This window comes from Glycine max, chromosome 10 (assembly GCF_000004515.6).
Source record: "Glycine max cultivar Williams 82 chromosome 10, Glycine_max_v4.0, whole genome shotgun sequence".
NCBI lineage: Eukaryota > Viridiplantae > Streptophyta > Magnoliopsida > Fabales > Fabaceae > Glycine > Glycine max.
Window position 1 is genome coordinate 23,866,609 of NC_038246.2, and position 72,089 is coordinate 23,938,697.

The window sequence follows — 72,089 nt, forward strand, 5'->3', positions numbered from 1 at the left end:
CTAAATCTCATTTGTGGTTGTGAGAAAATTCCATCAGTATGCTTTCCTTCTCCAGTAGACACATTGTTTTTCTTCAAAAAAAAAAGTATGTGCTGCTCTGATCGATTTGGAGGTTTGCTTCTTTGCTAAGTGTGTTTGTGTCTTAGTGGAAGAACACCGAGACTACTTTAGTCTCACCACTTCATCCAGAGATAATCAAGTCCGATGACACACGGATACACAATTTGGTCATCTGCCACCTTTGTCAACCAGAGGCAAGCAAGCCCGTTGACACACGGAGACATTTCATAGTTATCCACACCTTTGTTATCCAGAGACAATCGAGTTCGATAGCACACGGAGACAACTCATGGTCATCCACCACCTTCATCATCCAGAGGTAAGCGAGCCCGTTGACACACAGAGACCAATATGGTCATCTGCACCCTTTCGTCGAATATTCAACGTCTAGCGACAAAGACTACTTTAGTTTGACCTCGTCATCCAGAGACAATCAAGTCCGATGACATGTGGAGGCAAACTACGGTTATCCACTGCTTTTTCTATCTAGAGACAATCAAGTTCAATAGCACGTAGAGACCAATATGGTCATCTGCTCTTTTCATCGAAGACTCAATGTCTATTAACCAAGACTACTTTAGTCTCCATTTCGTCAATCAAAGGCAAGCAAGCCCATTGACACGCGGAGACATTTCATGGTTATCCACACCCTTTCTATCCAGAGACTATCGAGTTCGATAGCACACGGAGACAACTCATGATCATCCGCACCTTTGCCATCTAGAGACGACATGTCCGATGATACACAGAGAAAAATATGGTTATCTGCTCCCTTCGTTAAAGACTCGATGTCTATCGACCGAGACTATTTTAGTCTCCCCTTCGTTAACCAAAGGCAAGCGAGCCCGTTGACATGCGGAAACAAATATGGTCATCTGCACCCCTTGTCGAAGATTCAGTGTCTATCGATCGAGACTACTTTAGTCCCCCCCTTTTGCCATCCAGAGACAATCAAGTCTGATGGAACGCAAAGACAATAGTGGTCACTTGCTTTTGTTGTTTTGAGACTATTAAAGTCCCCTTTATCATCCAGAGACAAGTGAGTCCGATGGTATTTGGGATGATGATGGTCGTCCGTTTCTAATCATTTGGAGTTTTTTTTTTTGCAGCCTCTTTTGTCATCCATAGACAATCAAGTTTGATGACGCACGAAGGCTCTCTTTTGCCATCTAGAAGACAATCAAGTCCGATGGCATGCATAGACAAACATAGTCGTCTGCTTCCCTAGCCGAGAGACTCAATGTCTGTTGACCAAGGCTACTGGAGTCTCCCCTGTTATCCCGAGACGAGTGAGTATGATAGCATGCAGAGGTCGTCGCGGTTATCCATTTCTTTTATTGCTTTCAAAGCACCAAGGCTTTTGCTAATGCACCTGATGTCTTTTATGCTCTCTTTTTTGAGCTAATGGTCGGTCGGATGGAAATGCGGTTCGAACGAAATTATTGTGGAAGCAAAGCTTTCCAAGTTTATTTTAATGATGCCAAAGACTAAAGTCAAGAATCAAGAGTCAAACAAGTTTCAAGAATCAAAGAGTCGTTAAATCAAGAATCAAGATTCAAGTGAAGATTCAAGAGAAGACTCAAGATATCCAAGAACTTCAAGAAAAGCATCAAGATAAGTATAAAAAATATTTTTTCAAAAGAAAATATTGAATAGCACAATTTGTCCAAAAGAATTTTTCAAAGAAAAATCTTTTACCAGAGTTTTTACTCTCTGGTAATCGATTACCAGAAGGCAGTAATCGATTACCAGAAGCTCAAATAGTTTTATAACTATTTTACAAAGTAGTAATCGATCACCATGGGCATGTAATCGATTACCAATGTTTTTAAATGTTGGATTTCAAATTTCATGAGTCACAACTTGTGATAAAACATTTTCAAACTTGTGTAATCGATTACACAACATTTGTAATCGATTATCAGTGTTTCTAAACGTTTTGATTTTTAAATTTAAACATGAAGAGTCACATCTGTTGATGTGTAATCGATTACACTATGATGGTAATTGATTACCAGTGACTGATTTTGAAAAATAAATTGTCAAAAGTCACAAATTTTAAAGTGACTAGTTTCTGAAGGTTTTTTCAAGAGTCACAACTTTTAAAGTGACTAGTTTTCAAAAGAGTCACAACTTTTAAAGTGACTAGTTTTCAAGAGTCACAACTTTTAAAGTGACTAGTTTTGAAGAAATTGCCAAGAGTCACAAATTTTAACTTGATTTTTAGAGATCCATCAAATGGCTATAAATATGTAACTATGGCATGAATTTTAAAAAATAGATTCCTTTCATTCAAAAAGAGATTTTTTTTTATTCACTTCTCATCATCTTTCTAAGAGTTTTTGTTCAATACTTTCTTTGTCAAGAAAAGTTCATTGGTCAAAAACTTATGCTATTCTTTTGATTCTTTCCTTCTCCCTCCTGCCAAAAGAATTTAAAGAACTAACCGTCTGAGAATTCTTTTGATTCATTCCTTCCCCTTCTTGCCAAAAGAATTCAAAGAACTAACTGTCTGAGAATTCTTTGCCTAAACACGGAATTCAAAGAATTAATCGTCTAAGAATTCTGTGTAAGAAGCGGGTAGCTTCTTGGTTGTAATAGTGAACACAAGGGAGGGTACATCCTTTGTGGTTCGCTTCAAGTAGAGGGTACATCTACTTGGTTGTTCAAAGAGAACAAGGGAGGGTGCATCCTTTGTGGCTCTTTGCTTGTAAAGGATTTTACAAGGTTATTGGAAATCTCAAGAACCGTGGGTTGCTTGGGGACTGGATGTAGGCACGGGTCGTTGCCTAACCAGTATAAAAATTGTGTTAGCTTTCTTCTTCCCTACACTCTTTACTTTTCCACTATGTACTTTTTATTTCCGCTTTAATTTTGTCTAAGTTATTGTTTCTGTTCTTTACTTTCTCATAACTTAGTAGTAAAACCTAATTGAATCTAGTAACATTAAGAAGGATAAATTTTAATTAGTCAAGACACATTCATAATTAATTCAACCCCCCTGTCTTAAGTATTCTGAGGCCACTCGATCCAACAAGTGTCTTATCTTTACTTCCCTTTTATCTCCAATAAAAGATAAGTAAAGAGAGGCAACTTTGATACCCTAATTTCATCCGGGGATGTTTGTTTACAACCATTTAAAACCTTGCCAGTCGAGTTGAGATGCTTAACACTCTTCATAGCGTAATCCATAAAGTTTCATGATGTTTCAGAAGGAAATGAGCAAAATACGAAAAATGGGGGGGGGGGGTGAATCGATCAATTTAGGGGGGTGTACCTAGTCCTGGGCCCATCTGGAACATTCTGGATTGAAGTTGCTTCAGGTGGAAGCTACCTAGCTTGCCTAGGCGAGTTGGGCGGCAACCACCTCCCTCATTTTTGCTATAAAATGGCATTTGAGGCTGAGGGGAAGGGGTTCAATACTTTCGATATTCAGTTTTCACTTAAAATTAGGGTGGAGAAGAAGAAAGAAGGGAAAAATCTAAACCAAGACACTTTCTGTAACGCTTCCATGATGTTTCTGTGATCAATTCCATGGACGTTCTTCGCCATTCTTCGTCGTTCTTCGTTTTTTCTTAATCATTCTTCGATCTTCAACCGGTTAGTTTTTTATTTTGAAACTTTGAATTCATTCTATGCACCCTTAGCGGTCCATTCTTGCTTTGTATGTTTTCATCTTCATTCCTCTACTTTCGGTATTCTTTTTCTTCATTTTAAGCAAGTTTCAACTGATTGTTTAAGTCGTAACCTCACTTAATTAATGTTTAATTGAATTTCAACCGATTGTTTGAGTTGCAATCTCATTTAATCGCCTTTAAAATAAAATTCAACCGATCGTTCATGTCGTAACCTTGGTTAAACCAAAAAAATAATAAAATAAGTGTCAACCAGACATTTTACTTTGAAAGTCCTCTTTAATGAGTTGAGAAATAACCAAGTGAAACTAAGGCTAAAATCAACTCACAAATCAAGCATTTGCCCACAAAAAGGTCATTCGAAACTGTTTCAAGGTCCAACACCTTAACGGTCCCTTTTTACTTTTATCGGTGAAAACGAACCGTTTAAAAGTCTAAAATCAACACCCCGCATAACTTTCTTGCTTTCTAAAGAACTATGTAGGTCTAAGTTCCTCATCGCAATCGAGGATACATAGGAGCGAAAGCCCCACTTTTGTCGACCCCAAAAGATAAAAAACATAAAAAAGGAAAAATAAAATAAAATAAAAGTCATGATTTTGCACATTTGATTAAAGGTTGTCGTCCCTTGTGACGGACGTGTGAGGTGCTAATACCTTCCCTATGCGTAAGCAACTCCCGAACCTTTTATTCTTAAAATTCCTACTTTTAGTTTTTTCTAACGTTTTCCTCAAATAAACGTTGGTGGCAACCCCGCGTGTTTTCCTCCCTTAGAAGATGCACCCGTGAGTCTCGCGTCGCCCTCCCGCCGAAGGTTGGGTTGCGACACCTCTTATCTTTCATAGTTAGTTGATCTTTGGCCACCTATGAAGGTGTTTGAGGATGCAATACAAATTTAGTGTCAAGATGGGTGAGGGTAATATCATTAGTTAGGCCATTGTAAATGATCTTCCCATCAAATTGTCATGGCCTTCCAAAAGAATATGCCCCGCCTCCGTGGGAACTATGTCACAATTAACTTCATCCTTATATGTCCCAATGGAGAAAGGTACCTTCACTTGTTGGTTAACTATTATTTCCCCTTGCTCATTGAGCCATTGAAGTTTATAAGGTTTTAGATGGGGAATGATAGTGAGGTTCAACTTGGAAACTAATATTGTGCTACAACAATTGCAACAAGATCCATCATCTACAATGAGAGAACAAGTTTTATCTAAAATTTTGCATCTTGTATGAAAGATGTTCTCTCTTTGGGATTGAGATAGATCACAAGATTGACCTCCAAGGAGCCTTCTAACCATTAGGAGGTCACCTTCTTCATGGGGGTAGACTTTCTCACTAGATTCTTCACCCCTTACTTCATCTTTACTTTCACTAGAGAAAGGGGAAGAAGCAGTCTCCTCTTGACTACTATAAATGTCTTGACCCCTCATAATCATGGTTTTCTTTGTGGGGCATTGAGGGGCAATGTGACCTCTCCCAAGAAATTTGAAGCATTTAATGTTGCTAGTCCTTTCTTGGGAACTAGTCTTAGGGGTGGATTTCTCTATGGTCTTACCCTTATCTTCCTTGGGTTTTGAAGGTGCAGTCCCCAAAATTCCTTGGGCTTGGTCCTTTCTTGGATAAGAGTGAAACCCATAAGATTTTAAAGAATAATTTCTTTTAAGTCGTTGTTCCACTCTTATACAAAGTTGGACTAGCTCATCTAGGTCCCTATATGGAAGGAGTTCAACCTTGTCCCTCACTTCCATATTAAGCCCACTAAGGAACCTAGCTATGCTTTTTCTTTCCTTCTCCCTAAGTCCAGCTCTTAAAAGGAGTAGTTCCATTTGTTGTCTATATTCTTCAACACCCATACTCCCTTGTCTAAGCCTTTGGAGCATGTCCATAAGTTCCCTTTCATAGTAGGAGGGAATGTGCCTCTTCCTAAGGGCACTCTTAAGATCATTCCAATACTCTACTGGAGGATCCCCATGAATCCTTCACTCCGTAACAAGGAAGTCCACCAATAGAGGGCATACCCTTGAAAGCTAAAGGTAGCTAATGGAACTTTTCTCTCTTCGTTAATATGATGGCAAGCAAAGAGTTGTTCAACCTTCATTTCCCAATCTAAGTAGGCCTCAACATTATCTTTTACATGGAAATATGGGAGGATAATGTTAACCTCTTGAGGCCTTTTATCCTTTTCTCTTCTTTGGGAATGATGTTTAGTATGTGAACTATGGCGCCCTCTATAATAGTCGCTAAGTTCTTCACTTAAACTCTTGCAAGAGTCATGACTACCATAGGAGACATGTTTTTCTCTTTTCATTTCTTTCATTATTTTTCTTCTTTCTTCCTCTCTTATTTGTTCTCTCTCATCTTGATTTATTTCTACCCTTTCTTTCCTTTTTCTTTTCTTTCTGGTTTTTCTTTCCATAACTTGAGAGAGCTCAACTTATCTAAGATTCTAGATAGAGGGTCCTTATGACTAGTACCCTCACCATTAACACTAAATGAATGATGATTCATGTTGGTTCCTAAGTTGTGGTTCTTTCTTGTTAGAGGTTTGCAAAAAGGTAAAAGTTAGGGTTCCAAAAGAACTCAAGATAAGTGTGATAAGCAAGAAGAAAGTATTATGTAGTAACAAGATAAACTAGGCGTGACTAGTAAAGAAAATAACCTATAAAATTAAGTAAGAAATTAAAGTGCAAGAAATGTAAACAAGGAGGATCCTAGGAGTGTATGGATGACCATATTTAATGTTCCCAACAAAACACTCACTATCCTAAGGGAAAATTGCCTAAAATTATTACACATAAATGGAAGTTTGGTAACCCATTGGAGGCTCCCAACACACTTCCAATGAAAGGCCTTTTTGTTACAAAACTTGAAAGCAATGAAGGTAAGTAAATTGTGAATTAAAAAATTACAAAATGGTCCTCAATTTTGGTGGTTGTTCTCTCTTTGGTGATTCACTTAATTTGGAGTGCTTCTTAGTCCAATAGCTCTTAAGGTGGTTGACCCCTTGCTTCTTGACTCAAATTCTTCAAGGGGTGACATCAATCCTCCTTTCCAAATCCCTATATGGCAACTCACAAACAAGGAAACAAAGAGACAAGCAATAAACAAAGACCAAAAAAACGAAATGAAAGCTAAACTAATAGAGTTTTAACAAGACAAATTTTCAAGGATTATTCAATAATTAAAGCAATGAAAAGCACACAAAAGCAAGCTAGGAATCAAAGAGAAACCTAGAATGGCTCTAGAGTAAAGCAAAAAAAACAAAAAAATAAGACTCAAGAAACCTCTAGTTTTGGCACTTGTTTTTTCACTAATTTTCAATTGAAATTTCATAACTAAGATTGGTATAAAATAGGCATCAATTAAAGAACAAATTTCGAGCCAAAACAACAAGCACACTTCCCTTTCACTTTTTTTTCTGGACACTAATTTTTTTGCCAACTTGTGTGATTTTTAGTATTGTTTCCTTTTATCCAAATCACTTGGTTCTTTTTTTATAATTTTGTTCTAGAAGTCTAGAAAATTCAATAAACAACATTTCAGCTCAAAGTTCATAGTGACCAATTCCTAGCAATTTTTACAAGTATGTATGTTCAAGATGCCAGAACCAGCGATTTCAACCTAGAAATCAAGAGTAGTGTTTATGTTGCTTAAGGCTTGGATAATTACAATTTGTGTTTGCTTATGCTCAAATGTCTTGAATAACACAATTCAAGAAAGCTTAGGACTTATTTTGATTCACAAATTCAGCCACAACTTAGCACCACAACTCAATTTCCTCATAGGCATCATATAGGAAACTTAGAAAACAAAATAAAGTTCAACAACAAGACTACTTCTAGGAATTGATTTAGAACATGTTATGAACTAAATAACATGCATGAATTAGACTCAAAATTCAAAAGATAGGCTAAGAATGAAAAAATGTATCTAGAATTCAATCAACAAAATCAAAATTTAACACAAACTTAAAACATAATGTGACAATTATTATGACTAAACATGACTCTAAGACAACATGGAATAAGTGATTTACACTTAGATTTTTGAGTTTTTTTAATCAATATTCAGGAAGAAAATTTAGATCTAAAGGTTCAGCACAAGAAGATTATGACTGAAAAATGATAGAAACTTAAATCAACACAAAAACATGTTTCAAGAGTAGATCTATAAAATTTGAACCATAGAAATGCAAGAACAAGTGTAGATCTAACATTTAATGGGTTTATTTTTTTTAATCTACTCTAAATAGTACCAAACCTCAAGACAATGGAGGATATACATGGAGAATAAGATGAAGGTAGAAGAAGCTCACTAATTATGATTGGAGATGTCACTTCAAGGAAAAGATGAGTCAAGAAGAAGCTCACCACCATAGGAAACCATGGATAAGAGCTTGAAGGTAGAAGAAGATGAGTGGAGGGAGAAAGAGAGAAGGAGCACGAAATTTTGTGCCTCAAATGAGGTTTGAACTTTGAAGTGTAATTCTCAAATGATCAAAGTTGAAAAAATGCACACACATGACCTCTATTTATAGCCTAAGTGTCATACAAAATTGGAGGGAAATTTGAATTTCTATTTAAATTTCACTCGAATTTGAAATTAAATTTGTAGAGCCAAATTTTGGAGCCGGAATTTCACTAATTATGATTAGTGAATTTTAGCTATGGTTCAGCCCACTAATTCAAGATTAAGTCCAAGATTCTCCACTAAGTGTGCTTAGGTGTCATGGGGCATGTAAAACATGAAGGACATGCAGAAAGTGTGACTATATGATGTGACAATGAGGTGTAGCAAGCAAATGTTCACCTTCTCCTCTAAAATTTAATAGGATTGGGCTTCTCCCAATTCAATTAAATTTATTTCCCAACACATACATCAAATATTCACTTAATGCATGTGAAATTACAAAACTACCCCTAATACAAAACTAGTCTAGGTGCCCTAAAATACAAGGGCTAAAAAATCCTACATTTCTAGGGTATCCTACCTACATTATGGAGTCCTAAATACAAGGCCCAAAAATAATGAAATCTTAATCTAAAATGTACAAATATAAGTGGGCTCATACTTTGTCCATGGGCCCGAAATCTACCCTAAGGCTCATGAGAATCCTAGGGCCTTCTCTTGCATCTCTGGCCCAATCTTCTTGGAGTCTTCTATCTAATTTCCTTGAGGATGGGATTGCATCACCTCACCTCTTTCCCTTCAATCTTTATCATCATCCCCTTCTGAGTGGCTTATAGATATTCACAACCACCCTAACCCTCGTTGATCTTCCCAGCCTATTCTCCCTCGATGGATCCCATCCAAAACACCCACTAATTCATTTACCAATGGTTTCAAGCATCATTTGTGTGTGATATTTTATAAGGAGATAATAAACCCACACCCATAATTGGCATAAGGAAAGATCAACCTCCATTGGCGTAGCATCATTTTGCAAATCACTCATGACAATAAGCTTCCAATCAAAACTTGAATGCAAACAAGTTTCCTTCAACGTCACAAATTTCAACACCCCTTTTGACCCTCCAAATCTACGCCATCATTGTCTTAAGCTTTAGCATTGAAGGACTCTTTAGTGAGTCCATTCCCCACTAGCCAATTGTCTTGGTCATTATCACTGCTCCCTAATTGGCTTTGTATCTGGATCACCGCCTCTTCTTCCTTTGGGAAATAAATCTCCTTCCACTTCTACATGATCTTGCGACAATCAAGATTAAAGGCCATATGGGCTAAAAATATATAATGATCAAGGAATCACCTTATTTCAAACCCCTCCTCATGACAATTGTGATAGAAAACCCTAATAGAGTTAACAGAGGGACGTATGAATTATTTATTAAAAATCCTCAAAATTAGAAATTAATCTTCAATAAAAGTATTTTTAAAAAAAATTCTTAAACATGAGTGTTTAAGGAGTTGTTATCACTCTCGTCTTATATTTATTTGTTTATTTAATTTTCTTAATCATTTATCTTTATTCATTTATCTTTTTATTTTTATTTTTAAATTAAATTTTAATATTTTGTTAAATTACCAAATATTTAGACATAATTTTATATTACAATATAAATTATTTATGTTAAGTCTAAAATATAACTTACATATTAAATATATATTATCACTTTTCATTATAATATGATTCCTATGTTAAAAATGTTTATTTATTATAAGTTTTAATTATAAAAAGTAAAACATCTTTTAGATACCATACCATGAGGGAAGCAGGGGGCAGACTCAGGGATGAGAGGGGACCAATCATAAAAAACATAATTTATCTAAGAATTATATTCCATCAATTTCTATACAAAATTTTTATAATTTGATTTCCAATATGTTAAATATTTACATTAATAATCTAGCATAACATGTATTTCTTATATGTCATGAAAATAAATTAATTATTGAGTTTATACTAAATTTCAACAATTTTCAATATATACTACCAAATAGTCAATAAAAAAATAAAATATGTTTTTAGTCTATAGGTCATTTCTGATTTTCATCCTCCAAAGTTAAATACACTTTCTTTTAATCCCTGTTAGAATTCATTTCTTTAATTTTAATTTTAAAATGTAATTTATGATGATTTTTAACCGTAAAAAAATTAAAATTTAATTTTAAATGGGATTCTGATTCTGATAATGCTGTATTCAAGCAAAAGTCTCCATCGGGTACATGCAAAACTTGAAACTCTGCATCAGCTTAATCACCTACACACTATAGATTTGGCACATCAATCTCTAGGTGCTTCGCCAAATTGAAAACTCCCTTTGCGGTTTGAACCATTAACACCAATAAAAAAGTAAAATTCTTTATTCAACTATTCGAGATAAATACTAAGGCATGTACCTTGAAAGTGGTATTTTTTTTATCTCCTTGTGGAGAGCTCTTGGGTGGAGATCGTGGGGGATTTGATTTTTATTTTTATTTTTTTTAATCTGTGGTGGTTAGAAATTAAATTTTGTCGTTAAAAAACTAATTATATAATAAAAACCATCACAAATAAGTTTGAAAGAATAAAAACATATTTAAACTCAATAAATATTTTATCCTTCATCTTAGTATGAAATGTAGAATATGTTACTAAAACATTAAAAATCATATTTCAACATTCCTTTCTATCATGTGGTGTTGGTATCTTTCAACTTTTGTCACTTACCAATGTTGCATGCTTGCATCTCACTAATACAACACTGCTATTAATTAGTTGTTTTCATTATTTACAAATTATAATAATATTCAATCAATTCAATAACATTTGTTTACATGAGAATTAAAAAATAAGAATTCTTTTCAATTAAAAAAATAGATTTTAACAATTAGATATTAACAAAAGAAAAAAAAAACTAATAATATAATAACTAAAATTTGATGAAATATAATATTCCAGATAAACTTTATTTAAAAAGATAAAATTATTATTAATTTTATAATTTAAAAAATTACAAGATAAAAATTAATTATATAATAATTAAAATTTGATAAAATATATTATTGAGATAAGATTTCTAAAGAAAAGATTACTAGTTTTATAATCTAGAAGTAAGTTAAGAGATAAAAATTAATTGTATAATAATAATTTAATTATAATATTTAATTTTAAATTAGATTTTTTTACAGATGAAAGAATCTAGCTTAATTGGTTGATCATGTGAGGATTATTAATCCCTTAATATCATCTTTAATTCCTACGGATAAAAAAATCAACATTTTTATTAAATAAAAATTAATTTTTTTATAATAAATAAATAATAATCTATTATTTTTTTGAATTGGAAAAAAAAATCTTGGCCACCTCCGGATATAGTAAGTCAGTACCTGGAGTCAAGTTTTGAAAAACACACCAACTTTATTTTTTTTTATCTTTTTTTCTTTTTATCTAATTTCTAATTCAAATTTTAAATAATAATTAAAAATTCCCTTCGTGTTCTCTGCGTCGTACTAACACCAGCTAACCGTTACCTCTCCCCGCTCGTTAGCGCGCTATCTCAACGCAAACCCCTGATACACCCAATTTCCCGACACAACAACAAATTCGAAATACGCTGAGAAGCGCACTTTAACCCAAAATGACACCCACCCAGCGCACATTAGTATTCACCCGTGCTTCGCACACCGGCTGCGTCTATGATCTTTCTCTTCTCTCTCACCGCGACCTTTCTTATCCTTCGCACCCTTTCTTTAGGGCTAAGGCTTCTTCTCCTCTCTCCCTAACCTCTTCTTATTCTTCTTCGCTCTTTCGGAAAATTAGGGTTTCTTCGTTCGCTGTTATTTTCAAATTAGCGCATGGATCGCAAATCCAAACGCAACCACTCGTTCTCCTACTCCACTCTCTTCAACCTCGAGGTTCGTGGCGTTCGATTTCCCCAATTTTTGTTTTCGGCGATTGTCGTGGTTTCACCATTGTTGTGTGGATTGGAGATTCAACATGTCTTTTTATTTTTTTTATTGATCGGCTATTTGCATTTAAAAAAGAATGCATGTATTTTGATTTTCATTGAATTTAATATTCTGATTGCGTTTTTTTATTTTTTTGTAGCCTTTGAAGAACTTTAAACTTCCACGTGAAGATGATGATGATTTTGATTATTATGGGAATAATAGTCAGGAAGATGAGAGCAGAGATAGCCAAGGTAGGCATTAATTAATTAATTAACTTTTCTGTTTCTGGTGTTTCTGTTGCATGCATTTGGATTTTGATGCTTGTGAAATACTGAAATATGGTATTACTATTGTGAAGTTTACTGTTTGGATTTTGGATGGCGTTTTTATTTCGGCAGAATAAAGTGCTTTAACGTATCTTTGTGATGTTTCTGTAAGCAGGTGAAAGGGAAAATTACTGTAATGGAAATGTGCACGCAAGGGAGCAGAATTCGTCGAGTAAGAGGGTGTGGTCTGAGAACAGTGATACTGATGATGAGAATAAGGGAAGATATTATGGGACACACATGACACAGGAACGATATCAATCAATGCTTGGAGACCATGTTCAGAAATACAAAAGGAGGCGTAAGGATGCCATGTCTAACACTGATCAAAATCAGGTTGTTGTTCCTCTTGTCAAAAGTAACAATGGCTTAAAAATTCAAAAGTCAGGGAATGATTGTAGGGGAGCATCACATGCTGAAGAAAGGGCATCGGAATGGCTTCAGGATCAGAAACAAGGAAACTTCAGTCGTGCAGATTTCAAGCAGCAATATGGCACTGATAGGTTTGCCTTCCTTTTCTGTTGCATTGATAGTGTTGGAGGTTTCCAATGAAATGGTTAGTCATTTTTTAAGTTAGAAATGACCATAACTTTTGTGAACTTCTTGCAGGATTATGTATGAACCTGCTGTTTTGGACATTGGGAATGGTATCTCTTATGAGATTCCTCCAATTTACGATAAGTTGGCCCCGATGCTGAACCTTCCAAACTTCCTGGATATCCATGTCGATGAATTTTACTTAAAGAGTACCTTGGATTTGGGGTCCTTGGCTGCAATGAGGGCTGCTGATAAAAGGTTTGGGACTAGAAACCAAGCAGGAATGGGGGAACCCCTATCCCAATATGAATCACTTCAGGCAAGAATAAAGGCCATGCCAGCTTCTAATTCACCTCATAAATTCAGCTTGAAAGTGTCTGATGTTGGATTGAATTTATCCATTCCGGAGGGTGCTGCTGGAACCATAAAGCGATCTATTTTATCTGAGGGTGGTGTATTGCAGGTTTATTATGTTAAGGTTTTGGAAAAGGGTGACACATATGAGGTATGCATCAGTTTGGATATTATGATGACAGACTTCTGGTTTTTATCTTTCTTTTCCCCTTTTTCTTTTTATTCTGCTGTGACTTACGACGTTTCAGATAATTGAGCGAAGCCTACCGAAGAAGCAAAAGGTAAGGAAAGATTCTGCTTTGATAGAGAAGGAAGAAATGGATAGAATTGGGAAGATTTGGATAAACATTGTAAGAAGAGACATAGCAAAGCATCATAGGAATTTCACTAATTTTCATCGAAAGCAACTCATTGATGCCAAGAGGTTCTCAGACTACTGTCAAAGAGAGGCATGCGCTATCTCCCCTCCCACATTTTGCCTCTGTTTTATCTCATTACTTTTTGGTTTTTAGCTGTCTAGTCCAAGGTTTTTGATATTGCATTTTCTGTGTCAACTTTTATGAATCCATTTTTTTTCAGGTTAAAATGAAAGTTAGTAGATCACTCAAATGGATTAAGGGTGCTAACATTCGCACCCGGAAACTAGCTAGAGACATGTTGCTGCTCTGGAAACGAGTAGATAAAGAGATGGTACTTTTTAATTCCTTTATGAAGTTTCTTGATTTTGTTGATTTGATTATGTATGCATGTCTTGTTAATGCTGTGTATGTAATGGATCTTAATGATCATCTTAATATTGTAAACTCTTGTGTCAATGAGATAATTGAATTTTTTTTTTCCTTTTCTTTTTTGATAAGCCAAAGAATTTTGTAATGGATCCCAATTTAGTGCATTACAACAACAACAACAAAGCCTTATCCCACTAGATGAAGTCGGTTACATGGATTACATGATGCCATTTGGCATGGTTAAAAACCAAAGTTTCAGCGATATTATTGAGTCTAAGGTCTCCCTTGATGATTTCCTCCAATGTCCTCTTCGATCTCCCTCTTCTCCTTTTTTCCAACTAAAAATCATGTTATCCACTCTTCTTACTGACACCTCTTGTGGCCTTCTTTGTACATACCCAAACCACCTTAAGTGATTTTCTGCAATCTTTTCCTCAATGGGTGCTACACCAATCTTTTCTCGTATAATGTCATTCCGTATTCTATCTTTTCTTGTATGGCCACACATCCATCTTAACATTCTCATTTTTGCTACCCTCGACTTTTCTCTCATGTTGTCCCTTTAAAGCCCAACATTCACTACCATATAATATAGCTGGGCATATAGCTGTACAATAAAGCTTTCCTTTGAGCTTGGTAGGCACTTTACGATCACAAATAAACCCTGATGCTTTTCTCCATTTAAGCCATCCCAATTGTATCCTATGTGTCCCAATTTAGTGCATTATCATCATAAAATACCAACTCATTTTCAGTCCCATTATCATCATCATCCATCTCTCCCACTAACCAGCACATGTCAATATCCTTGAGAGAAATTGGATGAATTCCATCTCTAGCATTATCTCTTTGTTTGAGTTGTTGGTTGTATTTGACAAACACCAAATCATGCAAATTTTTATGCTCAGTCCTATATCTTTTTGAGAATGAATCTGCAACATAGCATAAATTTAAATTGCTCAAATACACTCCAATTTCTTTCACATCTTGATGTTCTACAGGTCAGGCTAAAAAATCTTTATATCCAGCCTCTGAAAATTTGGAGCTTTGACCTTGTACATTCGCTACCAATAAGCTACAAAACCAAGAGCATGACTTAGAATTGTAACATTAAAACTTTAAAAAACTTCAATTAGTAGAAGTTGTTGTGTTCTTAGTTTCTTACTAGGAGAAGCAATTTTAGTTTGTTTAATTGCAAAATCACAACTGAAGATACCAACACTAGTCTTGTAAAGATGCAACCTAGTTAGAATCTTCTGTAGCACATCAGGTTGTGAAACCAACCTCCTAATGCAATCATACAATCCATTGTTGACCTCAAAATCAAACTCCAAATCCATGTCGTCATAGAAGAATTTTGGGATTAAGAAGTGGCCAGCCACATGCAATGGCATATGAAGCTGACAATTTGTTAGGATAAGTAGGAATAAGTTAATTATCTTTTATTTATCCTAGGAAAAATAGAAATAAGTTAGCTATCTTTTTATTTATCTTTATCTAGAAAAATAGGAATAAGTTCGTTACCCTTTTATCTTTGTCTATCTTTATCTTTTTTATTATTTATCTTATCCTTAGGAAAAAAAGCTAAATTAGAGGGATCTTATGGGCCAGGCCCATCATATCTATACATAGGGGAATAGGAGGATACTAAGGTACAGGGGAGGCATTCAAATTAGTAAACCTTGTGGTGATAGAGATGTGACTCTTGTGGCCTTCTTAGAAAATGCCCAAACCATAACCAGTTTTCTATCATCTTCTCCTGAATGGGTGCTACACCAATCTTTTCTTGTATATAGTCATTTTTGTATTCTATCCTTTCTTATATGACCACACATCCATCTTGACATTCTCATTTTTGCTACTCTCACTTTTCTCTCATGTTGTCCCATTAAAGCCCAACATTCACTACCATATAGTATAGTTGTACTATACGATAAAACTTGCCTTTAGTTTAGAAGGTACTTTGTGATCACAAATAACTCCCAATGCCTTTCTCCATAGCCATCCCGCTTGTATCCTATGTGTGACATCCTCATTAATTTCTCCCTTGTATGATTGATCTCAAATATTTGAACTTAGAAACCTGTTTAGACTGGAACCAAAAGACACAATTTGTCTAGACTAGGGTGACCTAACTGTTGATGCTCAAGAGTTTTGGAGGCAACAAAGACACATGTAACCGATGGTGAAAGTTGATATAATCCTTGAGACTCATGTCATGCTTCAATCGTCGACTAGTACATGATCCTGGACTAGAACAGAGTAATCAAGGGTGTAGGCGAGCTTGCTAAAGTACATAATATAAGTGAAGGTTAGGAAGAGTACGTCTTTGCCCAATTTAAGTGGTGCCGGTGGAGGGAGGGGACTTGTGCCACATTAACAGGATTGGACTATTGTCTAGCCTTGGTGCAGCATTCCGCCTGAAGATTCCCATAGTGGTTGCATTAAGTGTAGCATTTAGCAAGTACCACAACATTGATCATCACAATCCCCATTTTGTTCACCATGATAAGAAGAGCGGGAGACAAGAATGGAGGTAGGAGGGGCAGAAGCGTGGCCGAAAGCCTGTGGAGTGGAGAGATGCAACAGTTCACTTTCCATGTAATATGATGGAACATGAGAGCATGGTAAAATTTGATTATGAACGAAATCAAGTTCAGGCAGGAGACCGGCAAGTGCAAGAACCATAAAACTCTTGCGTTGTTGTTCAACATCAGTTGCTGCATCACTAGTAAACATGGGGTTTCAAAATCAGCAATTAAATGATCAAGCTTACCAAGATAGGTCTACACATCCAAGTTTTCCAACCTTAACCGAAATCAGGTAGAAAATCATATTGTAGAGATGACGAACATCAATTTACTATAGTTGCCTGTCACAGTTTCACACCAGTACAATGGTAAAGGTCACAGAAGCACCAAAATCTACGGATAATGCTTTGGAGGCCACGTGGAATCAACTAAAAAATGGTTGTAGAGGGTTGTTGGAGAGAGGAGAAGACGGCGGTGCAGATCGACTAGGCACGCCGGAGAAAGGAGTCATGGTGGTGGGGGAAATGAGATGCACAGTGGTTGCAGGTCATGGCACCAGTAAATGGGAACAACATGTAGCAGAGTGGAGTGGAAAAAAAAGAAACCTAAACTCTTGATACCATATATAGAAAGGATATATCAAATGTTGTGTGTTGTATGTCTATTCATGCTCTTTTGTAATTACGTATTAGGGTATAATAATATCAATCATGGTTACAAAGAATCCATCTAAATCCATAATTAGTAGTAATGGATATTTCCATATTTACATGTAATAAATGTGCTTTTCTAACACTAATTTTTACAAGCTTTTAAGTTTAGGTGGCTTTTGACACTCAAATGAGAAGAATTGGGCTGTTTATTAGATATATTTCACTCTGTTATATCTGGCAGAAAATGGGTGGTTTTATTTTTTTGGTAGACCTGCATGTTTGATAATCTGTAGTTCTGTACATAGAATTGTATTTTGAATGTGAAAATCTTCACAATATGTCAATTCACTTTTGCTTTTCATTAAAACTTCTTTCAGGCCGAAGTCAGGAAAAGAGAGGAGAAAGAAGCTGCTGAAGCTTTGAGGCGTGAACAAGAGCTTCGAGAAGCTAAGAGGCAGCAGCAAAGGCTTAATTTTCTCATACAACAAACTGAGCTGTACAGCCACTTTATGCAGAACAAGTCAAGTGTACACTCTTCAGATGCTTTACCCTCGGTAGATGAAAACACAAATGATCAAGATGTACTGTTTGACTCTTCAGACGCTGGGCATAATGAGGAGGAAGATCCGGAAGAGGCTGAATTAAAGAAGGAAGCTTTGAAGGCTGCTCAAGAAGCAGTCTCTAAACAGAGAATGTTGACTAATGCTTTTGACAGTGCATGCTTGAGGTTCCGCCAGGTGGATGAAGCCGATTCACTTACACGGCAATTAGCAGGAGGAAGTAACATTGATTTGCAAACCCCGTGAGCTTTCGCTCTCTTTATTGTTTTTATATATGGATGTATGCATGCACACTACATGGACATATATATAACTGTGTATTTGTATGTTTCCGTGTTTTTGTTGTTATATTGCACAGATCAACCATGCCAGTGGTATCCACAGTTCAGACACCAGAATTATTTAAAGGTTGTCTAAAAGAATATCAGCTGAAAGGTCTTCAGTGGCTAGTTAATTGTTATGAGCAGGTTGTTGAGCAATCCCAAATAACTTGCTCATGATATTTTTAGTTTTCTGTTTTATTTTTGTTTCTGTTTTGGGTTGTTGTTAATTTGAATGCTTTTGGTTGCTTTCAGGGTTTAAATGGCATACTTGCTGATGAGATGGGACTTGGAAAGACCATACAGGCTATGGCATTTTTAGCCCATTTGGCTGAGGTCTCTATTCAAACTAGTGTTTTTGTGCATGTTTGTGACTTTATTTTAACTGGCATGTCTCATGCAGGAGAAAAACATATGGGGACCTTTTCTGGTTGTTGCACCTGCTTCTGTATTGAATAATTGGAATGAGGAACTTGAACGCTTCTGCCCTGAGATTAAAAGACTTCCATATTGGGGAGGACTTTCAGAGCGAGCAGTGCTTAGGAAAAGTATTAACCCAAAGGATCTTTATCGTAGGTAATGCTAATTTCTGAAGCATTTTCTGGTCTTTAAAAGAATGGTAGCAGCAATGCTAATAGTTTTGTTCATAGGGTACAAAGCAATATGAAATTGTTCCTTAACAGAAGGGACTCATTTTGCCTGATTTGAAATAATGATCTATCCTCACTTTTCAATCATCATTAAGCAAAACTTTGGGATTTTAGGAAAGTAAAAAAAATGCTCAACAAAAGGCAGAATCCCCTTCCTAGATTAGTATAGATCTTTAGTGAGTATTAATGCATTATTCATCCTCAGAGTATCTTGATTAGAACCTTAGAAGTTCTGAGATAGTGAATCATGCATTATTTTGGTCTTTGTGTGTCATATGTTAATTTCATTTTCTATTTTCATCCTTCTGATTACTGTGGTTACTGCTTTCTTGTTTACCAGGGAGGCTAAATTCCACATTCTTATCACAAGCTATCAGCTATTAGTAACTGATGAGAAGTATTTTCGCCGTGTGAAATGGCAGTACATGGTTTTAGATGAAGCCCAGGCAATCAAAAGTTCAAACAGGTTTTGAAATAATCTCTGTTTTTGGAATGCACAAGTGAATGTCACAAGTTATTTATTGATCACTATTTTCAACCAATGTTTTTCATATAAGAAAACTGAATAATTATTTGTGTGGTGCATTTTTTCTTAGGCTTAAATTGTGTATACCTTTTAAATGTATGGTTATTTTAATGGTTTAATTCATATCATCATCAGTGTTATGATCAGTTTACCTTTTGAAATTCTTTTTATCTAACAGTATAAGGTGGAAGACACTTCTCAGCTTTAATTGTCGGAATCGCCTACTGCTGACTGGTACACCTGTTCAGAATAATATGGCAGAGTTGTGGGCTCTTCTGCACTTTATCATGCCAACTTTATTTGACAGCCATGAGCAGTTTAATGAGTGGTTCTCGAAAGGGTATTTATTGAATTGCATTCCTCACTGTGTATTGGATACTATAGCCATTTAACTAAAGTCTTACAGTCTTTTATGATTAATCTCATGCCAGAATTGAGAACCATGCAGAACATGGGGGTACGTTGAATGAGCACCAGCTTAATAGATTGGTAAGTTTGGCTTTCCTGTGTGGTATTCACAGAAACTAGTAATCATGTGGTTAAAATATATTACTATATTATGATGGGCAATGGGGTACGAAGAGCCTCCTCCCCCATACCTTCGCATAGCGAAGAGCCTCTGGGCAATGGGGTACGAAGTTAAGTTAAATTATGATGATTTTTTTTAAAAAAATATTATTATATTTGATTAACTAATCAGAAACTTCATAGTATATATAACTACACCTTTGCTAGCCTTTGTGAATGTGGAGGAATTGAATTGTGTCTTGCAATTGGGAAACTGTTATTGGTGGTATTTATGTTTGTGAAGAGTATTAAGCACATGCTGAATGTGCTTGGGTAGTATTGGTGTTTGCCTAGTTGTAATATACTGTACTGACATTGAAGTAGGTTTCCAAATCATTCCTCATTCTCATAATGTTGTTCTTGTCTTTGTTAATTCTTAACATTTGTTATTTCCATGATACATGTCCCGGGGATGTGATGATTAAAGCCATAACGTGTGTCAACCTGTGACCCTTATTTTATTAATGCCCATTTTAGCTTGTTTTTGAAGACTTATAATTTTTTTCCTTTTAGTACTTTTGACTTATCTTTTGTTTACTCTTCTAACAGCATTCAATACTAAAACCTTTCATGCTGCGACGTGTTAAAAAGGATGTAATTTCTGAGCTGACTAATAAAACTGAGGTTATGGTGCATTGCAAGTTGAGTTCTCGGCAGCAAGCTTTCTATCAAGCTATTAAGAACAAGATATCTCTTGCTGGGTTGTTTGATAGTAATCGTGGGCAGCTCAATGACAAGAAAGTTATGAGTTTAATGAATATTGTTATTCAACTAAGGAAGGTAGGTTGATAATAGTCCATTTTATCCATTACTATTCTTTTTTTAGCGGATTATTGATTTCAGTAGAAAGATGTCCCACACCCCACCCCCCCAAAAAAGTTTCCTATACTAAAATTGCTACTGAAATATGGTAGGTTTGCAACCATCCAGAGTTGTTTGAAAGGAACGAAGGGAGCACGTACTTTTACTTTGGAGAAATTCCAAATTCCCTTCCACCTCCTCCATTCGGGGAGTTAGAGAATATATACTATCCTGGTGGGCATAACCCGATATCATATGAGGTGCCTTCTCAAACCTTATCTACTATATCAAAAATCAAAACATTCAATTTCATAATTTTCTCTTCCTTCTTCCCTCTTTCTCATTCTTATTAACTAGTATTGTCATGATATCATTAATATGGAAGCAAAAGTAAAATATGTGTTTCCTAAGGCTTGGGTTTTACAAAATCACTCACGATGTTGCAAAGGATTGTGTAAACTCAATTCCAACTTATTTGCATCAATTCCTTTATAAGTAAGTCTTATCCAATCAAAAACACATGTAATCTAGGGACTGTTTGTATTATATAATTGTTGGAAAAAGCCACCTAAATTGTGGTCACCCCTAGATAGAGGGGGTGTGTTGAAAGTCCCACATGGTGGGTAGCCATGGGGACATGTTGAAGTGCAACATCGTCTAAAGATAGTGCCGAGATAAACTATATAAGTGGGGAGCAATCCTTACCTTACAAGCCAGTTTTGTAGGATTGAGTTAAGCCCAAACCCACTTTTTGACATGGTATCAAAGTCTATCCTTGATGGGTCCCTTTGTATGTCACACTCTAAGCAGGTAGCCTTGAGCGTGAGGGGGGATGTTAGAAAAAGCCACCTAAATTGTGGTCACCTCTAGATAGAGGGTGTGTTGAAAGTCCTACATGGCGGGTAGTTGTGGGCAAAAGGGGATGTGTCGAAGTCCCACATTGACTAAAGATAGTGTCAAGATAAATTATATAAGTGGGGAGTAATTCTCACCTTACAAGCCGATTTTTTAGGGTTAAGTTAGGCCCAAACCTACTTTCTGACAATAATATTTGGCTATTGTACTGTAGTTTATCTTTGAAGTCAAAGCAAATTCATTCCATCATCGATTTTTTTTTATTAAAGCAAAGTCAATTTCATTTAGTAGTCAGTACCTTGTTGCAATCTTGCTACATGCTGGTATATGTGGTTATTTGGTATCTAGTGTTTAAGGCTTGCATTATAGTTTTAGAATTATATTATATAGCATAAGCCTGAATTAGTTATTGATGGGAATTGAGTGTCGTGTCAGTTATGACAGTTATGTGTATAAACAGTTATTTTCTACACATAACTGTCATAACTGCCTCTAACTCTCAATTCCCATCAGTTATTTTATCATCATAGGCAAAAGGCAGCTGTCATGAAACTTGTGGAAGAATTTTCTGAAAAGTGAGTTGTACACAATGCAATTACATTTTGCAAGATATTAAGAGTCAATTGTACCTTGTTGCCACCTTCCATGTCTTTCCATATTTTTCCCTTTTCGTCCATTTTATGAGAAGGAAAAATATTTCAAGAGATTCAGATCAGGCGCTTAGTGGATAATAAAGAGGACACTCTGATGTTTAATTGGGGTATTATTCAGTAAAATGTACAGTGGTTGGGTTAAGATTATGAAGAATAAAGGACAGAGATCTGAGAGTCAATGAATATTCTGTCACACTAGATTCTAATAATCTTTATTTAGCAAAACAAAATTATTTTTTCCTTTGTTTTGTATATCCTACTCCGTTAGGTTAGTACTCCTTTTCTTTTCTGATTGTTTGTTACTCCTCTTCCCATTTTTTAATTTTTACAGATACCAAAACTTGTCTATAAAGAGATTATACAAAGTTCGGCTGTTGGTCATGGTATCTGCAGGGAATCTTTTCAGAAATATTTTAATATTTTTAGACCTGAAAATGTTCATCGATCTATCTTCTCAGAAGATATTATTGTTAAAAGTGGAAACTTTGGTTTTACCCATCTGATGGATTTGTCTCCCCAAGAGGTGGCATTTATGGCCACTGGTTCTTTTATGGAGCGACTGTTATTTTCAATGATGAGATGGGAACGGAAGTTCCTTGATGAAGTTTTAGACTTTCTTATAGAGACCACAATCGGTGATCCTGAATGTTACCTTGAGAAAGGTAAAGTGAGAGCTGTTTCACGAATGTTATTGTTGCCATCAAGATATGAGACCAAGTTTCTTCAGAAAAAGTTTGCAACTGGACCCACCAATGCTCCTTTTGAGGCCTTGATGGTCTCACATCAGGATAGGCTTTCATCAAATGCAAGGCTTCTTCACTCAGCATACACATATATCCCACCAACTAGAGCTCCCCCAGTATGTGATGCTACTTTGTTATCTAGTCTTGTGTTACATCCTCCAAAACATATGCCTTTATTTTTCCAAAATAATAATTAATTGTCTGCCACTTTTATTCGTATAGATTTGTGCTCACTGCTCAGACAGAAACTTCTCCTATAAAATGATTGAAGAATTACATGATCCTTGGGTTAAGAGGTTGTTTGTGGGATTTGCGCGTACATCTGAATGTAATGGGCCTAGAAAGCCTGATAATCCTTCTCATTTAATTGAAGAGATCGATTCTGAATTACCCATTTCACAGCCTGCACTTCAGTTCACGTATGGTATTTTTGGCTCTTCACCGCCTGTGCGGAATTTTGATCCAGCAAAGTTGCTCACTGTAAGTGTTTTTCCTCCTTTTGTCATGTCTTACTGTATTGAGTGCATTGACATAGAAGTTATTACAATGAACTGATTACTTTCTGTTTAATATAGGACTCTAAGAAGCTTCAAACACTGGATATATTATTGAAGCGCTTACGAGCAGAAAATCATCGTGTTCTCTTATTTGCTCAGATGACTAAGATGCTGAATATTTTGGAGGTATTGTTGAACTTATGACAATGTTGAGCCTTTTGATATTGGTTTTTATGAAAAATATATCTGGCTTTATATCCAAGTGTGTCTTAAGAGGTGAGATGTGAATAAATAAAGGTTTAAAACCATTGTTATTACGAGAGCCCCTTGCCATGTAAGTTCATTTCCCTTCAATGTAATGGTTACATATGATTGGCTTGGAACCTGGAAATTGCCATTTTTCTTTTTCTTTTCTTCTTCTTTTTTTTTTTTTGCATTGAAGCAGCTAAAAAAGTTGAATGTATTTTTTATTATAGTTTATTTTTTAAAATTTGGGCAGAGGTTGCTTGGGTAATGCTAGTGATATCAAAGTGGAAATAGTCCTGCTATGCTTAAGTTCTATTTACACAAGTTGCATGGTTCTTGTTCTCATGTTATTGTGTAGCTTTCAACTTTGGTGGGTTTGTTTCACATTTGATACTTGGTTTAATCTTTCTTGCAGGACTATATGAACTATAGAAAATATAGATATTTTAGACTTGATGGGTCATCCACTATTCAGGATCGCAGAGACATGGTTAGAGACTTCCAGCACAGGTAATGTCTTTGTTGTCATGCTTTAATGTGTCTACTTTGGTGAGACTACTGAAGATGACTTGTTTCTTTATATCTTTGTTTCAGGAGTGATATTTTTGTGTTCTTACTGAGTACAAGAGCTGGTGGATTGGGTATCAACTTGACAGCTGCTGACACAGTCATATTTTACGAGAGTGATTGGAATCCAACATTGGATCTACAGGCGATGGATAGAGCTCATCGTTTGGGTCAGACAAAAGATGTTAGTTCATCTCTAAGTAAAGATTATTTACTTGTTTTTTATTACAAGCTTGTTTTGAAATTTGTGGCATAAGAGTAGGATGAGATAGATCAAAATTTTGACTTCTTTTTTCTTAGAGAATGGCGAAAGAGTTTTTTGAGCTGTCATACTTTGATTGCTGTACAAAAATTAATTTATTATAATTAAAATTAATTTATGTACCAAATTTTAAATATTGTAAATCCTTAGTAACAATATAAAATTATTCACTAAAACAAACTAAAAGCAATTTAAATTAGAATAATTGCCTATCTCATTCATTATACAAAGATTATAAACATATTTAAGTATAAAATCTATAATCAGTGTAATGTATATTTTATTCTTAACAAAAATTTTGTAACAAAAAAAAATCTTAACATTGCCTAAAAGTCTTAACGTAAATAAAAGTATCTATAAAACTATTTAAAAGCAATCCAGAATTAAAACTCTCCTTTCTACTGAAACCTAAAAGACATAAAACTATGTATTAATAAAGCCTTTGGGGGTGAAGAAGATGAGAATTTAGGAGGGCCAAGAGAAAGAAGGGGTGGCAATAATATGATACTAATGCATATAATGAGCACATTCTGGGCTTTTGGGGGGGCAACTGCCCCCCTTGGAATCAACCTAGTTCCGTCTCTGAATGTCACTTCTCAAACAAATGGTTTATATAGAACTTCCTTCCTTGGATATAGCTCTGTGGTTCCTCCTTGCTTTTGGTTTACTTAAATCTCACACATTTTGCTTTCTTTGGATTTAGTTCTGAATTTCTAACTGCTTAGCTTATTGTTTTATTTCAAAACTAATTTTATATGTACTTTAAAACTTGTAGGTTACTGTTTACCGTCTTATATGTAAAGAGACAGTTGAAGAGAAGATTCTTCATAGAGCAAGTCAGAAAAGTACTGTACAGAACCTTGTCATGACTGGTGGTTCTGTTGGTGGTGATCTTTTAGCTCCCGAGGATGTTGTATCTTTGCTTCTTGATGATGTTCAATTGCAACAGAAGTTAAAGGAAATTCCTCTCCAGGTTAATTGTGAATCTGGTGTCCCAATATTCAAATTTCCAATATGTTGAATTTCCTTCTGGTCAACAGTGTGAAACATTCCAGAATCCACAAACAATGTGAGAATTTTTCCAATTATATTTGATCTGACTTTTCCTTTCAGGTAAAGAGTAAGCAAAAGAAAAAACCTAACAAGGCTATACGGATAAATGAGGAAGGTGATGCATCTTTGGAGGATCTAACAAACTGTCTAGACCAGGGAACTGCAAATCATGATACTTCCATGGATCCGGAGGGACCAAAGTCCAGTAATAAAAAGGTATCATTATACTTCTTATAAAGTATTGGAGCTGAGTGCTTAAATCTCATCTGAACTGATTAACTTGATAAGAAAGTTTTAAATTTTGTAGCAGAAGTTGTCTAGTTTCTTGTATATAATGGAGGATCTTTTGCATGAGGAATTGTCATCTGGCTGAAGATACATTTCTACATGTCGTTTAATTTTAAAGTTCATCTGCATCTTTGCTTGTAGAAAATAAGAAAAATATATTTGTAAAAGTGCAGTCAGCTACTACTCCATTAATTAATGAATTTAATGAATCAAAACAGATGCAGTTCAAAAAAAAAATGAATCAAAACAGATAAGTTAGATAAAGAAATAAAGAAAAGGTTTTGAAAAATTTAAGGGGAAGTTCTGGTTTTGTCAACTGTACAGAACATTGCAGATTTTGGATCTTATGATTGAGTCGAGTCTCAAATTTTCAAAAGAACAAGCAAGTGAAATTAAGTTTTGTGAAAAGACAATTCAATCTCTCTTTATTCCCAAAAGAATAAGGAAAAGAATAAAAATATCAATATTGCATAGAACATCCCATTTAAAAATAGGAAAATTTCTTAAACTTCGTTATTCTGAATCCCGGATATATTAAAAATTATTTTGGGTCTCTGTCGTCAGTTAAGTGATGCCATAGTACCATCCCAACAGCTAATATATGTTGGAAGAGCCATTGAGGATAGTGTCACATTATCACTTAACTGGCGGTAAAGACCCAGAACAAAACTTTTAATATATCAGACTCAGAACATTGGAAAAATTTATCAGGATTCAAAACAAAAATCGGACATATATCAGGGACCTCAAATATATTTATGTCTTTGAAGTTTTAGGTGTAACATTCTTCATGGAGGTTAATGTTTCTCAGTTTGGTTAACAGTAATATTTATTTGCAGACAAAAACAGCTTCTGACAAGCAAAAACCGAGCCCAAAGTGTTCTCAGAAGAAGATGAAAGGCAGTATGTCTAATAGATAACGAATAAGATGATGCCTGTCTAGATACTGATTAGTGATCCAGAAACGTAGACCAAAGAGGTCAAGAGAAGAATATAAATGAAAAGTTTGAAAACTCCACATTCCAGAGCGGACCCATTTTCCACCTCCACGTGATTTCAGTCTGGAGGTTCTAAAGCAGAAACCATTCAACACGCCTTAAGATGTGGTGGTGACTTCTCACAATAGAATAATTTACTAAATACTTGGCCGTAAGTATTCTATCAAACTTGTAAATTGACATTTATGGAGAGATTGCTAGGTTAGCTCTCTTATTGATCATCCAGCTTATAGTTTTTCTTGTCTTTTTGGATCCATTATTACTGAAATCAAGGGCAAAGCTAAGGTAAGAAACTGTATAGGCCCAGGTTGTATATGTTGGTTATGGGTCCATCCCTCTTCATTAGGGGGCTTTTGTTTAGATTGGGTTATCTTCGATAATGCTAATCGTTAAGGTTCTGTTACCAATATTTATAGTAATTGATGATATCTGGTGGCGCTACATGCTCATGCTCACTTTTCATGTTAGAACACGGTGGAGTTGTATAGGGTGCAAAGTAGGTGAACTTGATGTTCGCCATTGCCACTCTTGCTATGTTCATTGCATCATAATTAGCAACGCGTAAAACACTACCATGCAGTTAGATAACTTCAGATTTAGGTATAGATCTTGCTTATTTCACCTCAATTGACGGAAAATGAGCAATTCAAAAGTTGAATGTTGGCAGAATTAAAAGTGGCACGTTGACTGGCTAACAGGACATAACCTCTTTAATTTAAGGTTTTAAATCATTTTGCAATATAATTTTCACATAACAAAAACTAATGTTTAATTTACACCTCACTTTTTTTTCCCGTAGATCTTACGATAACTAGTCTCTATAGTATAATTTTTTTATTACAAAAATTTTCTTAATGTAAAAATTTGTACCTCAACTTTTCGCAGATCTTGCATAAACTAGTTTCCACAATATTAAAATTTATCTTAGGCTTATATTACGGAAATTAGTTTTCATAGGAGGCTTTTTCGTTGAAATGGTTTAAAAAATAAATTGTCAGGTGATGCGATGAGTAAAAATAAATCTTAGACTTATAGCAACTCCTATTTCTTTCTTTGGTGACAAGGAGGGGGCCTATGGCTCAAACAAACAGATACTTAGGTAAAGGGTGAGCTGTATGTAAAGGGATTTGAATCCTGCATCTCCCAACCAACCATCATGTACTTTCCATTTTGTGGACAAAAATGGTCCTGTCACCCGGAATTCTCAGAATGGCCATTTGTCCATTTTGAAAGGTAATTTTTATCTTAGCTATTCCAACAGTTTTGGAGGACTTATTTTTATTTTTACCTTCCAGAATAGTTTTGGAATATTTATTTCCGAATGATCATATTCTATTATGGGTTTAGTTTTATGATTATGAGTGAGATTCCCATTTTCTTTTAAACATGGAGCGTACGGTTTAGTTTTTTCTTGGAAACTCAAATGTTACAATCAAAATAGCACTTAAAATAGATAAGCTAGCGGTATTACGGTTCTGCATATATCACATACGCATGCTACAGCGTTATGATCAAGATATATGTGCTTTTCTTTATAAATTATATAGATTAGACAACAAGAATCTAATTATTTAATTGTTAAGGCAATCAAACGTTACTTTATAAGGAGAAACTTTTTCAACATATTTTTTTAATTTTACCCGAATTAGTATGGTTAAGAAATTCAATCAAATAATTTGTGGGCATAAGAGAAGCAAAAAGCAACAGGGTTAACAATAGTAATCAAAATGAAAAGTCTGCCCTAGTTAAGGATAATGAATTGATATTTTGAAGGGTTCTGATGCTAGTTATACATATACGAAAGCATAAATTAACAATTCACTCATCAATAGACAATTTCAAGGCTCCAAGTGGAAAAAAAAGGTAGTGTGCTCTTGGACATGTTACATGAGGTTTCACTTTCAATATTTAGTGATGTTTGTAGTTAACCCATATCCAAATGGAAATAGAGGATCATAATGTTTATCACCAACATTCATTGGGAGCTGGTCAACTGTCTTGAACCATGTTCTTGCCAGCTTGCCGGTGAACTCATAGTCGCCGTAGAGAACGTCGGCGACACCTTGACCTTCGGTGCCAGGAAGCCATGCAGCTACAAGTGCATCGATTTTGGGTAGATATGGCTTAATCACAACTGGGCGGCCAGTGACAAGAACAACTACGCATCGAATAGCCCCACACACATTGGTGATGGTACTTGGACCAGGATCAGCCATAGTCAGATTCAAACTGTCACCAAATGTTTCGGCATAAGTGTGTTCTCCCACAACAACAATGGCATAGTCAAATTTGTATGACTTGACAAAGTTCTTATCAGGATTTTCATTGAAGACAACTTCAGTGGCAGGATCAACGGTTTGTTTCACAGCATCAAGGATGGTTGTACCTGTTTGCAAAATGAAATTTCTATCACATGTTCTATAACTATCCCACATAAAGAAACTATGATTAAATATCCCAAGTGGCTACCTGGTATGAATGTTTTTCATGTCAGTCCATGTAGGATTAAGACTCCAAAGCAGAGATTTTAACAAGACTTAAATATTTTTTAATCCTTAATAAATATCAGATTTTTGTGTTTGCTTTCTAATAAAAACTTTTGTTTTGGGTTGAGTCCCTCATAAAACAATACTTATGTTTTTGGTCCATGATATTTTGTTTTAGTTTCTGATAAATTAACAAATTTTGTGTTTGTTCCCTAATAAATTAACGAATTTTATTTTAGTTCTGACTAATAACAAATGGAAAAAAATTTATCAGGGAGCGAAAAATTATTAAACAAATGAAAAAATCAGATATGTATTAGGGATTATAAACATATTTAAGCCTTTTAATAATAATTGCAAACTAAGATTTTTAATATGTAAATGACTTCATGAAATTACGAATTGATCAAAGACTTGGAAGTAACCGATGAAATTATAGGATTTTGAGTAGAGAGAATAAAGAAATGAAAGAATAATACTAGGCATGCAGAGGTTAAATAATTTGGAATTGATACTGATTTGATGTGATAGAAAATACAAATATATGTAATGTCACAACCACCCCAAGAGAGAATTAAACTACAGATTTTGGCTTTGCAGAGTATTTTTGCAGACACCAACAAAAACTTATTGACTTACCTGAAGTGAGATCATTGCCACCAAGCCCCTGCCAGGTAATTGTCCATCCTCCACATTGATAACCCAAATTGTTAGCATGACTTCCTGCTACCAGTATTTTTGTGGACTTTTTGGGAAGAGGAAGCAGTGGTTTCTTGTAAGATTTACCATTCTTTAGCAACACTAGGGATTTCCGTACAGCTTCCCTTGCTATTTCTCTATGTTCCTGTTTCATACATGAATGATATAATATTATCAAGAAACAAAGTCTTTCCATTCGAAAGAAATGCAGAAAATATCCACCATGTGTTCAAATGATATCCTCAAGAAAATGTACCTTGCTACCCAGTTGGTTTGCGAGGCTTGGATCAGCATATGGATTTTCAAATAGGCCCATGACAAATTTTACTCTTAAGATTCTTGCCACGGCATCATCAATCCTGCTGATTGGGATAATATTATTCTTTACTTGACGGGTTAGTTCATCAATGAACTCAGTGTAGTTGAAGGGAACCATAATCTGTTAAATAATGAAATAACAAAATTCTCAGGCTGAAAAAAAAACATTTTATATAACTTTCTTTTACTCCTTCAAAGTGATAATGAAACTTACCATATCAATTCCAGCACTGACACCAGCTTGAACAGAGTATGAATAGTTAGCATGAGGAGGAGAGGTAATCCGGTCAATACCCTGCCAATCAGATATGACAAAACCCTGAAAGATAGGGAAAAAAGCACATCACATGAAGCATCTCCGCTCATCTTTATTTTCTATTTCGTTTTGACTTGTTAATATTTAAATTATAGAGTTGATTAGACAATTTTTTACCTTGAAATGCAATTTGTTCTTGAGGTAACCAGTGATAAGTTTTTTGTTTGCATGCATTTTCATCCCATTCCAGCTAGAGTACGAGATCATCACTGTTGAAACACCCTTGATGATAGAGTCATAGTATGCCGGCATGTGAATGCTAAGCAGTCCATTGTAACTGATCAGAGTGTTGTTCTCATTGATTCCCTTGTTTGTGCCACCATCTCCTAAGTAGTGCTTGGCACAAGCTGCAACCTTGTTCCTGGGTTAAAGTAATTAAAAAGAAAAGATTTTTTTTTAGTTCAGGTCTCTACAATTTATATAATAAAATAGTCTGAGGAATGCTAAGATTGTGTCCCCAGACTGATGGGAACAGAAAAGCATGAGTTTTAACATACAATATCTAAATTCATAGACAAAATGATTGATAACAACTAATAAAACTTAGATATACTACCTTTATATGCATTGAGAGTATTTATGAAAATGTATAAATTGAATATAATGCTGTCACCGAAAGCATAAAAAATAAAGTTCTGAACGAAATGCATTTTGTAATAATAAAATAGGCTGTAAGGCCCTTGATAGAAGAACATCAATAATCCGAATCATCCAACACAAGTGCTTTATGAAGGACAATCAATTTATATATTCATAGTATCCTCAATAAAAATTTATTAGTATTTAGTTACTGACAAAAATCTTACTTTCCAGCAACAAAGGGAACTCCCTTAATGGAATTGCCAGGGATATCTCCTTGCAAACCAGGTATAATTTCAGTCATAGTTTTAACAATCTTAGGGTCCTCGCTGTAGCTTTCATAGCAACGTCCCCATCTTGGATCTCTGCAGACCTGTGGATGAATCAATTAACAACATGTTAGCATACATGGTCAATGTTATATGTGACTTGAACAACAACCCAATATTTAAATATTGCTTACTTACCGCAATGCATGGAGCAAAGACATACGGAATTCCAGTAGCTCTAACTTCAAGGGCAGTTGCTTCTCCAATCTTCTTTATGAGCACAGGATCCCTATTAAACAGTAGATTTCATTACAACTAAAGATCAAAATAGCATTCATTTTAGAGATCACAATAGCACAAACTCTAAGGAAATGCTTTTCATTGTTGATCTGGGGTTTAGCAAAAATGCTTACATGTTCAAATCTAGCTTCCAACAGTTGGAAAAACCAAATCATTCCAATCAAAGTTATCAAATGAGATTTCATGACTACTCTTTCAATTCTAGCATATACATAAACTTGCCTGGTAACTCCTAGCCCAACATTGTGAGGAAAAACGGTAGCATTGTAGACATTGTTGTGTCCATGAACTGCATCTATCCCATAAATCATTGGAATCCCAAGGCGAGTAGACAATGCTGCCTTTTGCATCTGATTCACCATTTGCTGCCAGCTCGCAGCAGATGCCTTTGTTGCCGGAACACTCCCTCCCCCACTGAGCACACTCCCTGCCCATCAATGATAAGATGCACATCCACAATGTCACCTCATTACATTTACAATAAAATTAACAAAATAAATGAAAATTTATTAAGTAGTACTAACTAAGCACTTGATTTAGTCATTTTCAGTGCATACCAATGAAGTACTTGTTCATCACATCAGGAGTAGCAACACTCCTTTCAATCTGTGTCATCTGGCCTATCTTTTCTTCGAGAGACATTCGCTTCAACAAGTCACTGATTCTGACATTCAGTGGCGCCTTAGGGTCTTTATACTTCAAATATTCTGCCTCTGAAGATGAAACCAGACAGAACAGTAGCAGAACACCCATAAAGGGTATTGAATATCTCCCCATTTTGATGCTTCAGCACTAAAAACCTATATGCAATCTGCATAATGAAATAATGGATCAGAAAACTGAAAAATAACCAAACCCCATTTCAACTCCAGAATGCAGAATGAAACAGTAGCAGAATGATTTTAAAGAAAGAAACAGACACACATACACATAAGAACTTAAATCTTCTCAAATTAACAATACCATGTGAGCCACTTTACCATAACATGAATCAAGCAAGAGCAAAACAAACATGCCCTTTTGAAAATCAATGACAATGCAGTGTACAGCTGCCAAAGAAGCTTAATAAGCTCAAGAAAGAAAGAAAGAAAGTTGTTTACCTCAGAGAAAGGGCACAATGAAGAACAAGTTAAGGCACCAGACACTTAAAAATCTAAAATTGAGTGGACTGAGTACGCAACGTGGGAGCTGCTAAATATAAGTGAGAGAGAGAATAAAGAGGAACAATTTATCAAAACAGGGACAGAGAGAGAGAAAAAAGCAGCCACTGGTCCCACCCACCATTGTTTTTTTTTTTTTTTTTAGATGGCATCTTGTTGGGCGCAACTATTTTTTTTTAATTAGCATATTTAGTCGCTGAATTTTATATTTGCTCGACAATTTAGTGTTTATATTTTTTCAATGATGAATTTAATCCACAAATTAGAGGTGTTTATAGGTAGGGGTTATTTCCTAATCCCGATTGGCCCAAATCAACTCAAATAATTTGAGTTGAGTATTATGCGTATTTAGGTCGAATAGAAACTAATCCATTCAAATCAATTGACTTTTAGGTTAGGTCGTGAATTTTGTTTTATAGACTCGTTGACTCATTAAGCCAACTCATGAACGCATTGTTTAATATTAAGTTATTATTTATATAAAATACAATATATATATATATATATATATATATATAAATTAAAAAATCGAGTTATTTAGTATTTTTGTGCAATGTAAAGTTTTAAAAAATGATGTTAAGTTAAAAGATATTTATGTCTTAAAACGAATCAAGATTTTTAATTATTTTGATTTGATGTACAAGTGTTAAAAGTTGTGTCTAATGTGTTATAAGATTATGTTGCGAGTCTATGTATGAAGAATCAAACGATAGCAAGCTTAAGTCATCATTTGATACAACACATTTAAGAATTGACATTTTTGTCTTCATTTAATATTTTGTGCTTGAGATTCACATTGCAAAGACATTCTCCTAGGATCTATGGAAATTCTATAAAGAATAAATGAAGATCAAGATGTGAAAGTATCAAGCTCCATCAAAAGGCACACTATGTAGTTTAAACCTATCCTGACTTTGGAGGAAGTGGCTTTCTACTGAAATGTTCAACACGAAAGCCAACCATACTAGTCTCTTTGCATAAAGAAAGGACATGCATTTAATGCAAACATTAAATGTTCAATCGACCATTATTACTTGATGAAGAATAAATGAAGAATTATGTGTTGTGAGATAATGGACACTTGATGAAAGCTATAAATACCAAAAGCTTTGAAGAACAACATGACAAACCTTGGGTGAAAATATACTCTTTATTCTTTCTAGAAAAAGCTTTTGGTATATTCTTGTAAAATTTAAAAGCTCTCATAACACTTTGAATATATTAAGAGAAAAGATCAAGTGTTGATTGTAAATTCATCTTTAAGACAATCACAAAATTAGTTCGTGTGCAAACTCAAACAATATTAGACACAAGTTTTTTTATTTGTATAGAGTCAACAATGACTTGATAAGACAAAGAATATTAGGTGTTACAAGCATGAGGTAGAACTTGATTTGATTTGTAAAACCAGAAGTGATTGTGACATGATATTTTTAACTTGTGAGAAGTTAGTGGAACTTGGTGGTTTGTCAAAAACTTGACATAATCTCAGTTGTACAGACAAATCAATATAATTCTCCGCGTTTGATTTTTACTTGATCTCTTTCTACTTTAACTGGTCTAGGGCTTTAATTTATTTTTAGTTGTTTGAAAATATGTTTTGCTTTTTTGAAATTGTTTTTCATCATCTGACTGATTGTGATTTCAAAAATCCGTTATCTATTTTGGGAAAATGTTTTCTACCAGAAATTTTTTTGCTAATTACTAAAAAGCTTTAAAAATTTATAAAATCACAATTTAACATCCCTTCTTGTGATATTTGCTTTTACAAATTAGGATAAGATGATTTAACAAAATATTGAAAGTTTAAAATGAATGTTGCAACTTGCAACTAAAATTAATGAAATTGAGGGAATGGCATACACATTTTGAGTAATATTATGGCATAGATTTGGGTAGGGATGCACTCTCCCATGTTTTACCATACTAGTTCTTTGTTGAAATCAATTGTATTTTAATAAAAATTTAACCCGTACGAATAATATCAAATTTTAAAAAAAAACAAATAAATTTAAATGTTGTGACCTATTGACTCATCCCAAACAAACTCATTTGTGATAGATTGGTTTGAGTTAGTAGTACAAAAAATTCTAAAAAAAATGACCTAACCCAACCAACACAAAAATATGTGAGATTTGGTCAAATTTGACTTCACTCATGAACACCCCATACTATAAATATACAAATATTATGATAAATTATTCTAATTATTAATCATATTGATAATTTGATCCTTAAAGTATGATACTCAGTATTAGAGTAATCCTAAAATTGTATTTCTTATTGACAATTTAGTCAATAACATACATAAATTATAATAAATAATTATACTATTTTTTTTACAATATTTATATATTTATGCACTAAATCAATCATTTAAAAATATAGAACTAAATTGTCACCAAATATATAGTTGATCGACTAAATAGGCTATTTATTTTTTTTTTATTTGTTATATTTACTTTCTTATATTTTTTTAAACGCTGCTTATTAATATTTATTTATTTTTATTTAATTCATTTGCTTACTTTACTAATGCGTGTTGGTTCAAGCAAGAGGGATTGCATGTGCTAGGGCTAAAATTTCTGAAATTTGTCTGTTTGTTAATTTAATTAAAAGCTTTATTTTATATTATTTACCCAAGGGAAAAAATAATTTCTACGTGCATCTTTGTTTCTTTTTCCCTCTCTCCTTCTGAAAATTATAAGGATTATTTTTCTTATCTAACGCATTATAATATGTTAATAAGGTAAATAACTTTTATCTTTTCAAGGAAGCTTTTGTTTTCATTTGTTTAACAAAAAAAGTGTAGTGCACAATATGTGATGGTTGGATTGATAACTCAGACGTTATTTTTCAAGTTTCCTTGTCAAATTCGTTTGCCAATTTTGACCAAAATAACTTAAAGTATTATTTTTATTTAACATTAAATTTGAATGTAATGTGATATCAATATCAATACGTCCCAGCGTCCAAGAAAAAGAATAATCAATACGTCCCCATCTCTGTACAAAAAAAAAAAAAAAAAAACATGGCATATCTTCTTCTATCATTTTCATTCCATTAAATGCTCTCTTCACTGTAGCATTAGATACTATACTGTACAGATTAATCTTTCTATCAACATATTAGTATGCCTACGTTTTTTTTTTTTTCCATCCCATCAGGACAATGATACATTTTTTTTAATTATTCTCCTTTAAGACTTCCGTTAAAAGCAACTTTATCAAATTACACTGCATATTAATATTCCCAAACAACTTTCTTCTTTTTAAGTCATCTAATAACTTTAATAAAAGAGATAATTACGATGATGAGGTTATGACAAAAAACAAACTTTCAGTTCACTTCACCTTCTTTTTGGATTTTAATTTATATGCAATCGAAAGTAAAGACAAAAACGTTGAAAGTTTGAACTCCTCTACCACCGGCGCCATATATTCAAAGCTTGTTTTTTGGCCGAAGTCGAAAATCTAACAATCATAATTATTAAGGAACTACTGTATAATACAGATCAATTTTAAGAAATTTGGCCAAGCACATTCTTAACATATCTGAAACTTTATTTATTTAATTTTTTTAACATAATATTAATATCAACTAATTTCATTGAAAGTTATAACTAATTTTCTTTAGAGATTTTGAACCGACTTAATGCCTTTTGCATTGAAAAAACGCACCACAAATCTTCCAAAAGATTTTTTTTTTAGAAATTTCAAAGAATTTACTTGTACATATATATTAATTTCATTGAAAGTTATAATTAATTTTCTTTAGAAACTTTGAACCGGCAGATTATGAATATTTTTTTTAATATGGTTTATTTTATATTTAATACTCCAAGAATCAATTAAAATTCTGAATCAATTAAGTAATAAAAGCCCCATATCTAAAACTCTTGTTGCTTGAACCGACTCGCATCATCAATCAATTAAACAAATAAATTGAGGGCGTTGCGTTTGTCAACGTACACCTGTTAGATTTTTAGAAAAAGTAGTCAACAATTTATAGCTCCAATTATTTCCGGATATCCGGGGGATCGAAGACTCTAATTAAGAGGATTGCCTATCTATAAAAATAAAAATTAATAAGATTTAAATATGATTTTAGTACTTTTGAGAATTTTTTTTTTGAGTTTCTCAAATATAAATTTGCATTATTTAGTTTTCAAATTCGTAAAATACATTTTTTTAGCTCTTATCTCATGAGATAAAAAATTAGCACAAATTATTCATTCAAACCCTAAAAAACAAGTTAGATGTGACTAAAAAATATTTCATAAAGAAGTGAAAAATAAGTTAGAAGGGACTTAAAAAAATATTTCATAAATTTGAGGGGAAAAAATAAAAATTTTAATTTGGGACTAAAAAATTAAGCTTTAAATTTGAGAAATTAAAAACATAATTAAGTCAATTAATAATTATTGTCATAAATGAAGTGAAAAATTAGATCCAATGATTCAAGTATACAAAATTAGAAAGATAACAAAATTCATTTTAATATATTTATATGTAGTTTTTAAAAGTAAAGAGATGCAACATTTGCACTCCCTGATTTAAGTATTGATCTACCATTGTTTGTAGGGATTTGTTGTTTGATAACATATTGAGCTATGAAAAATATTCAATAAGAAACATAACCAAATTTATCATTTGATTTACGTCAAACAATACATGGAGTAAGTTAAAAGTAAGATGTGTAGACAAATCAACTCATCATTCAACTATAGGATTCCCATGTTTAGAAGATCAAAGCTCAATACTTAAATCAGGCAGTGCAAATGTTGCATCTCTTTACTTTTAAAAACTACATATAAATATATTAAAATAAATTTTGTTATCTTTCTAATTTTGTGTACTTGAATCATTGAATCTAATTTTGTCATCTTATAAACATTCCGTTGAAATATGACTTTCAAATTATGTTTTAAATGAGAGGATGTTATCAAAGGTAATGGTACGTCATACACACAGAAAAAAAAATGTATCACATATTTATCAAAAGAGTACATTGATAAGTTATAACTATGATTATTTTAAAATATACTAATCAAGATATAACCAAATGATTATATTTTGACACCCAAAAATTTAAAACACTCATTTATGAATTTTTTTATTCTTTTTATCTTACTTCCTATCATATTATATCATCAATCAAATTAATCAATTATTTTTTCTCTTCTTTTCTCTTAATTAAGAGATACAAAATTCAAGAATATTTAACAAATATTTTTTAATATAACTTGTTAACATACTTCTTTAAAAAAAAAGTATACATCAACAAATCTCATAAATAAATAAATATTAATAAGCAACGTGAAAACAAATAAAGATAATACTACTAATAAAAAAAATTGTTCTGTTCTACAAGGTGCCATCATGGATAAAATATATCCGTTAATATATTTGCAGAGATCGCTTTCTGTTTGTTCCATGTTTCTTTCGGATCAGAATCTAATCGTTAAAGGTAACACGTAGGGCTGCTTTTCTGGAAAGAAAAAGGGTTTGTATATACCCGATTAACAATTGTATTCGTATTTTAATTTAATTTAAATAGTTACAAGCATGTGGCCAACGTGCCTTCAACCTTTTGGTTTGGAAATAGTCAAATTGTGGCGGCCGTTGGGCCTCGGGTTGGATGCATTCAATTTGAATTGACCAGACAGAATTATTGATTTAAAAAATAATTCCAAGAAAAGCTATTTGGTTTCAACAATACATCCACACGCGGTTAAGATACTGTTGGATTCACATATAAAAAATATTTATTTATTTCGTGTTTAAATGTCTCTTTTTACTAGCATATGTTACTAACAAAATTAATCTTTCACCCAATTAATTATAAAACACTAATTATTATCTCTAATTCAAGAAAAAAAATGCATTATTATGAAATTACATGTTAAGTTTTTATTTTTTTTAAGTTAATGTTGTTATTTTACCTGTAATATTTCTAGATTTTGATTTTGGTATCTGATTTTTAATACAATGATTGATTTTAGTTCCTAGTAGTATATTTGTTCGTAGTAGCCAAACTTTAGTTATTGTATAAGGGGAAAAATGTTAGTTTTAAAGATTAAATTTTGATTATTTTTAACAAATACAATCACGAAAAACTGTTGATTTAAAACTCGAAGATTAAAAACAAAATTTAAATTTGTTTTAAAACTAATTTTTCATCAATGGAAACTAAAATTATAAAGAAGTATTTCTCTTTTCTTTTATCTCTGTTTGATGCCGTGAAAATGGAGTGGAAAGGAAATTTTTTTTTCCAAATATTAGTATGAATCTCAACTTTAACTATATTATCTTTTTTAGACAATATCCCGTATAATAACTAGTTTAAATATTTTTTAATTTTACTCTACCAAACATATCATTAGATTGATAGACTAACTAATAAAAGATAGGTTAATTAAATTTTTAATTCTTAAACTTTTTTAAAATTCAATTTTTAGTTTATAAATTTTTGTTTTACTGATTAAAAATTTTCAACTTTTTTCTATTAAAGTTTTTATTCTCAAAAATTTTGTTTGACTGGTTAAAGTCTTTAAATTTTTATAAATTTTAATTTTTAGTTTTTAAATAAAAATTTGAACCCATTATTTTTATTCATTTAATAAGATTTCAAAGATTAAAAATTGAATTTTTTTAAAATTTAGGAACAAAAACTAATGAAAAAAGTTAAAGAATATTAGCCAATTAAACAAATTTTAGAAATTAAAAATTTTAATGAAAAATTAAAAGACCTCGACAAATAAAAAAAATTTAAAACTATAAATTGAATTTCAAAAAAGTTTTATGAAATAAAAATTTAGTTAATTCATATAGTATCTAAACCACATGTTTTTTTTTTTTTTTTTGTAGAAGAACCACATGTTTCTTACTAAGTACTAACCGCGTAAAGATCACAGCCAGTATGGGGGTACCAAGCTTCTAGCTTTGTCGGGTGTGCCATGTGCAACCTCGTAAATCTGATAAAAGTACAGTGTCTTAAATATTGTTCATTTAAGTGAACAGATTAGAGTTGTTTGGCATATTTTTCTTTCTCCATATTCCAATACTAAATCTTATTTAAAGTATAGGAATTTTACTTAGATCAAACTAATATATAGGAATTTTACTTAAATCAAACTAATATAGGAATTTTACAAATGGTTTAAAATTGTTACGTTGAATTTATAATTTTACTATAAAATGAAATGTTTTTATGGGATTAAAATTTCTTATAATATGTTTTAAATTACAGGAATCTCAATCGTCCACTTATTGTTTAATGTGAGCATTGACTAGATAGAGTGACAATTCATTTATAGGACGGTTGAGAATGGCACAATATAATCATATAAATTAACAATTTTAATATTATATATTGCAAAATTTTAACCTTGCGCCCTAAGAGAATAGTACGACGGACTCTAGGTCCAAAATTAAGTAGTCCAAAGATTATATTAGATGACATTAGTATATTAGGATATTATGATATTTATCATTTTAATGTTTATTTACTTTAATTTTTCTTAAACTAGGATGAATATATATGTAGAGTTGTAGTAGTTCATTAGATTTATTATTTAATGTATTGTTTGGAAGTCTTATTTTACGTATATTTTAGGAATATAAGTAGCAAATGATTTTTCTTCCTAAATAGAGTACTAGTTAAATAATAAAAATGATGTTTTTATTAGAAAATGTAATGATACACTCTTACGTAATTTTCAATACAAGTTTAACATTATTTTTTTATTTATTAATTTCTTAACCAATATTCTTAAAATATCAGTTAGCAAAAGATCCATCTTATTTCTCCCCTAGCAAAAGATCCATCTTATTTCTTCCTAGTAAATATAAATGCATTAATGATTAATTTAAGATACTCCAATATTAAGCTACCATAAAATAAATTTACGTAATTAAGTCTTTCAACACAACCGTACCTATGTATGTAATATTTAATTACGGGAACTGATAGAGAGACAATTATGGAAAGTGCAGCTCTTTCTAGCTGTTGTACTTAATTAACCATGAAAGAAAATATAAATAACTGCCCTATAACATCGGATAAATTTTACTTGAAGAGTAATACGATCGACAAGCAAGAGATATATAAGCTTGGAAGGGAGAAGGGAAAGGAAGAGATCTGTCGGTTTGAATTTTTTCTTTCATTAATATTTCTAATAAAACTAATAAACTAACAAGAAAAAAAATCAAACCTGTAACCAAAGAGGCTGTGTGAACAGATTGAAATACGGTAGGGTGTGAACATACTAATCATGTTCCAACAGTTTGATAAAAAATTAGAAACATGATGACATGTTAAGTTCAAACACTCTCACGACTTATCAACAAATTGCTCAAAAGAAGAACCACTTTACAAAAGAAAAGAACAATAGTAGTAATCTTAACACTTTCACCAACTTTCTTACTTTAATTAGACGGAGAGAAAAGTTTAGTACCCAGTTGGGAGTCCAACATTTTATTGGAGTACAAGTGAGACACATTAAGTAGTAGAAGTAAAAAAATTAAGTAATATATAAATATAAAAAAAGACACGTAAACCAAAGTAAAAGTAGTTTAATAGGAACAAAAAGGCATCCATCCTTTTATCTAGTTCAGTTATGAATGCCTTGTGCTTATTTATTTTCTTATATATATTATGGATTTTTAATTAACACTGACAATTCTCTATTTTTAAGGGCTTTCAATATATTACAATGCTACACTATTAAAAAAAAGATTTTCTACATCGCTTAATTAACATAGGTTATTGTCAAAATCGATGTTAACAAAAGCGCGGTGGTATTTTTGTAAATAAATGGAGTTACTTAACATCGGTTTTAAAAAAATCGATGTTAACTACTTCATGTTAACATCGGTTATTTATTTAAATAACCGATGTTAAGATAAATGTGTTAACATCGGTTTTGTCAAAACCGATGTTAACTTCATAGAGTTAACATCGGTTCTTTCAAAACCGATGTTAAGGAGTTGATCTTAATATCGGTTTTAAAAAAAATCGATGTTACCTAGTTGATGTTAACATCGGTTTTCTAAAAATCGATGTTAACTATATTAAGTTAACATCGGGTATCCTTAAAAAACCGATGTTGTTATGTTTATAAGTTAAAACGTTGAAGAAATTTCATAACCTGCGCGCTCGAAAACCCTGCACTTGTTCTTCTCTTTCTCCTCTCGCCTGAAATCTGTTGGAAACCACTTGCTCGACACCCACATTGTCCCACATTGTTTTCAATACTGCCGGAAACCGCTCGCTCGAATCCACAAAACCCCCTATCGAAGAAAACCCTACACTGCTCTTGGAACTGTGGCTCCAAGAAAACCCTACATACACTCCTCCGCTAGGTACTAGGGTGCTGAAACAGTTGGTGTTAGTCACTTTTCCGCGAGGTACTAGGGTGCTGAAACACTCGTGGGTGCTCAAAGCTCAAAGCTTTCTCCGCGAGGTACTAGGGTACTAGCTAGCTGCCTATAATTTGGCTTTCTGTTGCAAATAGCTGTGTATGTATTGGCAAGGTTCAGTTCCCATTTCAACTTACCTAACTTGAAACTTTTTGTTTATATTGGCCTTATTTTGTGCTACAATTATAGGATACAACTACTGATAAATTAATTTGGGTCAAGGAAAACTTCAAGTGTGCGCGGATTCTAATAGTTCCCACTGCCCCTCACTGTTTCGGTTCGAGGTAAGTTTGGTCATTTTGTGATTTTTAGTTTAGTATAGCATACATGTTAAATGTTGTCTCTGCTTTGTCAGTGTTTGGGTATGATATATAAGTGTCTTTGTTGTCTCTCTTAAGTTCCCTTTTATGAAATTGATGTTGTCAATACACCTTACTTGTATTGGGTAAGCTATGATAGTGAAATTTATATATAACAGAGTTAAAAAATTATATTTTGAAACTATGGAAACTATGGATATCCTAATTGGACTCCTTGTGGTTGCTATTGAATGATTTGCAATCTCCGGCAATATGAATATTTGTCATCTCCTATCTGCCACCTTAATTATTGACCCATTTGTCATCTCCTGCAATAACCAAACATTGTACTATCAGTATTTGTCAATCAGTTTCTCGAGTTGACAATATATCAAACGTGCTTAGGAAGAGTGAAGTAACATTGTCTTCTTAAAGGATTCTTTTCTTATGGTAACTGCTTCTCTCTATTGAGTAGAATGTATGAACTTCTTAAAGGCCAAAGTTTTGGAGACGTTATTTACTAGATTAAATTACACTCACACTCCTTGAGGTTTAGTCAAAATTCTGTGAATACCCCTCATTTTTCTACTCTTACACTATCCGTCTTAATTGTTTGAAAAAAAACATTACACTTAACCCCCCCTAATTGTATTAAAAACATTATGTTGCATACCCTTGTAAGAGATGTGGTTGTAAATATTAAAAAACATGAGTTGCTTGATGGGTGCAATATCAAGAAATCATAAGGAGTGTTGGAATAATTTACTTTTCTACTATAAAAAGAAGATACTAGGGGGAAAATCTAGATTGAATTAATTTATTAGGATGTTAAATGCTACAACTAAAATATGATGTTTAAGTTTTCATCAATAAAAAGATAAATAATAAAAAAAAACCAGTATCTTAATGTACCTTGTAAGCTGAACCAGGATAGAAAAAGTCCTCAGCACCAAAGGACATGTCAAGATTTCTCCTGCCACCAATGATCTCTAAAAGAAGCATTCCATAGTTGTAAACGTCAGCTTTTACAATTATAGGGTGATTACTAACCCATTGTGGTGCCAAATAACCTTTAGCGCCTCTAACCATTGTCACCACATGAGAGTGCTCCCTTCTTATCAATTTGGCCAGCCCAAAATTAGATACTTTGGGACAAAAGTTTTCGTCTACCAATATATTTTGCAGTTTGATGTCACAATGTATTATCCGATCCCTACACTGCTCATGAAAGTATGCAATCCCTTGTGCAATAGCTATGGCTATATTTGAACGAGTTGTCCAATCTAACAATCTATCTCGACCTTGATATGAAGGGAAGATCCATTTATCCAAGGATCCATTTTTCATGAACTCATAAACGAGAAGCCTGCAAAACAATATTTGTCAAAGCCAATTAAAACCATTAAAAATTATGTATGTCTTATTAATCCTTAAACAGTCTTATGGGGAGCTAAAAGTAAATTGAAGCCTTCTTGATGACTAAATGATAGTTCCTAGTCAGCAAAACAATGAGAACTTTCCATCTCCCTTTTAAAAGTTCTTTTTTTGTGAACACTGCAAATACAGTAATAAACTCAACAAAACAATGAGAACTACCATGATGAGAACAGTAGGAATAATCACAGGCTTCTCCTTTGCACTTTCCATTCCATCAGAGGAGCTATTAGACCCTCCTGCTTGGCCTTCTGAAGTCCATGACCCATTTGCTCTGACCTTTACAAACAAAGTTGAGCTAGTATCCTGAAAACCACCAAAACTAAAGCTCCTCAACACCCAACAAAATGACCTCTCCTCATTTAGCCCAAAAACAAAAGCCACACAATCACAATCTGACAAGCAAGCATCCCCACATTTTAACACATTAGAAATATCACTATATTAGCTATTATTGAAAATTCAGAAAAATAGTAGTTGGTTTGCTGCACCGCTGAAATCCTAAACTATGGTGTCAGGTTTTCATGCTTGCCATTGCAATTTCCGACAAGAGATGAATTATCATAGCACTGGCCATACCTTGTACTTCCCTAGAAAACTATGCTGTTGCCCAGTTATCATCATGTCCACATCTCGGTCCAGCGTGATTTTCACTGGTCGATTTAAAAGATAAGATGGAACTGAAGCAGCAACAGCAATAAAGGCTGATCTTGTCTCCTTCCCCCCAAATCCACCACCAACTCGTTTTGTTTTGCAAACTACCTTTGACATGGGAAGGCCAAGAACATAAGAAACATATTTCTGGTGCTTCTGAGGAGCCTGCAACAACACAATGTTATTTTCACAATATAGTTATTTCCTTCAAGCCATAAATTTAGGCCAATACAAGCCAAACACTAACACTCACACACATGGGTTGTTTGTTTCATTTTTTTAAGATTCTAGTTTGGGGAGTGGTTGTTATAGCCACTACTTTTTCATCTTGTTCAATACTTCTTTCAAGCTAAGCATGCCTTATGTTTAGCTTGTTCTCTAATAGTATTAAATTTAGCTTCTTCTTAAAAAAAAAACTAACACTCACACACACACATAACTTCTGTTAGGATCCAATTACAAAGTATGGGACTTGAGTCCCACATTGGAAGTATAGGAATCTAATGTGGGGTTTATAAGGCCATACATAGGCTCTCCAACCACAACAACTAGCTTTTGTGGTCTGATTCTCCCAAGGTTCTCCTAAGGTTTATAAGGAATTATTTGTAGGATACCTTGAACCAAGATGAAGCCTCAACTAAGCCTTCCTTCCGTGATAATGCGTTATAGGACATGTGGGGCTTTTTATTTGTAGGATACCTACCTACCAATAATAATCTGTATGGGGTTGGTGGCTTGTCATGAAAATTTTGTGTCTTGCAAATACTTGTATCATACAATTAGTAATCTAAGATCCTTCTAATCTTTTGTTTCCCAGGAACTCTATAGCTAGAAGATACATTTGATTGGGTTTTAGTGGTCAGCTGATCGAGGTACGAGGTTTATTTGCTACTCATCAGTCGCTTTGCTGGACTTGCTAGACGTAATCTTGCATATACTGAGGTGAGGTACGACTTGATCGAGGTACAAGGTGACGAAGATACATTTCCTTGATATTTTTGTATGCTTTGCTGTGCTGATGATTTTGTTGGTGAGAATTGCAATTGTGATGTCATGCTATCTTGAAACAAAAGCTGACAATTAAAAGGATATTGATTAGTATGAATAATAGGGAAGTTAGGCCTTAATTATCATGCTATTTTGATAAAGAGCTCATAAAATCTCCGAACCTTGTTCATATATTCGTCCGAATTGTGAGTGTTCTAGTGAAAATGAAGAAATCCCCTACTAAAGGATATCGATAAGCAATTCACAAAGTAAACAAGGCTGATAGTGTATGTTGTTTCTTAAATATGTAGTGTATATTTTATATTTTGTAGTTGCTTTTTGAAGGATAATTCATTGGTCACCTATGTAGTGTGTATCTGGATTCAATTCATGGTTGCGTGTCTTTCAATTTACTTGCATCCAAATATACTAATATTATAGGAGCCGTACACCCGAGTGGGTGTTGACCTTGGTCAATACTTTGCTACATGAGTTGGTTATGCCATTTTGGACTCAGGTGTTCTATACTACAAATTGAACCTTAACTCTAGTTTAGAACAGTTTCAATTTCAATAATGATGGAAAGGGGGGAAAAGATATTTGAGTTTGGGGTTTTATGCACCATACCTTTCATCCTCTTTCTTTTAGACAACTTTGTTTTTAGTTTTTACTAATAGGAAGAAAAGGAAAAAGATAATAAAAGCTAAAGCAACTAAATATTTAGTGGGATTATTCAAAAAAAATTATGAGATCGAATCTATCAAATAAATGATGAAATTTAATAGTATTTCAATGGCAAGACAATTGAGATATATAAGTCTAAGTTAGAAAATTAAATTAAAATAAATAAATTATCAAATTAAAACTTAAAATCATTAACTTTTCTCTTGGCAATTAAAATATGAAGTTCTTGGATGAACTCTTGTCGCGTTTTCTTGGCCAATTATCAAGCTCCTCACTACTACTAACTCTTCTTGAAAGCATCTTCTCTTTGGTGTAAACCTCCAGCTCTGGCTCTAATTTTGATTCTTTGAGTTCTCTTTGAGCTATTTTTCTTTCCATCAGTATTTCCTTCTCGCTGGCCTTGAGAGCTTCAATCCATGCCTCAGCTGCTGCTACTTTTTTATCAACAATTTCTTCTACTGAAGCTGCATGATTTGTTAGATACTCATACTCAAATTTTGAGATAGTGATCATGGAACTATGCTGTGCTGTTAAAGCTGTTTCTCTCATGGTACTCTCAGTAAGAGTTTTCAGCTTCTCTAGGACTAGAGCTTAAGATGCTTTGGCTACTTCTAGCTCTTGCATGACGCCTTGCAATCTTTCCTCGGTCATGTCTATATCAAACTCAACTTTTTGAATTTCTTCCTTGGTGGCTGCAACCTCCTGTCTTACATCCTCATTTTCCTTTTTTGCTTCTTCTGTTTCTGTCTTCAGCTTTTCAAGAGTATGAGACAGACTCATGACTATGGATCTGGCCTTTTTCTCAGCAGCAGACACAACTTCTAATTTAGACTTTGCTCTCAAAATCTTGAAATTGAGATTTTGAACTATTGAGTCTACTTTCCCTTCCTTCTTCTTCAACCTATTTGTCTCAGCAGTGACATGCTTCAACTCAGTTCTTATGATATCCAAAGAGGCCATAAACTGCAAACCTTCTTCTCTAACCAAAGCTAATTCTATCCTAGCTGCCTCCAATTCTTCAGTTATAGTTTGTAACACTATAGAGTCTTCTGATTCCTCCCCTTTTTTGAATCTTCCTTCCAATTGCTTTGCACTCCCATCTCCTTGAACCCTTTTATCCATTTCCTTAACTGACTTTAACTCATCCTGCAAGAAATCAACATATGATATTGTCATAGCCAATTTCATTTCAAGCTCCTTTGACTCATCAATCTCTTCAATGGCCTCCTTCAACTTTCTCCTCGTGCTTTCCAATTTGAATGAAAATTCATTTGCTTCCTGTTTTCTCTGGGTCTCAATATCTGTCAGTTCTTTCGAAGCCTCAATCCGGGTAACGGATGGTGCGTCCATCATAGTTGTTCATGTATGGGATACTGATGTGCCATTATTTTCTCCTATTTCTTAATCCTTTTTGCACCATTTTAAGTACTGATTAATCTTAATTGTCAAATTAATTAGGCAGTTTTATTATTTGGGCCCATTCAGCTAATTTGATGTTTTTAATCTAATTTCAAGAATTAATGAAGCATTGGGCTTGAATCTAGAATTTGGTTTGGACTTAAAGAGGGCAGACTATTTTATTCTACAAAATTTTATCTTATCTAGACTTTATCTTATCTAGATATTATTTAGATTTGATCTCATCTAGATATTATTTCATCTAGATCTTATCTTATGTTACCTTATCTAGATTTGATTTTATTTTATTTATGGTCTTGGATTTACAACAGATTTGTAAGCTTTGGGGCTGGAAAACTATATAACAACACCAAGGTTCTAGTTTAGGTCTCTCTTCTCTTTCTCCTTTTTTCGTTTTTGGCAATTCCAGTTCTGAGTTTTATTTTTATCAATAAAATTTCATTCTTCAATCTATAATTTCATTCTCTATTGATTAATGGAAGGCTAAGTCCCCAACATTGTTTTCTCTTGAGGATCAAGCACAGTTCTCTTTGAGGTTCTATTATTACTGTTAAATTCTGTTCAGTTTTTCCTCTTCACTAATTACTCTGAATTCGTTGCTATTAATTCATGCATGCTTAGTGCTTGATTAATTGTCTCTACGCTTAATTTACGTTCATGCTTAATGATTGTTTATGAGTAATTGGTGTATGTGTTGCTTAGTCACATAATGAATGCCTTATGTTAAATTTCGCTTAGTAATTTAATTTAGGGTTGGATTAAGTGGTTAAACTGATAAAGGATAAATTCTCGCAACCTAGGATAAGAGACTTGCTTGTGAATCAAGGGAAAACAACGTATTTTAATTCTGATATTTTTTAATTCAATTTTACTCGCTGTTTAATTTACAAAAGCGAACAACCCCCCCCTAATTCGTTACTATTTTCCTACTATCTGTCATGAACATTTGGTGTATCATTGCTCGTTGGGAAACGACCTAGGATCACTTCCTAATTACTACATTTTAATGTTTATTTGATTCGGGTACGATCTCGATCAGATACCTTTCTGGCCAAACTGCACTAACCTAACCTTGCAGAGCTTGAACTGCCATTTACACAACATACAAAGAATATATGCTAAACCATAGCCATTAAGTAGGAAAAATTGTAACTCCAAAATGAAATAAAATAAAAAACTATAAAAGTCCTGAAATTGACATTTTAAAGGTTCATTAGCATCAACACATTTGCTAGCCTTTATATAAGATAACTAAACACATCAAAGGTACACATTTTACCAGAGTTCGGACAGGAACTGTTTCTACAACTAATTTGGTTAGGTCAATTCAAGCTCACATTTTACCATAGTCTATTCACAAGCCAGTGGGGAATGTTAGAAATAAGGGTTAACATTTACAGTGTTTGTAATTCTGAGGACAAGACTACATATATCAGATTCAGAATTGGTCAAGCTCAATAAACAATAAGAACTTTAGCATATTATTTCCCCCTGATAATGTAACATATTTTGGTTGCATAACATGAAACAAACTGTTATTCTAAAAATTGAGAAGCTGCAAACATACCCATGAAACTAGAAGGGTAATTCTTGTCAGTCCTAACGTTGCCATCGACAAGAACATGTCGCTGCATCAGAATAGCAATGAGTTGATGGTATGTCAGAGCATACTTCAGCCGGTTTCGCAGAATTTAAAATCCCAAAACTGTATCTCCCTCTAATCTGAATCTCTGTCTTGTAAAACTGAACTGTGCATTCTTCCTTCACTGGTAAAATCTGCTTTTTTATCCTCCTACACCACCTGTATAAGCAGCTCCTATTTAGTGCTTCACTACGAAAATCCACCTCCAAAGTTGTCTATGTGTGTGTGTGTCTCTTAAATTAACACTGCTGCCACACACAAACTGCAACCATCCTAATTTTGTGACCAATATACCCAATTAATGACCAATACACACACAGAAACACACACACACACACAGAGAAACACACACACGGACAAAGACACACACACACATAGACATAGACACACACACACACACACACACACACACACACACACACTCTCTCTCTCTCTAGCAATTATGTTGCTAGTCCTACTTCTGTTGATCCCACAACAGATTCAAATTCCAACTCTAGTTCTCCTATCAATGCTGATTCTAGTCCTACTATTGAGCCTGCAGCTCCTATCTTTGAAGCTGGATGTACTTTTGTGCAAGCTAATTCTCCTCAGTCATTAGATTAGTCTCCTTCTGAAATTTTTCCTCAGTTAATTGTCATCGTATGCACATCAGATTAAAGTGTGGAATCCATTTACCTATGCTTAATCTAACTCTGTTACTTGCTCACTGTACAATGATGCCTTCTTAAATGGTTTTCTGCTACATGAGGTTTCTAGCAATGAGGAATAACCAAAGATGCTGCAGCAACGACTTCACCGAAGTCCCTATATTCTTCTTCACAAAGGCATCCAAATTGGCTTTCATAAGACAAACAATTGGCAGCTTCCATTTATGAATTTGGACATTATCATTTGATACCACTTCAATTGCAGGCATAACTAAATTCTGATATTTTTCTAACAGTAGTCACATGGGGACTTTCCTTTGTTGAAAACAGCCATTGGTTTCTTGTAAACCAGATGGTTCACAGAAATTGACAGATACGAGCCACTTCAATCTGTAAACACCTATCAAACTAGACCGAAAAGTCCATATCTTTCAGAGTTTAGATTAAAGGAAAAACTGGATAACAGATTCTAAAGAAATGGACATTACCTCTTCCTGAAGTAGGGGAGGGAGATCTTCTGTTGCTAGAAGGCTCAAAGCTTCAACACACAGCTGTTCTTCTAATGTAGGACTAGTGTCATACCCTGTTGGATCCTAACATTGGATCTTGGTTAGCATGTTGCTTTTGCTTGTATTATTATAACTTTATAACGATATTTACATCTTGGTTAGCATCTTGCTTTTGCTTGTATTTTTATGACTAGTCTCACAACTGTTGATGTCGATATTTGTATGTTGTTGTACGTCATCAATGTAATTTGCTATATGATATGAACCCTCATGGCACAAGGGCTGACTTAGGATCGTCTAGGATTAAACCTTGATGGAAAATGCGGAAATTGATTAAGGAAAGGATGGAAAATAAGGTGGTTAATTTCGTGGGTCTTAATAAGGTGGTTATTGGCATAAAATGGATGAATGGGATGGTAAAATGTAGGTTAAGTGGTGGCTGGACAGAAATATAGAAATGGCAATAATTGAAGCTACAGGGCTCCAAATGAGGTGATTCCAAAACGAGGTGAAAGGTCTCGTTTTGAAATTCAATTTAGGCTCAAGAATCACTTAATTTGAGTGCGTAAAATGGGAGTTATGGCCACGAGATAATTCTGGGCAGAGGTAAATTTTCTGGAATTGTGGTTTGAAAGAACAAGGGTGAAGATGAAAGGAAGGAAAGAATCACTCTTTCCAGCGAGGGCAACACACAAAGGTTGTGAAAGTCCTTTGATACAGCCAGGGTGTTCTTGAATCACTCAAGAATTTAGGAGAATCACTCTCACTAAGATAAAAGAGATAAGCTCTAATTTTCTGAATAAAACTCAACTTGTGTTTATTGATAAAATGGTTCAGCTTATATAGAAGCTTTACAGCAGATTTTAGTAATGACCCACTAACTTAGAATTAAAATAACTTAATGCCATTAATCTAGGGAATTAAAAAAACTTAATGGCTGAGTGTAACTGAAATTGTGGCAACCAAAAGTCACCCCCAACAGTCAACAAGTCAGCCACCATTTGGTCTCCCAAAAGGCTGATGCCTAGGTTGCCAATTGGGCCCTTATTACAACTTGAACTAAACCTACTAAAGCCCTTTTAGTTGATTAACCCAAAACATATTTTTGGTCAGTCAACTATACAAGGATTGGGCCATTATTTAGACAAACTAAACACTCTAAAATTGAGACAAAGTGGTGCCATTTAGTCCTCATCCATTTGGGCCATGATACAACTCACAACCTTGGACTTTTCTCCTTGAAACTTGGGCTTGTATTCAAATAGTATGGACATCACTTGTTGAAGAGCTTCCTTGGCTTTCCTTGCTCTAGCCCTTGTCATAGGCCCTCCAAGTCCTTCAAGTGGATCCTTGCCCTTGCTCTTGGTCATGTCCTCATCACTATATAAACAACTGTTGTTCATGCTGAGTGAACCTTAGATTCCCATTTGAGATTGCATGCAATGATTCTTGCGGACAGTTTGCATTAGTCATTGTATTTAGTCTTGAATTGTCCATTTGGACAGTTTGAGGAGACTAGTATTTTTATGTTAGATTCATTCGTTAAGGTTATTATTATTTTGATTAATTTGATCAAATTTTGGTACAATTCATTTCACGTTGTTCTCTGAGTGCATACTTGATTATCGGGAAATTAATTTCACCGATGTCATTGTTGGATCAAATGGCCTCAGAATAATTAAGAAGGGGGGGGGTTGAATTAATTATTCCTAAACCTTTACTAATTAAAAATTTACTCTTCTAAGGCTTTTACTATGTTGTTAAGTAAATGAAGAATAGAAAAGAAACTTAACCAAAAGTAAAAGCGGAAATTAAAGTGCACAGCGGAAATTAAAAGAGTAGGGAAGAAGGAGGCAAACACACAAGAGTTTTTATACTGGTTCAGCAACAATCCGTGCCTACATCCAGTCCCTAAGCGACCTGCAGTCCTTGAGATTTCTTTTCAACCTTGTAAAAATCCTTTTACAAGCAAAGATCCACAAGAGATGTACCCTCCCTTGTTCTCTTTGAACAACCTAGTGGATGTACCCTCCACTAGAACTGATCCACAAGAGATGTACCCTCTCTTGTTCTCAGTCAACAACCCAAGTAGATGTACCCTCTACTTGTACCACAAAGGATGTACCTCCAATGTGTTAAGACAAAGTTCTCAGGCGGTTAGTCCTTTGAAACTTTGTGAAGGGGGAAACAAAAGAATTCTCAGGCGGTTAGTCCTTTGAAATCTTTTGTTTATGGGAAAGGGAAGAATCAAAAGAATTCTCAGACTATGTCGTTTTGAATTCTTTGACAAGGGAGAAGGGAGACACAAAAGAATTCAGGCGATTAGTCCTTTGTTCTTTTGGAAAAGGGAGAAGAGAGACACAAAAAGAATTCAGGCGGTTAGTCCTTGGCGAATTCTTTTTGGCAAAGGGAGAAGGGAATGAAAAAGATGAATAGCACAAGTTTTCAAGGTTTGGAAAACCAGAAAACTTTTGAAGGCTTTTGATAAAAGAAGAAGAATAAGGAGTTCAAAGAGATTCAGAAATCAATTGGGAAAAGTTTGTTGTCTAAAGAATGAATTGAAAAGATATATTGAAATGCAAATCAAAGCCTTGCTTTTATAGACTCTTCATGTCTGGTCAAGAGAACCATTAGAAAAGTTATAACCTTTAAAAAAACTTAAAAAACCATTTGAAAAAGTTGAAAACTATTGGAAGAGTTACATCTTTTGATTTTGTTCAGAAACTATCACTGGTAATCGATTACCAAATCAGTGTAATCGATTACACAAAGCTTTTTTGTGAAAGGATGTGACTCTTCACAATTAAATTTGAATTCCAACGTTGAAAACACACTGGTAATCGATTACAACATTTTGAAATCAATTGGAACGTTGTAAATTCAGTTGAAGTCTTTTTAAAAACCATTTTGCTACTGGTAATTGATTACAACAATCTGGTAATCGATTACCAGAGAGTAAAAACTCTTTGGTAAAAGGTTTTTGAGAAAAATTCATGTGCTACTCAGTTTTTGAAAAAACTTTTTAATACTTATCTTGATTGAGTCTCCTCTTGATTCTAGAATCTTTAGTCTTGAATCTTGAATCTTGAAACTTGATTCTTGATTCTTGGAACTTGAAACTTGAACCTTGAAGTGTTCTTGATTCAATCTTGAAATCATTCTTTGATTCTTGAGATCATCATCTTTGTTATCATGAAGTGTTCTTGACTTTTTAGCTTTTTGTCATCATCTTTGTTATCATCAAAACTCTTTGAATCAATCTTGATTCATGTCGTGTTCTTGAACTCATTCTTTGATTCTTGAGATCATCATCTTGTTATCATGTCGTGTACTTGGATGCCAATGCGAAATACTGCCGAAATTTAGTCAAAATTTTCAAAATAATGCTAACCCTGACGTTTGAAACTAACATAAAAGACAGTCTTCCTGAATGGGATAGGGCCACACCTATAAATAAAAAAGTGAGATTTTCATGCATGGAATTGCTTAGATGGATCAAAGTTGGATGAATGAAAGTCGCATGAGCCCAGAATATGAGGATGGCGTCGAGCAGTTCTTGCAATTTGCTTCAGAAAGAGGTCGACCGAATGAAGAAGGAAAATATTATTGTCCTTGCATCAACTGTTTGAATGGAAGATGACAACTACTGGATGACATACGGGACCATCTATTGTGTGATGGGATTAAGAAGAATTACATGACGTGGATATGGCATGGTGAATTGACAGACATGCAGAGTGGGTCCCAATTTGAACCGTTTGATGTAGAAATGGAAGATCGCTTGGAGGACATGATTTGTGACCTTGGACAAGAGTCTTTCCAGCAAGCACACGCCCCTGTGTATGAAGGATTGCAGAGTGATTCAAAGAAGCCTTTGTATACGGGGTGCAAGAATTCCTTAACCCTGTTGTCTACGGTGTTAAGTCTGGTTAATGTGAAAGCCAGGTATGGGTGGAGTGACAAAAGTTTCACCTCACTGCTTGAGGTAGTGCACAATCTGCTTCCAGAGGACAACACGTTGCCTAAAAGTTACTATAAGGCGAAAAAGATATTGTGTTCGATGGGTATGGAGTATCAGAAGATTCATGCTTGCCCCAATGATTGCATACTGTACAGGCCTGAATTCCAAGAAATGTCAAAATGCCCTATCTGTGGGACTTCACGATACAAAGTAAAGGATGAAGAGGAAAGCAGTTCTGATGAAAACTCCAATAAGGGCCCCCAACGAAGGTTTTGTGGTATCTTCCAATCATTCCAAGGTTTAAGCGTCTGTTTTCTAATGAGGACGACGCAAAAGACCTTACATGACATGCAAATGGAAGGATTTTTGATGGAATGGTTCGTCATCCGGCTGATTGCTCGCAGTGGAAGAAGATTGATGGTTTGTATCCAGATTTCAGGAAAGAGCCAAGAAATCTTAGACTTGGACTAGCCAGTGATGGAATGAATCCATATGGCACCTTAAGCACTCAACACAGTTCATGGCCAGTTCTGCTAGTAATTCACAATTTGCCTCCTTGGTTGTGCATGAAGCGAAAATACATGATGTTGTCTATGATGATATCGGGCCCAAGACAGCCAGGAAATGACATTGATGTTTATCTAAGTCCGTTGGTTGTGTAACACCCTGATATATATATATCTATATATTATTAGTAATTATGTTTGATGTTTGATTATTTGTTGCGTTATTTTCATCCGTAATTATTTTTAAGGAAGTTAATTTAGTTAATAGAGGGGTGTGGATAGATAAGGATCTAGCTTCTCAAAGAAGCCTCTTGAGAAAGCTTCTCAAAGAAGCCACGAGGAAGCTTATGGAGGAAGCCTCTTAATGAAGCTTCTAGAGAAAGCTACATGAAGCTGCCTCGGTAAAAACGCTGCGCAGCCTTTGTTAACCATTGGATCTTCTCGAAATTTTGTTTGTAACTTCACAAGACAATGTTCCATGATCTGACCGTTGGGATCTTTGAGAATATGTCTGGAGTGTGCTAGAAGCTTCCATTCCCGAGAGCATTTCTTATTTAAGCATTTCAGCCTTTGCTTTCGTGTAGCTTAGGAAAAACGTCATTTCTTCTTCTTTCTTTCTTCCAAAGCCGTTTCTAAAGTTCCAAGAACTTTATGCATCACCCACAACCACCATTAGCCACCACAAACCATCATTGTTCTCCATTGAAAACCCACACCGAGAGGAACCCTTCAACCGAAGCGGAATCTTCCAACTTGGCTTGCGGTTCCGGTAGAGAACGAAAACCCTAATCTGACCTTTCGTTTTCTTTCGAGGTAACCATGGTTCTATGCTTGTTTCTTGTTAGTTTCATCTTGTCTTTGCATCTTTTCTGACTTTGGAACCGCCATTGCATGTCTTATGCTTCCTTTGAAAAACCTTAGAGAAAGAGACTTCGTAAACGTTATCCTTTCATGAAATGCATGTTATTTTCGTAACCTACACTGAACCCCGGTCACATTGGCGTGGTCGAAATTTCCAAATGACGTTCCTTTGTAAAACCCGAAATGCTCTCAGCTCTTTCATGTAGTGATGTGGGTGTTTGACCCAGAGCACTGTTACTAGCTTTGTTTTCTGAAATCCATACTAAGTCTCCTTCGTTTTGGCATGGTAGAGGCTTGTGGGGAATCGACGAGCAAGGACGAAAAGGAATTTTCAAGTGACGCGACAAGGAATCCGCGGGGTAGCTCACGATAGGTAAGGGGAGTTTATTATAAAATTTACCATTTTAACACCATAGTTAGGGTCAGGGAACCTAGCTATGAGGATATCTGCCTGTCCCTGTTGCATGCTGATTTTTCTTCAAAGAAAATTATGTTTTAACTAATGGGATGTGATATATATATATATGTATGTATGTATTGTGATGAATGATATTGTTTTGGTTGTTTGAAATGTGTTGTTTGAAGACCGTGCGTGTGGAAATGATATTGTTGTGTTTGTTTGAATTGTTGTTGATGTTGCTATTGAGGATTTTAATTAATATGTGATGATAATGATAATTATGATATTGATTTGAGATGACGTTGTTAATAAAGACCATGTCAACATGAATTGTTATTATTGATGAATATGTGAATATGAAATGAGGTTGTTGTTGTTGTTGATAACGTCATTGAGATGAGATGATATTTATGTTGTGAATGACATGGAAATGGAATGTTGATTGATGTTGGAAATGCATTGGCATGTGCATGTTGTGTATGCTCGTGGGGGGCACTGTGCACTGACCTTCCAGGGTCTTTGGCACTAGCTTTTGGCCACGATCATACATCGTATGGAGTGTATGTCATGGGGGGTAGAGTGCACTGACCTTGTCGGATGGCCCAGGCGTGGGTAACTAGCGTGGTTAGAGAATCTAAGCATTTTTGAGGGGATGCTTAGGCGCTTTAATTGGTCCATGGTCTTTGGCACTTACTTTTGGCCGTGATCATAGCTCATACGACACAGGAAATAGAGTAACTGTGGCCAAGTGTACTTTGTACTAGGGGGCTTGTCACCTGGTAGGGAACACCTTTGGGCTCCTAGGCTGATCACCTATGGGAGGGGGGCTGTTACATGCACAACCGGGTGGTCTCGACAAACTCAGCACAATTTCCTAAGTGAGAGTGTCGTGTGGACACGCTTAGGCTATTTCCTGAGGTTTGGTTGTTGTTGGTACATACCATATTGCATCTGAGTGTTGAGCCAGGTGCATGCATCATTATGTGCAGTCTTGATTGGGTCCATGGATGGATGATGAGTAATTGTTGGATGTGAATGATGAATATTTGTTGGATATGAGTGTTGAATAATGATTGTTGTGTATGCTTATCATGTTTGCCTATGTTCCTTGCTAATTGTGGTAATTTGGAATTGGTATTGGTTCTTTTATAATAAACTCACCCTTGCAATTTTGTATCGTGTGGTTGATACCTGTGATGATTACGAACCTTGTTCGTGGGAGCAGAATGACAGTGGCAGGGTGTAGGGAGTAAGATTCTGGTGAGGAGCCGCCGAGCCGACGTGATGACGTTGGCGTTATTTTGGGAGAGAGTTGTGTTTTGTAATCAACTCCTCCGTAGTTGGTTTTTAAGTTTTATTTTGTTGAGTTAAAGATGTAAAACTGGAATTTTAATTATATATATATGAACATATTTAATTTTCGTTATGTGTATGACATGTACTGAATTATTATTTCTATGTAATTATGCATATTCACTTAAGTAATGGCGTGTTGTTGGATGAATTTATGTTGTGACAAAATCACTTCTATTTTCATAATAAAAAATTAAGGGAGTTCTTTTTATAAAATTGAAATTATCGAATATTAGAGTGTGGATATCGTAGCGATGAGGCGGGTCATTACATTTAGTGGTATCAGAGCAGGTCGAACCTTTCGGCCAGTGAGTTGTGAGTCTGCTATGTTTTTCTGTGCATTCTCTGGTTGTTTTGTTGAATGCTTGGTGTTGGTTTTTTGCTGATGTTTGATGTTCGTTGTTTGCTATTAGCACTTACTCACTAGTTGTGTTTTAATGAGCTATAGAGATTTGATTGTTGTAGTCATATTGAATTTGTTTTTCTGATGTCTGCTATACCATGAATTTCAATGTCAGGTCACAGATTATCAGACTGGCCACCTGTATAATTTGTGAAAGGCAATGGAATGATATGGCAAGCGATCAGAAAATGCAAATGATGGAAAGTGGGTGTTAATGTCTTGAGTTATCAACTCTCAAGAGTAATTGAGTAGGAATTTGTGATGGTTGTGATTGTTGTGTGGTTGTTTGTTTGTGTGTAGAAAAACTTAAGCTTTATGTGTCTTCTTTAAATAAAGATCTAGTAGTAGAGACCCCTACTAGTGGTTCTGTGTTAACTTCTGATGTGTGTTTGAATTGTTCTGTGGAGATTTTTGGTAGGATATTCTTGATTGATTTGATTTGTTTGCCTTTGAGCCAGATTGATGTTATTCTTGGTATGGACTAGTTATCTTCCAACCATGTCTTGTTGAACTGTTTTGATAAAAGTGTGGTGTTTGATGATTCTGGAGTGAGTAAGGATATGATGTTTATCTATGCCAACCAAGTTGTGACATCTTTAAAGGAAGATGCTCATGTATACATGATCTTGTCTAGCCTAGAAGTAGAGACAAAGGTTTCTACGTGTGACCTCCCTGTTGTTAGAGAATTTTCGGAAGTGTTTCCTGAGGATATATCCGGTCTGCCACCTGAGAGAGATATAGAGTTTTCCATAGACTTAGTACCTGGTGCTGGACCCATATCCATAGCTCCTTATAGGATGTCTCCTATAGAGTTAGCTGAGCTTAAGAAACAGTTAGAGGAGTTGTTGGATAAGCAGTTTATTAGGCCTAGTGTATCTCCGTGGGGAGCCCCAGTGTTGCTAGTGAAGAAGAAAGATGGAACCATGAGGTTGTGTGTGGATTACCGCCAGTTGAATAAGGTAACGATTAATAATAAGTACCCTTTGCCTAGAATAGATGACCTTATGGACCAGCTGGTAGGAGCTTGTGTGTTTAGTAAGATAGACCTTAGGTCGGGTTATCATTAGATTCGAGTGAAGTCTGAGGATATACCAAAGATTGCTTTTAGGACCCGTTACGGTCACTATGAGTATCTAGTCATGCCCTTTGGTGTGACTAATGCTCCAGGAGTGTTTATGGACTACATGAATAGAGTTTTTCACCCTTACCTTGATAATTTTGTGGTAGTATTTATAGATGATATTTTGGTATACTCCAAGACTAGAGAGGAGCATGAAGAACATTTGAGGATTGTGTTGCATACCCTTAAGGACCGACAACTCTATGCTAAGTTGTCCAAGTGTGAGTTCTGGTTAGAGAAAGTTAGTTTCCTAGGGCATGTGATATCTCAAGGGGGTATAGCTGTGGATCCCTCTAAGATAGAAGTTGTTCTTAAGTGGGAGAGTCCTAAGTCTGTTTTTGAGATTAAGAGTTTTGTAGGTTTAGCAGGATATTACCGGAGATTCATAGAAGGTTTCTCCAAGTTGGCTTTACCTTTAACTAAACTGACTCGTAAGAGTCAAGCTTTTGTGTGGGATACCCAATGTGAGCATAGTTTCCAGACCCTTAAGGAAAGATTGACGACCGCTCCAGTGCTAGTTTTGCCTAACCCGAGAGAACCCTTTGAGGTGTATTGTGATGCATCAAAGATGGGTTTAGGCAGAGTGTTGATGCAAAATGGCCAAGTGGTGGCCTATGCTTCTAGACAACTTAAGACTCATGAGAGGAATTATCCCACCCATGATCTAGAGTTGGCTGCTGTAGTTTTTGCCCTTAAGATTTGGTGACATTAGCTGTTTGACTCTAAGTTCGAGGTGTTTAGTGATCATAAGAGCCTTAAATACTTGTTTAGTCAGAAGGAGCTGAACATGAGACAAAGGAGATGGTTAGAGTTTCTTAAGGATTATGATTTTGAGCTTAGCTACCATCCCGGTAAGCCAATGTAGTGGCTGATGCCTTGAGTAGGAAATCTCTACATATGTCTTCCTTAATGGTTAGAGAGATGGATCTCCTGGAACAGTTTAGAGACCTTAGTCTTGCATGTGAGGTTACTCCTAATAGTGTAAGATTAGGAACTTTGAGGATCACTAGTGAGTTACTAAGAGATATCAGGGAAGGTCAGAAGATTGATCCTTTTCTAAGGACTCAGTTAGAGGCTATAGAGTCAGGAAGGGACAATAGTTTCAATGTTGGATCAGATGGAGTTTTGAAACTTCGAGATAGGATTTGTGTTCCGAATGTGCCTGAACTTAGGAAGATGATCTTAGAGGAAGGACATAGGAGTAATTTGAGCATCCATCCTGGTGCTACCAAGATGTATCATGATTTAAAGACGATGTTTTGGTGGCCCAACATGAAGAGAGAGGTTAGTGAGTTTGTGTATGCATGCCTAGTCTGTTAGAAGGCTAAGATAGAACATCAGAGACCTTCAGGGAAGTTACAACCCTTAGAGATACCCCAGTGGAAGTGGGACAGTATTTCCATGGATTTTGTGGTAGGACTACTTAGAACCCCTAGAGGTTTAGATTCTATCTGGGTTATTGTTGACAGATTGACTAAGTTTGCTCACTTCATTCCTATTAATATCAGATTTTCCTTGGAAAAGTTGACTACCTTGTATATAAGTGAGGTTGCCAGGTTACATGGTGTGCCATCTAGCATAGTATCTGATAGAGATCCTAGATTTACCTCTAGGTTTTGGGAGAGCTTGAACAGAGTGTTGGGACCCAAGCTTAGACTGAGTTCAGCCTACCATCGTCAGACTGATGGCCAAACTGAACGGACCATTCAGTCGTTGGAGGACCTTTTAAGAGCATGTGTCTTAGAGCAGAAGGGAAGCTGGGAGGGTTTTCTTCCATTGATAAAGTTCACTTATAACAACATTTTTCATTCTACCATTGGCATGACTCCCTATGAAGCTTTGTATGGTAGAAGGTGTAGAACACCCCTATGTTGGTTAGAGCCCGGAGAAGGCCTCACCTTAGGACCAGAAGTGGTACAACAAACCAATGAGAAAGTTAAGTTAATTCAGGAAAGGATGAGAACTGCTCAGAGTAGGCAGAAAAGTTATCATGATAAGAGGAGGAAAGATCTGGAATTCGAGGTTGGTGATCATGTATTCTTGAGAGTCACTCCATGGACTGGGGTTGGTCGAGCATTGAAATCCCAAAAACTCACACCTCGCTTTATTGGTCCTTTCCAAATTCTTAAGAAAGTTGGCCCTGTGGCATACCAAATTGCACTACCCCCGTCTCTTTCTAATCTTCACAATGTCTTTCATGTGTCTCAACTCCGTAAGTATATCCGTGATCCACCCCATGTGATTGAATTGGATGATGTACAAGTGAAGGAGAATTCGACATATGAAACATTGCCTTTGAGGATTGAGGATAGGCGAACAAAACACCTAAGAGGGAAATAGATTCTGTTGGTCAAGGTGATCTGGGGAGGTGCATCAGGAGAAGATGCCACGTGGGAATTAGAAAGTCAGATGCAAGAAGCTCACCCATCCTTGTTTGAGTAAGGTAAATTTCGAGGACGAAATTTCTAAAATGGTGGGAGAGTTCTAACACCCTGATATATATATATATATATATATATATATATATATATATTAGTAATTATGTTTGATGTTTGATTATTTGTTGCGTTATTTTCATCCATAATTATTTTTAAGGAAGTTAATTTAGTTAATAGAGGGGTGTGGATAGATAAGGATCTAGCTTCTCAAAGAAGCCACGAGGAAGCTTCTGGAGGAAGCCTCTTAATGAAGCTTCTAGAGAAAGCTACATGAAGCTGCCTCGGTAAAAACGCTGTCTAGCCTTTGTTAACCATTGAGATGAGATGATATTTATGTTTTGAATGACATGGAAATGGAATGTTGATTGATGTTGGAAATGCATTGGCATGTGCATGTTGTGTATGTTCGTGGGGGGCACTATGCACTGACCTTCAAGGGTCTTTGGCACTAGCTTTTGGCCACGATCATACGTCGTATGGAGTGTATGTCATGGGGGGTAGAGTGCACTGACCTTGTCGGATGGCCCAGACGTGGGTAACTAGCGTGGTTAGAGAATCTAAGCATTTCTGAGGGGATGCTTAGGCGCTTTAATTGGTCCATGGTCTTTGGCACTTACTTTTGGCTGTGATCATAGCTCATACGACACAGGAAATAGAGTAACTGTGGCCAAGTGTACTTTGTACTAGAGGGCTTGTCACCTGGTAGGGAACACCTTTGGGCTCCCAGGCTGATCACCTATGGGAGGGGGGCTGTTACATGCACAACCGGGTGGTCTCGACAAACTCAGCACAATTTCCTAAGTGAGAGTGTCGTGTGGACACGCTTAGGCTATTTCCTGAGGTTTGGTTGTTGTTGGTACGTACCACATTGCATCTGAGTGTTGAGCCAGGTGCATGCATCATTCTGTGCAGTCTTGATTGGGTCCATGGATGGATGATGAGTAATTGTTGGATGTGAATGATGAATATTTGTTGGATATGAGTGTTGAATAATGATTGTTGTGTATGCTTATCATGTTTGCCTATGTTCCTTGCTAATTGTGGTAATTTGGAATTGGTATTGGTTCTTTTATAATAAACTCACCCTTGCAATTTTGTATCGTGTGGTTGATACCTGTGATGATTACGAACGTTGTTCGTGGGAGCAGAATGACAGTGGCAGGGTGTAGGGAGTAAGATTCTGGTGAGGAGCCGCCGAGCCGACGTGATGACGTTGGCGTTATTTTGGGAGAGAATTGTGTTTTGTAATCAACTCCTCCGTAGTTGGTTTTTAAGTTTTATTTTGTTGAGTTAAAGATGTAAAACTGGAATTTTAATTATATATATATGAACATATTTAATTTTCGTTATGTGTATGACATGTACTGAATTATTGTTTCTATGTAATTATGCATATTCACTTAAGTAATGGCGTGTTGTTGGATGAATTTATGTTGTGACAAAATCACTTCTATTTTCATAATAAAAAATTAAGGGAGTTCTTTTTATAAAATTGAAATTATCGAATATTAGAGTGTGGATACCGTAGCGACGAGGCGGGTCGTTACAGGTTGAAGATCTGAGAAATTTGTGGGACGAGGGGGTTGTAGTGTTTGATGCGTTTCGCAAGGAGACGTTCGAAATGCGTGCAATGCTTTTTTGTACCATTAATGACTTTTCAGCATATGGGAATCTCAGCAGTTACAGTGTTAAGAGTCATCATGCATGCCCTATCTGTGAAGAAAACACTAGCTACATACAACTAAAACATGGGAGAAAAACAATCTACAGTAGGCATCATCGCTTTCTAACACCCAATCATCCTTACAGACGACTGAAAAAAGCTTTTAATGGAAGTCAAGAGCATGATATTGCGCCGGTTATACACTAAGGCCTTGGGACTTTGTAATTTGGTCATGGCCCTCCTCATGAAATTGAGTGATGGCCCTTTTGTATCTAACCACGGCCGTGATCAATGTACCACAATCATTATAAAGTGAAAATAACATTAGATCTTCATGAAAATGTGCATTTTCTAACTTTTTCATTTGATTGAGTGGTTGTACTTCTACAAGGTAAAAGCTAATGTCCCAACATGAGTTTTGCCAAAAAAATACATGAAATAGCATGAAAAATCACATAAAATATCACTCAAATTGTGGTTTATCAGTTATGGTCACAATGCTTAAAGTTAGTGTCTTTGTTAAGTTTTTGAGGGATCTTATCTTAAGGGAGGTATCTAAGGCTCTTTCTACCTAAGGAATTAGGATTAAGAAAAGTTTTATTGATTGATGTTAACATTAGAGCATGAATGAGGTATATATGTCACTTTAAAGCATGAAGAGAGTGAAGTATAAGTGGAATCTACCCATGCAACAACTTCTACCATCTGTGTAACATCCTTATAGCTATATTTTTTTTAAACTACATAAAAGCATCTACTTTCCTGTTTTATCACTTGATCTATGTGTTACATCATAAAACCACCTTAAAGTTCATATTTTTAGTGTTTTCATGTATTGTTTTTAAGCCTAAGTTAATAGTTTGTTGATAACTACTAATTATAAGTATATTTTGGGGTTAAATTATATAGGAATTTGTAATTTTTCTCTCCTAATTTTTTCTTTTTGAGAAAATAATTGTTAAATTAACATCATTTAATTTTTTGTGCAGAGAATATTAAAAGTGATGATTTTATGATGCTTAGTGAGTAAAATAAAGCTAATTAAGGAAAGTGGGCTAATTAAGGAAAGCATAACTAATTAAGGAAAGTAAGCTAATTGAGAAAAACAAGGCTAATTAAGGAAAGAAAGCTAATTGAGGAAAGTAAGGCTAATTATGGAAAGAAAGCTAATTGAGGAAAACATGGCTAATTAAGGAAAGAAGACTAATTGAAGAAAACAAGACTAATTAAGAAAAGAAGAATAATTAAGGAAAGCATAATAATTAAGAAAAACATGACTAATTAAGAAAAGTAAAGGCAATGCTTAGTGCATGAAGCCTGTTAATCTGCACTTATAAAAGAAGAAGAGAGAAGAAGGAAAAGACACACAAAATTTTTAAGAGAATGCAATTCCTTATAGAAGGCAAAGCCTAGAAGAAGGAGAAGCAAGCATTGGGAGTCATTCCTTTCCTTCATTCCCTTTCTTATCTTTCCCCCATTTACTAAATATTCCCCTCTTGCAATTGTAAAGCCTCCATAACAATGAGAGGCTAAACCCCCTTTGTTGGGAACTTGGTAGTCAACTACTCTTGATGTAATCTATCTTCCTATGTACTTATGAATATTACATTTGTATTATCTTTTCCTATACTTAATATTATTGCTTGTGGCTTGATCACCCATTTGCATGGTAAGTTTTAGGGGTAGCGTTGGGAAACATTATTCTCTAATAGAACTGAGAAAGAGTATCTAAATAAAGTCATCTCTAGGGATAGGTTGATATTTGTTTAACCTATTATACATCTCTATTCTTAATGTAATTTACTATTTTAGCTCTGCAAAGGGATTTGGGAGAGAAAATAGATAAATTAGACTCTTTCATGTGAGGGACCAAAGTTAGAGTATACTAGTAGATGCATGTGTAAATTGGAATAATTATAAATAGAGAAAAATCATTAATATTACATCAAAGAGTAGCTCTTATAGGCTAAGTTCCCAACATTCTCGTCTTCTGAATTTCTTTCTACAATAATATTGAATTTTCTCATCTTTTCTGTCCTTAATTAATTCATGTTTAATTCTTTTTCTTGTTTGATTTAATTTTCGGCAATTTAATTTACTATTTTCTACTACCTTTTCCAAATCCTTTTTCTTAATTAAATATTCAGTTACCTAAGTATAAACAAAGTCCCTGTGGATATGATACTCGGACTTTCATTTTAACTTTACTACTTAGGACGCATTGGTGCACTTGCCAATCCATCAACAAGTTTTTGGTGTCGTTGCCAAGGACTTTGTTCTTTGTAGTTGGTATTTTGGATATTCTATTTTTAATTTTTATTTTTCCTTAATTTTTCAAATTTAAATGATAAAAAAAGAAGTATCTTTTTCTTGTGAGTCTATGCTTGCAGGGTGGAACCTTAGAAGAACTTGATCCGTGAAAGATATTTTAAAGAGGTGGTCTGAGCATGTTGAAAGAATACAATTAGGGGTCATTCACCCACCACTGATAAATTGTGATTTTTATGGAGGAGAGAACTTCAATAATAATTGTCATCTATACTCCATGAAAAATTCTTGGTGGGAGCAAGAGTTACAACCTTACAATTAATATGAAGAAGAAAGAATTTCTAATCATGAGAATGTGTTGATGCAATTCATGGAAACATCTGAAGCTAATCAACACACAATTCAAAATCTGGAAATTCAAGTTGGTAAGCTAGCAAAAGAAGTGGCTAAATTACCCTTTTTGACCACAAGGGAAGAAAACTTTGTAAAGGTTGAAGCTCATGAGGAAAGTCTTGTAGAAGAGCATGATTCAAGAGAAAAAGATGTAGAAAAAAGTGAGGAGAGAACACAACAACAACTGGAGAAGTGCTCACAAGTAGAAATTCAACAAGAAAGTATTCTCCAAGTCAATACTCCTTCTCATCAACTGATTGGCAAGGAAGAAAGGCATGGAGAACATGATATATCTTTAAGTGTCATTCTCTCCTTGATCACCAGCACTTCTCTTGCAATGATATGGAAGGCATTTTCGAGATACATAAGTTTCATGGAGTTTCTAACTAAGAGGCAAAAGTGCAAGGAAGATATGTTCTATGTGACCTTCATGCCACCTTGAAGGCATCTGGCCCGTCAAGCTAATGACGTTTAAAAAACGCTTACTGGGAGGCAACCCAGGATTTCTTACTCTATCTCTTTTTTAATTAATTGCATTGTGTTTTTTTATGTTATTTCTTAGGATAGTTGTGTTCAATTTATTTCAAAGATAATGTGTGTTTGCCTTAGCTCTAGAAGGCTAAGAAAACTGTAGGAATGTCTTGCATGAGTGAAGTGATAAGAAGCGACCAAATGCTTGTACAAGTTGCTTGACCAGGAGTCTAGTTTCCTTTTGTATTGGGGTGATACCTTTGGTACTGGTAATGATGATGCCGCAGAGACTAGAGCTGATGATGATTACATTGTGGACACCACTATTGCTCAGGAAGCTTGGGATGTAGGGCCCATACAAGATTGAGGCCCATTTTGATAAGGATTTTTCTTTAATTTTCTTTAATTGTCTTTATTTATTTTGTTTTGTTTTCATTTGTTTTATTTTTTTTCATTTTAATTTCTTGCATTTAGGACAGTTTAATTTCAACAATTTAAATTCAGCCATTTAATAACTTTAGTTTAGTTCGAGGCATGATAGAGAAATAAGTACTTATTGATTGGTTACGCCATATTTTGAGTGAATCGATTGCACGAGTGAGACTAATTGTGTACTAATGGATACTTTTGTGAATTGATGATTGTCGTGCAAAGCAGGAATCAGTGTAAGTGATGGAGTGTGAACTAACAGTACAAGAGTAAAAATGTTAGTATTTATAACAAAAAAGCATGGAATGAGAACCTTCATACTTCAATGAAAACCGGTAAGTTGTGTGAACTTTCAACTGTGAGAGAACAACTGGTTTTAATTTCCTGATTTTGCATGATTCTTGGATTGCTTGAAATGTATGTATGATGTGGAGATTATCAAGGCCTTGTTTGTTATTATTCAACTACTTAGCCAAAAAGTCATCCTGTGAATGAATGCATCCCTTGAACCCTTTTTGAGCCTAATGTAAAAAAAAATTGTCATTGAAACCCAAGCCCAAAAAGTGATATTTACTAACTACCCTTTCTTAGGTTGTAGGAGAGTACTCATGGATCCAGACAAATTTGTCCCAAATTTGGGAGAATGTTTTTGGGTGATTTTCTATTGCAGTAAAATAAATATACAACACAAGTTAAATTGAGTTACAAAATATGGAATTACTCTAGCCCAATATGAATGTTTTTACATTTGCAAAAAAAAAAAAAAGAGAGAGAGAAGAGAAGAGTTAAAGAATAAAAGCTGGGAGAAACCATCATCAAAGAAAATAAAGGTGTTGAAAAGAGTAGCAAAGCAATAAGGTTGGTGTTGTGAAAAATTCTAAGTTGTGGTTTGTAAATAATTTGGGGAATGAATGCTCTCCTAGATCCTAAGCATTGATTCCTAGAAAAACCATGATTTATTTGTTAGCCCAACCACATTACAAGCCTAATAAAGTCCTTAGTGATCCACATTGTGCATGTATGATAGCATTGACTAAGATGATGTGCAAAGTTTGGAATTTTACTATTCAATTGTTATAATTCAAACACTTTTACCGAGACACTTGTGGGATTGAGAGAAACACTAGCCTTGTGAGGATTGAAGTTGGTGATTATTCCTTGTGATCTGTCATTCTTGCTAACCATTTCATTTGAAGTACATCATGTTTTGCTCCTTTCACAAACTTATGACAACTGTGAACTTGAGAATTGACAATGAATCTTTTTGGAATGTATGCAGTTATCTTAGGAATTGTGATTGGTAAACTTTGAAAATTTTCCTTTTACTTGAGGACAAGCAAAGATTTAAATTTGGGGGAGTTTGATAACTGCTAATTATGAGTATATTTTGGGATTAAATTATACCTATTTGTAATTTTTCTCTCCTAATTTTTCCTTTTTGAGCAAATAATTGTTAAATTAATATATTTAAGTTTTTGTGCAAAGAATATTAAAAGTGATGAATTTATGATGCTTAGTGAGTAAAATAAAGCTAATTAAGGAAATCAAGCTAATTAAGGAAAGTAGAGTGATCGAGGCCGTACCCAAATCAAATAAACATTAAAATACAGTAACTAGGAAGTGATCCTAGGTCGTTTCCCAACGGACAATGACTAACCAAATGTTCATAGTATGCTTCATTATAACAATAATAGTAACGATTGGGGGGGGGTTGTTTTGTGAATTTAAGAACAAGCAGATTGGAATACGAAATTAATAGTATTAAAAACGTGTTGTTTCCTCTGATTCAGAAGCTATTCTCTTATCCTAGGTTGTGAGGATTTCACCCCTAGCAGTTAACCACTTAATCCAATCCTAATTTAATTTACTAAGCGAAAATCAATTTAGGGTTATCAATATGTGATTAAGCAACACATACACCAATTAACCCCTTGTTCATTAAGCACGAACGTAATTTAAGCACAGAGGCAATTAATCGAACACGAAGTGTGCACAGATTAACAGAACGCATGTGGGTTAATTGGTGAAGGGAAAACCAATAAGAGAGCAACATTAAAAACAGAACCTCAAAGAGAATTACGCTTCATCCTCAGAGGGAAACAACACTAGAATTTTAGCCTTCCATAAGTTCAACAAAAGCAGCAAACATAAATGAAACTAGAAGCAGAAATGTAAATGAAGCTAAAGGCAGAAAACGTAAATGAAGTTAAAGGCAGAAGAAGGAATAATAACAAAATTGAAATTAGAAGCAGAGAATGGAAAATTGCATTCACGTGAACAGTAATATCAAGCTCAAAACGTAAAACCCTAAAACTCCTGAATCATAGAATAAAAGAATAGCCCCCTTACACGAATCCCAAGGCTACTATTTATAAGGGTCACTCAGAGTCACTAGGCCTGATTACATTATTTTGGCCTAAAATGAAATAAAAATACTAAATAAAAACTAAACGCAATAAAATGAAATTAGACAAAATCTAATAAAATTGTCTTCTCTCTTCAAGTCCAATCTGGTTCAGTCCAATTGCTTATAATTATCCTGAAATTGAATTAAAAACACCAAATTAGTCAAGTGGGCCCAATTGATAAAACTGAATAATAAATTTGACAATTAGAGTTAATCACTAATTAAATTGGTGACAAAAAGAGTTAAGAAATAGGAGAAAATAATGACACATCATAGAGCTAATTAAGGAAAACATGCTAATTGAGGAAAAAAGAGCTAATTAAGGAAAGAAAGTTAATTGAGGAAAGTAAGACTAATTAAGGAAAGAAAGCTAATTGAGGAAAACATGGCTAATCAAGGAAATAAGACTAATTGAAGAAAGCAAGACTATTTAAGGAAAACACGACTAATTAAGGAAAGTAAAGGCAGACTTAGTACAAGAAGCCCGCTAATTTACACCTATAAAAGAAGAAGAGAGAAGAAGGAAAAGACACACAAAAATTCCAAGAGAATGCAATTTCTTATAGAAGACAAAGGCTAGAAGAAGGAGAAGCAAACATTGAGAATCATTCCTTCCCTCCATTCCCTTTCTTATCTTTTCATCCTTTACAAAATATTCCCTCTTGGAATTGTAAAACCTCCATGAGAATGAGATACTAAACCCCCTTTGTTGGGAACTTGACAACCAACTACTCTTGATGTAATTTCTCTTCCTATTTACATATGAATATTACATTTGAATTATCTTTTTCTGTGCTTAATATTATTTCTTGTGACTTGATCACCCACTTGCATGGTAAGTTTCAGGGGTAGCATTGGGAAATATTATTTTCTAATAGATCTGGGAAAGGGTATCTAAATAAAGTCATCGCTAAGGATAAGTTGATATTTGTTTAGCCTGTTATATATCTCTATTTTTAATGCAATTTACTATTTTAGCTCTACAAAGGGATTTGGGAGAGAAAATTGATAAATTAGGTTCTTTCACACGGGGGACCAAAGTTAGAGTATACTAGTAAATGCAAGTGTAAATGGAATAATTATAAATAGAGAAAATCGTTAACATTACATCAAAGAGTAGCTCTAATAGGCTAAGTTCCCAACTTTCTCATCTTCTGAATTTCCTTCTACAATAATATTAAATTTTCTTATCTTTTATGTCCTTAATTAATTCATGTTTGATTTAATTTTCAACAATTTAATTTACTATTTTTTGCTACCTTTTCCAAATTTTTTTCTTAATTAAATATTCAACTATGTAAGTACAAACGAATTTCCTGTGGATATGATACTCGAACTTCCATTTTAACTTTACTACTTGGGACGCATTGGTGCTCTTGCTAATCCATCAACATTTGTTGCCTTACTTATGTTGTATGAGTCTCTTGGGAAGGGATATCTGGACTTATCCATTGTATTGCTTGTTTGATTGGTCCACTTGCCAAAATATCCCTAACAAGTTTACTAGTGCCATTGCAGGGGACTCATGTCCTAATATAAGGCAACGTAGTGTTCATGTTATCAAAGACTTATTGTTGTTTTCTGTTGAGTTGTATTTTTATTCTAGTATCTTTTTCTTTCTTGTGCTAACTTGTTCGATCTTGAGATTGAAAGGACTGTAAAATTGAATAAGATATGGACAAGGAGAAGTGAAGCCACTAACATATTTGTTAGCCAATAGACACTACCATCTGTTTCTCTGGATCTTCCATTACCACTTATTTTGGAAGAAGAAGAATTGAACATGGATGAAGAAGTACCTAGCCATCCACTGATAAGTGCCAAATTTCAGTTGTTTTTGGGATTAAATTGTTAGTACTTATCCTTTAATTGTAATAGTTTTCTTCCAAATTACCCTTAAATCTAGTTTTATATATATATATATATATATATATATATATATATATATATATTGTATATTTACTAATATTGTTGCTTAAATATGAAAGATTCATCCATGATTCTGTAGGTTTTTTATGGTTGTTTGATGGATCCAGAAACAAAGCTTTAAGGAAGGGTAAAATGGTCATTTCATGAAGGTTTCTAACCATAAATTTGCCCAGACTAGCATTTGGCTCGCTTGAGCTAAAAAGAAAACTTCAGCCATAAGCAAACCACTCACCTGGGCAAGCTGATTCCTTCAGACCTAAGTAAACAAGCTCGCCTGGGTGAGTTCCCCCTGCACTAGATGGCTTTTTCTATAAATAGCCATGTAGGAGAAGAGAAAAAATATACACCAGCAACATGAAAGTATAGAAAAAAATAGAAGAAGAGGAAAAATAGAGTCGAGGCGCTGCAGAGATGTGACTGTGGATCACTTTCTTCGTTATTTCTCCTGGTAGTCTTGTGTTATGCACAATGGTCGATTATTTTTTCTAAAGGATAGGATGTAATCTTTGTACCCTTACGTATCTCTTTTGATATTATATATGTATTAATCTTTTCTACTCATTATTGGTAATTTCTTTCTACTCATAATGCTTGATTCTATTTGATCACTAGTGTCATGAAATTGGATTTTTAGTGAGGCTGGAAAGTAATCTTAGAATTTGAACCAAATAATTTTACTCTCTAAGTTACGTTGCTACGAATAGAGCATAACATTTTGATTACAAAAAGAACGAGAATATAATTGTAATTGATGCAATCCTACCCCCCAAGGGCATTTGATAGAAGACTCTAAGAAGATTGGGCCAAAGATGCAAGAGAAGGCCCTAGGGTTCTCATAAGCCTTAGGGTAGATTTTGGG

The 72,089-nt window shown here is 34.6% G+C and overlaps 3 protein-coding genes and 1 pseudogene across 4 annotated transcripts; 1 reads left to right on the forward strand and 3 right to left on the reverse strand.

Moving 5' to 3' along the window:
• Positions 1–11,644: 11,644 nt before the first annotated feature.
• LOC100796167 (chromatin-remodeling ATPase INO80) lies at positions 11,645–27,211 on the forward strand. Its single transcript, XM_006588895.4, has 23 exons — positions 11,645–12,053; positions 12,247–12,340; positions 12,531–12,918; positions 13,025–13,457; positions 13,555–13,755; positions 13,886–13,996; positions 17,596–18,020; positions 18,137–18,245; positions 18,354–18,434; positions 18,502–18,674; positions 19,089–19,214; positions 19,453–19,614; positions 19,706–19,763; positions 20,391–20,621; positions 20,756–20,902; positions 22,482–23,009; positions 23,116–23,373; positions 23,469–23,576; positions 24,052–24,146; positions 24,231–24,387; positions 25,241–25,438; positions 25,579–25,734; positions 26,646–27,211. Exons 1-23 carry the CDS (start codon positions 11,994–11,996, stop codon positions 26,724–26,726), a joined length of 4,380 nt encoding a protein of 1,459 aa, XP_006588958.1. The 5' UTR covers positions 11,645–11,993; the 3' UTR covers positions 26,727–27,211.
• A 1,304-nt stretch (positions 27,212–28,515) lies between these two features.
• Positions 28,516–32,941, reverse strand: LOC547729 (beta-glucosidase BoGH3B). Of its 2 annotated transcripts, none has more exon segments than NM_001317579.1 (10): positions 28,516–29,190; positions 29,930–30,134; positions 30,246–30,428; positions 30,522–30,626; positions 30,741–30,984; positions 31,430–31,575; positions 31,670–31,760; positions 31,994–32,198; positions 32,329–32,582; positions 32,872–32,941. In NM_001317579.1, coding segments are annotated over 9 exon segments (1,884 nt in total). In that variant the 5' UTR covers positions 32,549–32,582; positions 32,872–32,941; the 3' UTR covers positions 28,516–28,705.
• A 9,995-nt stretch (positions 32,942–42,936) lies between these two features.
• LOC102670544 (G-type lectin S-receptor-like serine/threonine-protein kinase At5g24080) lies at positions 42,937–45,414 on the reverse strand. Its single transcript, XM_026124231.1, has 5 exons — positions 45,355–45,414; positions 44,666–44,905; positions 44,217–44,392; positions 43,565–44,018; positions 42,937–42,981 (listed from the first exon to the last, which is right to left on the reverse strand). The coding sequence occupies exons 1-5, from the start codon at positions 45,412–45,414 to the stop codon at positions 42,937–42,939; spliced, it is 975 nt and encodes a 324-aa protein (XP_025980016.1).
• Positions 45,415–46,621: 1,207 nt separating this feature from the next.
• On the reverse strand, positions 46,622–47,761 carry LOC100795645 (protein PLASTID MOVEMENT IMPAIRED 2-like; annotated as a pseudogene).
• Positions 47,762–72,089: the final 24,328 nt, after the last annotated feature.

Excerpts from the sequence above, each read along its gene's own strand:
- LOC100796167 (XM_006588895.4), top strand. The coding sequence starts at position 11,994 with ATGGATCGCAAATCCAAACGCAACCACTCGTTCTCCTACTCCACTCTC. Across the intron at positions 23,374-23,468 it reads ATCCAGCAAAGTTGCTCACT|GACTCTAAGAAGCTTCAAAC; the intron begins GTAAGTGTTTTT and ends TGTTTAATATAG. Across the intron at positions 24,388-25,240 it reads GTTTGGGTCAGACAAAAGAT|GTTACTGTTTACCGTCTTAT; the intron begins GTTAGTTCATCT and ends TAAAACTTGTAG.
- LOC102670544 (XM_026124231.1), bottom strand. The coding sequence starts at position 45,414 with ATGTCCTATAACGCATTATCACGGAAGGAAGGCTTAGTTGAGGCTTCA. Across the intron at positions 44,019-44,216 it reads GTTTTGTTGAGTTTATTACT|GCTTCTCGTTTATGAGTTCA; the intron begins GTATTTGCAGTG and ends ATTGTTTTGCAG. Across the intron at positions 42,982-43,564 it reads ATCCTGGTTCAGCTTACAAG|GAGATGACAAATGGGTCAAT; the intron begins GTACATTAAGAT and ends TGGTTATTGCAG.
- LOC547729 (XM_014763102.3), bottom strand. The coding sequence starts at position 32,548 with ATGGGGAGATATTCAATACCCTTTATGGGTGTTCTGCTACTGTTCTGT. Across the intron at positions 30,429-30,521 it reads TCAGTGCTGGAATTGATATG|ATTATGGTTCCCTTCAACTA; the intron begins GTAAGTTTCATT and ends ATTATTTAACAG. Across the intron at positions 30,135-30,245 it reads CAAACCAACTGGGTAGCAAG|GAACATAGAGAAATAGCAAG; the intron begins GTACATTTTCTT and ends TGTATGAAACAG.